The sequence below is a fragment of the Diabrotica virgifera genome, chromosome 9 (genome assembly GCF_917563875.1).
Source record: "Diabrotica virgifera virgifera chromosome 9, PGI_DIABVI_V3a".
NCBI lineage: Eukaryota > Metazoa > Arthropoda > Insecta > Coleoptera > Chrysomelidae > Diabrotica > Diabrotica virgifera.
The window spans coordinates 27,550,240-27,611,187 of record NC_065451.1 but is presented as its reverse complement, the minus strand read 5'-3'; the positions used below and the strand labels follow the sequence as shown (position 1 = coordinate 27,611,187).

The following is a 60,948-nucleotide window of genomic DNA, read 5'->3' as shown; positions in this document are numbered from 1 at the left end:
ATGTTATTGAAGCCTTTGTAAAGGTGTGGAAGTTTACTGGCATTAACTACTGACGTGGACGTTTCAAGACGTAGCCTCTGACATATGGTACCTATGTCATACTGTTGTCTATTCTCCTTTGTTTTCAATATGAATTTGTCTTATATTGTAATCAACTACGGAATGATTGTCCACACTGCTGAATCACAAAAAAACTTGAGTATTGGTAACTCAAAAATAGTAAAATGGTGCTTCCCACTTGAAGGTAAAACTTCTGGATGAACATGCTGCCATACTAATAGCGAAAGAATACACTGGATTGTTTTTAACTGTAGAAACGTAAACACTGACATCCCTCATGTCATTGGTTATTGTTGTGTTATGACAACGCGTTCGTAAAGCTGCAGATTAAACATGACATTGACAGAGAGGGCCGCCGAAAGGGATGAGCGGGCCCTGGTAAAAAGTGAAGAGCGGGCCCCGGTAAAAATGTAGAGCGGCCCCCGGTGAAAAGTGAAGAACAATCTTCGTTAAAAAGTGAAAAGTCGACCCGGATAAAAGTAGATGCAATTTATTAAAAAAGAAATTAGGATTTTAAATTTTTTTATTTCAATTATAAGTAAGTACACAAATAAAAGGATAAATAATAATTAATATTTGAAATATAAAATTATTAGATTATACATATTTGTGTGTAATTGGTCTAGTTATACAATGGTAATGGCTATAATTTTCGAAAAATCGGGTGATCTAAGTTTTCATCCTCCAGAGTTTTACAATCTCACTGTAAATATTATCTGGACAAGGTGCTTTTCCAGGTTTCATGTTTTTCAATGCGTATTTTATTTTTGATGTTTGATAAATATATATAAATTATCAATGTTTAAATGTCAGTTGATATCTTGACCATGTTGTATGAGAATAGGTTTTGTATATGTCTTCTATTGGACATTTGTTTCTTTTAATAGCATCCTATCAAACCTACATTCTTGTTAGTATACCAGACTATTTGGTATTTCTATTTCCAGTTACTTCCTTTATTTTATTATGGAGAAGTTTGTTGTCATGTTTTTTCTTTAATTCTTTTATCTCCTTACTTGTTTTTGTAAGCAACTTCTTATTTTCCTTCACTATCTTTTTCTTATCTGTTTATGAATTTCTTTATATTTACTGTTATGTTTATTCTTAGGTTCTCTTCTCAAATTCACCACTTCTAATATTTCATCAGTAGTCCATGTTTTCTTTGTCTGTTGGGTTTTTGTTTTTTTTTTTAAATCGACTTCAGTTTGTTTAACTACTAAGTGACTGTAACTTGATGAAAATTTATTTTGTCTAAGAAAATTTAGTTTTCTACACTTCCACAAAATGTATTACAATTTATTATCACTACAGCTCTTTCGGAAAAGGGTGATGTATTTTTACTATGCTTTTACGCTTTATCGTTTGTTGTTAACTGAATAAGTTGTGGAGGTGAGACCTGTTTGTCTCAAGTTGGTCAATCAGAATTATACGTGTATTTTTTAATTTATTAATTTTCAAAGGTTCTCACAAACATAGCTGAATATCTTTATTTTAAATTTGGAGAATTTGAAATTGGTCATTAAAATAATGATTATGACCAAGAAGGCGAATTGCTTACGTAGAATCTTTCAATAACAGAAAAACAGGCTTTTGAAATTACAATTTCACAATAATTTTTTTATTTGACTTAAACCATCTGCCAGTAAACCTTCTTCCTTATAAAGAAGCAATCTAGAGATATAATATGTATTATAGAAAAAATGTTACCTAAAATACTTTAGTACCAAATTATATACTTTACGAAAATATCAAGATTTTGTTGAATATTTTTATTTTCATGCACACAAGTAGTTGCTACCTCAAAACAGGCAATTTTCTGTCTTAATATTGCTAAGAATACGCGAAAAAAAAGGTAAAACATATAAAAAAAAAGAGTTTAAATCCTTTAAAAAAGTTCCAAAAAATGAACAACAGATGTTAAATTGATATTTAAAATGTAAAAAAAATCAGGATATATATTTTAGACTTACAACAACGTATTTTTTTCAACAAATAAAAATTAATGTTATTACTGAGAAATTCCGTAATCAGAGACAAAAACAAAATTTATTATAGTTTCTTACAAATTTCAGTGCTCATCATTAAAAACTACACACCTGTTCAAAAAAATTCGGACAATTGCATTTTGTATGTTTTTTTTTCTGTTAGTGTATACTCGTTTTAATGGGAATGATGTAAACATTAACAAAAAAAAAACATGTTTTTAAATAACTGCGTCACCATAGAAACAAAATTTTGACGTTTGTTAAAAAATTATATTATAGGTATGTATCTTGTTTACTAGCAACATATTTTTTGCATTTTCTTATTACATTTACGATAAGTGTCACGTTTATTCTGATAAATTCAGATCACTGTTCATTACTCTTTTCAAGTCGTGTTGGTATGTGCCCCAAAAATAATGTAAAAGTTGTGGCATTACATGAAGATTGTCGCCATGGGCGCCCATATAAAAATTTTTAGGGGGGCCAGACGTGAAGATGTTGCACATTACTTGTTGTATACATTGGATGGCAATATATAGTTTAAAGCACCCGAAGGGTCGGGGAAGGGCCTCTGGTCATAAGTATGGGCGCCTATGATTGTCGCAGTATACGTTAAATTGCAAATCATTTGAATATTGCCGAAAGTACCGTCCATGACGCTCTTACGAAGTATTGTCAGACTGGAAAATACACTGGAAGACCAGGATCAGGCAGAAAAAGGTGCAAAGATCAGCGCCATGAACGTTAAATGTTCTCGCTATTCGTTTGTTAGAAGCTCGAGGAACTCATATTTCTGCAGCAACTGTAAGAAGAGTCCCGCATGAAAGTGGTTTACGTTATTATAAGCCAGTAGCATGCACTAAATTAACAGCAGCTCATGGACCTAACAGGATGAGAGTTACGAATGATCACAGAGCCGGAGAACGATTTGAACCTTTGTTCAACACCACCGTTTGGTGGTGGAGGTGTTATGGTATGGGCAGATATTTGTCTCAACGGACGCTCCAAATTAATTTTCATCGAATATGGAACTTTAACAGTAGACATATACATATGACAGTGTCTGGATAAAAATATTGTCCCCTACGCTCCTTTCGTTGGGATAATTTCTTATTTATGCTGGATAGTGCGTGCCTTCATACTGCACAAATAGTCATGGACTACCTAAATACTGTCGGAATTCCCGTTTTGGATTGGCCCGCTTGTAATTTTGACATTTAGAACATTTATGGGACATTCTAGGAAAAAAGTTAAAAATAGGTAGCCATTGCCAGAAACGATTATTCAAGAGCTGAAAATAGCGTTGAATGAAGAATGGGAACATATACCACAAGAACAAGTTCTGCAACTTGTTTTAAGTATGCTTCGGCCTATTGAAATCCTCCGCAGATGTAGGGGGGCAATACCAGAGGCAGATTTGAAGATTTGTCGCCCCTGGGCTATCCACAATTTTCCGCTCTTCCCACCGCCATTTTTTACTATTTTTACCAAAATTTGCCGCCCTCTGAATTCTGACGCCCCGGGCTATAGCCCTATCAGCCCATATGTAAATCCAGCCCTGGGCAATACCCGATACTAAACCTAAAAAACAGTCAACTGTGGGCAATTAAAATTATTTTTTCTTTTTAATTTTTCGAACAATATTAATTTTTTGCTTTACTTATTAGTTACTTTTGGGTTACTTATTTTTCCTTTTATTACTTTCTTACTGTTTTAAATAAACGATTTATATTATGACTGTTCACTTTCTTCTCATAAACCACTTAACACTACAGAAATAACAAAAAACATACAAAATTCAAGTGTCTAATTTTTTTTCCAGAAGTATAGTTTCCTACAAATTATAGTGCTTATCCATTAAAAACTATATAACCATAAAAATACAATATTCGGAAATTCATACAAATATATCAAATCATTCTTATTTGGGAACTCATTTTTAAAGAATGAAAAGTTTTTGGAACAATTCGCTCATCCGGAACAAAAGTGTCACAGCTCAAAAACAATTTTTTTCAGAAGAAACAAAAATGGATTTTTTAGATCTTAATTTAACTGTAAGTTTAATTAAACGGCAACTGCTAACATTTAAAAATTAAAAGCTAAGGGATAAGTGAATGTTTCTAATTGTGTAAGAAGCAAAGCGAAAAAACTATGATATTGTTCGTCCGCTATAACTTTTCTCATGCTTCACGATTCATTTTCAAACAAATTAAGTCAAAACATAGAGTGAAACGAACGTCGATGTGTATATACATTTTGTATACTGTATAATATTTACTACACACATCGACGTACGTTTTACTTTATATTTTGACTTAATTTGTTTGAATATGAATCGTGACGCATGGGAAAAGTTATAGCGGGCGAACAATATCTGATATAACAAAGGAAAAATCATAAACATTTTGATTTATGACACTTTTCTTTTAAAATATTGGTCACTTTTTTCAACATTAATAACAAATACCAAGGATACTTCTTAAAATACAACGGTTTTAGTAATAAATAACGACACGTTTACGTTGAACGCCAGAGCATAACTCAAAAGTGTCAGTGTTCCATATGTGGAACTCTCACCAATGACACTACCGCCATTTTACGAAGTTGGAAGTAAACATCTATGTGACACTTTTCCTGGTAAAAGTATAGAATTTTTGTAGTCAATTTAACAAGAAAACTGGAATTATGCATTTTTTGAATTGCGTCACTTTTCTTCCGAACGACTGAATTATTGTACAGGTTTTTTCCGTCTAAAATGTTCTGTAGACTAAGCTACTAGTCTTAAATCTACTTAATGACACGCAATGACGTTTGTAACAAACCATTTGACATCTGACATTTGACATTTGACAAAAATTTAAATGATGAAAGTATTCTTAGCAATATTAAGCTTATTTTTTGGTGAGTGTGAACCCAATTTTGCACTTTTTCCTAAAAGTATGAAAAAGTTTGATTGTAATGACAGCTATAGGCATAATACGTAATAACTTTTTGACATTATATTAATATTTTTACAACCTACGAAACGAAGTCTACAACTTCATGCGAAAAAGAACGTTACACATTAAATTTTTTGAAAATGACTATGAAATAAGTGTTTGGGTACTTTTTGATTAAATATACTACTTGGTGTTAAGCCTTGTTTAAACTCTACGTTAAAACTTAAGCTGACTTAAGGCAATAACCAGCAAAATTCTGCCAAGATTCATCTACATGGTCTTTGATTCCCAGTGTGATCCTGGAAACAAAATACTAACAACATGAATGTAGCAAAAATTGGCCTTGTTGTCAGGATAAGAGGTAATTACGACTTATCAATGATAAGTCGGGATCCTATAGAACGTGGTGTGGCGCGCCAAGAAAAATAGAAAATATATAATAGAAAAAGATAAAACCAAAAACGAGGTTTAACGCATCGTGAAATATATAGCGATATTTCCATAAAACTAAATTTTGAGTTACTATCATTGGCCTAGAAGCGAACCCTCACGGTTCAAAGGAAGTCAGAAGCTGATACAGAATAGGTACGTACCACTCTAACCCTTCCGACTCGGCTAGGGGCTGGTGGTCAGTTGTTCTTCTTAGGGTGCCTGTCCGTTCCGAACGTTAGCGATCATTCTGGCTATGATGATTTTGTTGGTTGCTATACGGAATAGTTGTGCTGAGGTCTTTCTATACCATGCCCTCAGGTTAGCAAGCCAGGATATTCTTCTTCGTCCTGAGGTCTTTTTGCCTTTCAATTTTATCTGGCAAAACGAATTGAAGTAGGTCTTATCTACCTTGATTTCTCATTATTATATATCCCAAGTACTGCAGCCTACGGCCCTTCACGATGTTGACCAAACCTGCGGTTGTGTTCATCCTCCGTAGCACTTCTTCATTCGTGACTTTGTCTGTCCATGGTATCTTCAGGATCTCTCTGTACAACAATAGCTCAAAAACCTAAAGTTTTGATAAAGCTTCCGCCTTCAATGTCCACGTTTCTACTCTTTATTTTTGTTTCTATGGTAAGGTCATAGCTCTTGAACACAGAGTTCATAGTCAAGAATGCACTTTTGGCCTTTCTTATGCGACATTTAATCTCTTGGGTATTGTCCCACGACTCATTGATTATAGTTCCCAAGTAGTTGTATTGTGAGACACGTTCAATTCTCATTATGTTCTACTTGTTTCCGTTATTTTGTTCATTCAGTTTTGCAGCTTGTTACGTTTTTTTAAACCTTCACAATTCATTTATATATGTTAAACTGAAAGATATTTAAATATTTTAAAACTCCCTGGTTACGCCTATGGTAGTTCCTATGAAATAGTTGGTTTTTTTCTCTCATTCACAGGTTGTTCATAGGTTCTTGTCAGGTAACTGAATCAATCAGTGGTTCCGTGCTTGAATGGTTCATCTCAGTTGGAACTCAGATCGAATGACATTAAGCAAATACGGATGACATCCGGTCTATCTTCGATTGTTTTGGAACGAGGTCGGATTGCAAAGGGTGAAAGTTTGCTAATCCTTTTTCCATCGGTGAGAAAATACGGCCCAAGTTTATGAAAACTTATCGTCTGGAAGAGTTTTTGCCAGTGACGGATTTGGGGCTGTATATTTTGCAGTGCCGGTAGAAATTGTAGTTAGTTACGAGATATAACCTCAACAACCCCTCTCTGTTGGCCACATAATACCTCAGGTAAATATCTTTAAAGCTATTATTAGGCTTATAGCCTCTCGTATTTCTACTGTCTCGTATAGTCCTTACTGACAGTGTATTTTCTCTCCTTGGTAGGCCAACTTCTTGAGGACACACCTTGGGACTAGTGACTGTTCAACACTCAGACATAGTACCTAGTAGCTAGCAACCAGCATTTAGTTATAACCAGAGTCACCACCACAGTAACACCCACCACGAGACCGTAAGCAAGAACAGAGATAAATCGGTAACAGTAGCAACATAACCTGTTACATTTTATATCCTCTACTGTGTCTATACCTACCACTTTGTTCAGATCTAAGTCCTTCCTGTTACCCACATTGTACACCTGAACATAGCGCTATCCGAGGGTATTAATTTAACAGAGTAATTACAGGGTATTATATTAATTGTACTTAGTTAATTCCACAGGTAGACTTATATGAGTAGGTATTTGACACTTCATGGTATAAATTGTTCACATTATATTTGGTAATAATAATTATTAATATAGTATGGTTACTGATATCTGATTCTTGCTGAACGTAGGCACTTTTGACTCCCAGGGTGTACTTTATTGATCAATTATAGTCGAATATATTTATAATCTCCATATTTCTAGGTATTAGGGTGTATAAATGTCATAAGTTAGGGTCTGTTTAGGTCTTAACAATATTTTCTATTTCAATAGTCATTACATTCCATTCAATAGTCATTACATTGTTCTTATATTTTTAATTCAATTCCCCATTTTATGTTATATTTTATAGTTTATATTAAATAAATCTTTAAAGCTATGGGTTGATTTAATGCTCAGAAATAACCGGATCACCTTCTACTAACCCATAATAAATCCCTGAGATAAGGCAAAGAGAGATTAACTGAATTTTGTAATTTATATTATAATATATATTCATAATTTAATAGATAAAATAGTTTTCACTTTATTTATTCAGTATCATCCCTCTATCTATATTTTGCTGTAACAAGCTCTTCTATGATATTGGAAAACACTATTGTATCATCTGCATACCGCAGGTTATTGAGCTTGACTCCATTTATTGAGATGCCTTCATCAATATATTTTAGAGACTCTTCAAGAATGTGCTCTAAGTACAGATTGAATATTAGCGATGAAATGATGCATCCCTGTCTCACTCCCTTTAAGATTTTGACCTGATCTATGGAGTGGTCTAACGATGTTGTGTTGGACTTTTTATCATTATATGAATTAACCAACTTTCTAAAATTTCTACCGCCAACACTGGTTAGTGTACCTTCGATACTCAGGGGGACACGGTCCATCGGAAAGCTACGACCGAATTTATTTAAGTAAATATTTTTCTTTTCACTATTATCTATTTAGTCCATGTGGTGAGACAGCCCTGTCTGAAAAATATTTCTAATTCGGTTTCTCTGCGGATTCATATTCAAAAATGTCCCCATTAAACAAATCTGAAGGGTGCCGGACAGAATTTTTGAGCAGAAATTGTTTAAACAATTTTTTTAAACAAATACATAAGATCACCTTTTATTGCTCCAAAAAATAAATTTTTAGGTTTTTTGGGTCATTCTAAACAAGAAAGGTATCTTGTGATTTTTCTCAAAAATTGACATTTTTCGAGTTATAGGCGATTTAAAATCTAAAAAATGCGAAAATACGCATTTTCGACGCTTACAAGCTCATATTTAAATTAGTATTTTTAAGCGTGCCAATAACTTGGATTAAAGTTTAAACATTCCTTTTCAAGATTCCGATATTTTCAAAAATATCCTATTTTCCTCCGAAAAATATTTTTCTAGATTCTTAAGGACATTCTAAATAAAGTAAGTTTCTTGACATTTTTCTCAAAAGTTACTAGTTTTAAAGTTATAAGCGATATAAAATGCGAAAATGTGTTTTTTTTGTAATTTTTCGGATTTTAAATCGCTTATAACTTTAAAACTATTAACTTTTGAGAAAAATGTAAAGAAACTTATTTTATTTAGAATGTCCCAAAGAATCTAGAAAAAATATTTTTTGGAGGAAAATAGGAGATTTTTGAAAATGGTGCGCGCCGCAACGGCAAAAAACCGGATGGACACGCATAATTAACAATTAAAAAACTACGGTCTAAATTGAAGTTAGACCCGATCACTCTTCGGAATCTTGAAAAGGAATGTATAAACTTTAATCCAAATTATTGGCACCCTTAAAAATACTAATTTAAATATGAGTTTTTAAGCCTCGAAAATGGGGATTTTCGCATTTTTTAGATTTTAAATCGCCTATAACTCGAAAACTGTCAATTTTTGAGAAAAATCACAAGCTACCTTTCTTGTTTAGAATGACCCAAGAAATTTTAAAATATATTTTTTTGAGCAATAAAAGGCGATCTTATGTATTTGTTTAAAAAAAAATGTTTAAACAATTTCTGCCCAAAGTTCCGTGCGGCACCCTTCAGATTTGTTTAAAGGGGACATTTTTGAATATGAATCCGCAGAGAAACCGAATTAGAAATGTTTTCCAGACGGGAGCGGTCTCACCACATGGACTAATTTTCTATTTCACTTTGCCGGCGTAAACTGGCGAAGAGCGCCACATCACTCTCCGTGGGATCCCAGCTATAAATAATCTTTTGTTTTGTGTTTAACTTAAAAAAAGAAGGTAGTTTTCAAAACAATTTTCTTTTGAAAAGGTCTTCTAAACTGAATAGTAGCATCATTTAATAACAATAACTTATTTTGAAACTTGTGTATTTTTCAGAAAAACCGGGATACCATAAATCAACAGTTTTAAAAAAATGTTTAACGTTTAATAAATCAATATTTAAATACTTGACAGATTTGCTGTGTTATGTCTTAGAGTCCATCTAGAGGAATGTCATAACAAATAATGAATACGTTAAAATTTTTTCACTGTAACAATAACAGAGATCTTATAGAGCCCTAACGTAAACATTCGCAAGAATCCCATAATGTTGTCCATGCTACGATTGTGATGAAGCAAAGGCTCAATCGTGATAATAATGAGCATCAGCTCTATATAAGATTAGCTTAAATATGTTAAATGCTTACTACAGTAGTTATGTTACAAATATAATGCTCAAAATAATAAAACATTTTATTAGTTTTTAGATTTGTCTGAAAATAGGTATCTTTTAATCCTGTATGATCTCTCGCATGATGCAGTTTATTATCCTTTTTTTTTATCCATTTTGTAATGCGAATTACTTCTTTTTTTCTATTTTTTACAGTTTTAGGTGAGATTTCCAGTTTCTTCATTTTGTTTTGCCGATAATTGTATATGTTACTCTACGAAGGTAGACCTTGTAGCTTTACGGCTTCCAAATTCTGGATGATATTTCTCCTCCATTATTTTCGGTTCTCTGCACTCTTTCTCCAGTCCTTCGCCCCGATTTCTACTAAATCACTCACTGCAGCCTTTAACCATCTCCTCCTTGGACGTCCTCGTGTCCTTCTCCTTTTTTCCAATTCTCTGTCATTCAATATTCGTTTCACGATTCTACTTGTCCCAGCGATCTAGCTCTTTTGGCTCTTATTTTTGGTCTCCCACATACTCATTACTTCTTCATTTGTTCGTCTCCTCCAGGTTTTCTCCGCTATCTGTATACCTCCAAAAATATTTCTCAGACCTTTCTTTCCCATATTGTATATTTTCTCCTCTTGTTGATTCATTACCCACGTTTAAATCGCATACAACACTGTGGATCGTACTATCGTTTCATATAATTCTGATTTTCGCATTTCTTGATTCATTTTTTGCTTTTAATACCGTGTTTTAGGAATCAACAGCTCGACTTCCCTTCAATAATCCTTTATCTATTTCTTTTCCTTCCCTTCCAATATTAGTTACAGTCACTCACAGGTATTCGAATTCTGATACTTCCTTAAATTTAGAGTCATCCTCTTCTTTAATTTTTATATAGTTATCCTCTTTCGTTATACCTCCTTTCATTACCATGTATTGAGTTTTTCCTTGATATTCTTAAATGATCTTGTTTACCTCCTTTTTAAATCTATTTCGGATGATTTTGGCAAGTATTTTGAAGGACACTTCTAATATAGCGATATTCCTCTATAATTTTTGAAATTTATTTCATCACCTTTTTGTAGATTGGACAGATAAGTGCATTGTTCCATTGTTGCGGCATTTCCTCTTTTTGCCAGACTGTTAATATTAGTCGGAAAATTTTTTCTTGCAGCTTTTCTCCACCTGTTTTAAAAATCTCTGCCGAAATTCCGCTTTCTCTTGCCCTTTTTTTATTTTTTTTTCTCAAATATTGCTTCTTTTACTTCTTGTAGTGTTAGTTCTTCTTCCTGTTTTTGGTCTGTGCTATCTTTTTGCTTTTGTTTTATTTCCTGTGGTTCTGCTTGTTTATTTACATTCAATAGTTCTTCAAAATACTTTACCCATCTGTTTAATTTTCCTGTTGTTTCTCCTAAAAGCACACCGTCTTTACTTCTCCAGTAATAACTTGTTGTACTCTTTTCAGTTCCTCGGGATTTTTTTATTTCTTGGTAGAAATTTCTTATTTTCTTGTTTATGTACGATTCTCCTATTATTTTCAACTGTTTGTCAAGATGTTCTCTTTACTTTTTTCTGCAGATTTTTCGTTTTTCTCAAAGCTTACAAATAATATTAATATTAATGGCTTGTTGAATTCTGTAAGTGAGATGATTGAACACCCGCATTACCTTAATTAGACTTTTGTATTATTGTGTCGTTATTTTTGGTTCCTTTACTAATACACGTTTTATACATTTTTATTTATGATGTGAAACAAAATGTTCTGATTACTTTGAGCACTGAATATTCGTCTTGCTAAGATCTTTTAATAAAGCTACACGAAACAGCTAACTCTTTAAAATACCTAATAAGGCTTCTCATGATTTTTTGAAAGCGTTCTCAAAGTTCATCCTCAAGCATGAAGTGAGTGGGAAATTCTGACGAAGGCTTACGTTAAGGTTGTCGGTTTAAGAGGGGTTAAAAATCATTCGATTCGTCCCGCTAGAGCAACGGGGCATAGTGTTAAACCTACACCTATTATAATTGACTTGAACGATTCAATAAAAGACGCGCGTCCATCTATTCATACTAAAAAATAATCACATTTACATATTTCCGAAACAAGTCATCGCTCAAAATGTCCATGTCGCGAAAATTGGCACCAATATCTTCTTATTTTACCTGAAAATATAAGAAACAGTTAGTTTTTTTACCAATATACTAGGTGATTCAGTGAAACGGCACGATTTGGCAACGCTGCTGGCGAAAAATAGAGGAGCCGCGGGCTTGCGACGTAAACGTTGTGAATCTAAACTTTATTTCATTTTAAGAACAGAACGTTTGGCTTATGCAGATCAGTGTCAGTCTTGCCAAAACTCTCAGGCACGTGTTGTTACTGGTACACGACAATTAGACCGAAATCATTAGACCGAAAGCAGTAGACCGAACTCATTAGACCGAAAAGCACTTTACCGAAACCTCACTAGACCGAACAGCATTAGACCGAAATGGTAAATAAATTTAAAAAGTTTGCAGTAAATTATGCTAATATTTTGTATATCTGTCTTTTTGTTTATTGTATTTTTTTGTATTATTCTATATATAGACTGTGTAAATTGTTACTCTGTACAGTCTGATATGAAATAATTTTCATCCGTTAAACAAATTAGTGAAGGTAAAAATAAATTAAGGGTAGAGTGACGTTAACACCATTTTAACTGTTTATAATAAAATAACCATCCAAATAACATTTAGTTGTAATTACATTATTCTTATCTCTTTTACTGCGACAAGTAAAAAGAACTGCTTTTCGGTCTTCTGCTGTTCGGTCTAGTGAGGTTTCGGTAAAGTGCTTTTCGGTCTAATGAGTTCGGTCTACTGCTTTCGGTCTAATGATTTCGGTCTCTTTACAGTAAACCGTTGTTACTAGACTTCCGATATACGATTCATTCTCGATACGATAGAAGTGGCATCGGCCCGCTTCTATCGTCCATAAGAAATACATAACCCTATTTACGCAATATTCCGTTATTAACGTGAAACGCTCTATCTATAGAGAGTGGAAAGTTTGGTTATTATCAGGGTTCTTAGACATACTACGGTTGCCCAGATCGACGGTGGTGGGGAGATTTCAATTTTTGACTTTACGTCACAAGAATACATAATCCCATATTTTTAAATGATTTTCGATCATTGAATGCGTGTTATTGTGTATATATGTGTTGCATTTGTGTTATTGTTAAATAATACAATTAATACACATTTTATCTTATACCGGGTGGTGAATCGTGAAACGGGCCATAGAAAAAAGCCATAAAAAATGTAAAATTCTAAACTGTTGAATACCTGCTTCCCTAATTATTTTACATCAAAAGTCATGAGAGAATATTTGTAGATAATTGAAATCTGTATTAAAATCAAAAGTTAAAATTGTTCTACGATTTAAACGCATTCCAAAATTTTGAAAAATATAATACATTTGCCACAGTAGGTATGTGTGTAAAAGTTAGGCCACACGTTACTATTTAACTGACTGTTATACATTAGACGTTACACACAGGTAGCTCAAGGTTCTCCTAAAGTAAATGTCATTTGTAGTATCCATACAAATCACTGGATGCCGTATATTTATAATTGCCAGTTGTCAGTAATTAGAGATTAAGAGCTATTTATGAGCTTTCATCTCCCGAAAATTAAAAGAAAAATTGTCTGCTCGTTATACTGGCCACAACAATTTTTTTTATTTTTGTGGGGGGGGGGAGACTGACTAAAAATATACTTAATATTAGATATATTGAATCGATCTTTGCGACATAATTACGAGCTATTTATGAGCAGTTGAAGTGATATAGTTTCGATTTTGGATTTATCATCCCCTTAACCCCCAAACAACTCTTTAATTCATTCAACTGAAGAGAAAAATGTTAAGAAAAATTAAAATTGTGCTGTGCAAGCAAATTACAAATTGGTGAAAGTTTTGTGCGTTTAGTTTACATTATTAATTGCTGTCCCACGCTCCAGTTTCGTCTAACAAAGCTATTCAGACTTGGGTTAGGAACTTTGAATGTAGTGGTTCAACATCGTAGAAAAGAGGTGGCAGTGTCAGAACTGCTCGCACACCACAGAATATTGAAGCGGTGCGAAACACTCGTTACAAGCGAGTCCTCGAAGATCTATGCAAAGACGAAGCTTAAATCTGGGATTAAGCTATACCACTATGAGGTGAATTTTGTATAAAGTTCCTTTTTTCCATACAAAATCCAGATTGTTCAAGCCCTTAATGTTCGAGATTATCCCAACCGATTAGAGTTTTGTGAACAAATGTTGGAGCGTAAATGAAAACGACAACTTATGTACTACGTAATCTTTGGATGAGTGATAAAGCCCACTTACATATAAGTGGGTATGTAGACAAACAAAATTTCCGCTATTGGTCCGACAATAACCCGGGCAATTACACGAAAGACCCCTATATTAAGAAAAGGTAAACGTGTACAATTTCTTCGTTAGGTACAGTTGAGTCCACGAGTCTTTACCCGTGCGTCATTAATACCTGGCGAAATAAAACACATACTTTTTATCTAGCATCATTCTCTTCTACGCATGAAACTAAAGACAAACCAGCTGCCGCCTGTTATTAAGAAAAAACACATGTTATTTTTATGAACGATCTATACCTACTCAGTGCATTGAAAAGAGATAGGTACAAAGAAAGACGATTGGGGATGGTTTCACATATTTTAAGTACACTTTCTGACGTTTTGGTTTGTTTACTTTTGTGGCTGTCAGTTTGTTGAATTTTTTCTGTTATTTTATCGAATTTTTACATTTTGAAGTTTTTTATAGTATACAAACGGTTGTTTTCACAACAAATTTTATATTGGATTTAGAAATTTTATGATAAGTTTATGCTATTTTGCGATAAATTTTGACAACGTACAAAGCTAACCTCATTGTTGACACAGTTAAGGAATGCCTGCGTTTAATGTTCCGCCAAAGTGAATAAAATAACAAAAAGAAAATATATGATATTGGCTTATTTTGTAAATTGTTTATTTATTTATTAATCAATGATAATAAAATAATTTATTAAGCTACTTCAAATGTAGCTGTAATTATGTACCAAAAGTTTAAAGAAAAAGTTAAATTTGACATTCTATTTATTTGATAACGTCAAATTTTATACTATAACCCGTGATCGGAATAATACCCACTTTCTGTCGCTTATTGTTGCGTTTAGTAAATTTCCGACTTATTTCGTATGCTTTAAATGATGACGCACGGGTAACGACCCGTGGATCATCCGACTTTATTTTTTTGAGATCGAGGATGGGCACACAAACAATAAACTCTAATCGCTACGTTCATATGTTAAATACTATTTTTCGTCCGGCAATCAATCAATTAAAGAAATGAACAAACGATCTTTCAATAGGATGGCGCAAAATGTCACATCACGAGTGTCAATGGATTGATTTACTAAGAAGATTGTTCCCCGGTCGTTTTAGGAGCAAAAACGGCGATATTTCCTAGCCACCTCGTAGTCCGGACCTCAACCAACCGACAACTTTCTTTTGGGGTATCTTGATCATCTTATCAGTCAAAACTGTTTCAAAGTAATGTCACGGTCCCAGGCCGGCCCTGTCAATTCCGGAAGCTTCTGGCGGCGAACTGTCTCAGACCCTTTCTGTGGGCGAGAGAAACTTGTTTACAATCAGCGTATCTAGAAGGCCATCGATAAACCGTTTTTTATTGCTCTGTAAATAATACTTACCTTTCGATGTTTCTGGAAATCAGTAGACTAATTGTACATAACTATAGAAATAGACATTTTAGGAATTAGAGTGTAGTTGTGAATTTGAAACCGTCGGTGTACTTTGATATGTAACGGGTGCGGTATTTTTGAATTTGTAATTAGATAAATTAGTAGATTTGGTATAATAAATAAATTAAATATCGTAGTTTGTAAAATAAAAAATTTATATAATTTCAGTGTTTTTTATTTGTTTAGTTGTAAGTTAATAAAAATAAATAAAATCAACTAACATTAAACATTAGTGCCTAAAATATCATAGAAAAGTCAAGACAGTTTTGTAACACTAACCCCCCAAGAACTATTGAGGCTTTGAAAGAAGTGGAAGTAATACCTCAAGAAATGTTATTTAATGTCGTAAACAGCTTTGTATCACGGCTGCAAGAATGTCTCCGACAAAATAGAGTCCACCTTTCCAATATCATCTTCAAAAACTGAATAATTTTTCAGTTATAAGTACATTAATTTCCATCTATCTAGTATGTGTTTTTTTTTAATTTAATAAAAATACCTTTTTTCAGTTTTTTTTTGTTTGTTTGAAATCATATCGTTTCATTGAATCACCTGTTATAAACTAAGTTGCGACAAGCGCGAATTTAGAGCAAGAGCGTCTTTTGTACTGTGTAAAAACATTTTCTAAAATAATCACATAAAATGTGGTAAACTATGTTGCCCTTTGATACATTTCGTATATACAACGAACTTTGGCAACGTTGAAATATTTTATACTTCATTTATTGTCAAGCTTACAAATTTTTGTCTGTTTTTAACTTTCAAATCGAGTTGATGGTGAAATGGTCAGTACAGGTGGACGACGCTATTCCACCTCCAGTGTTTTTCAGGCCATTGTCCATTTTTTTGGTCCCTCCACCTACTGTTTTTGGACTGGAGCGTTATGTAGAAGCTTCTGTTTTGGAAAAGACATTTCACTAACCTCGGAAATCCTTTGCAGTTTCGTAGAGTTTTGCCAGGCGCAGTTGATGGTTAAATATTTCATATGTGGCAGTTAGGTCTATAAACCTATTATGCATACGGTATAGCTTAAATATTTAATATGTAAACTGAACAAATATAAAAAATGTATAAACATTTTCAATTTCTTTGCAACACGAAAACGCAGCAGCTGCATAATGCTCTGGTTAAATAGGAGAGTGCAGGAAGAGTTTATACCGGTTTCGGAGGTCTTTTCCCCCTCATTAGTAGTCCCATATCCTCTTCTCTTTGGTTTCTCCAGGTATCATACTTTGGGCCTTTCTAAATTGCAAAGAAAGAAATGTCACGGATGAACTAGGGCCATCTACCGAAAAACAAAGTAAGTTATCAATCAAAGTAACACAGAAAACGACAATAAATATCGTTCCAAAGGGAAAGTTTGGAAAGGCCCAAAGTATGATACCTGGAGAAATCGGAAAGAAGAGTATATGGGACTACCGATGAGGGGGAAAAGACCTCCGAAACCGGTATAGACTCTTCCTTCTTCTTTCTTTTTTTAGCCCATTTATATCCAACTTTAAACATAGGCCTTACCAAAATCTTTCCATTTCCGTCTGCCCTTGGCTGCGTTTTTCCAGTTAGTTCTTGCAGCTTTTACAATATCGTCTTTCCATCGCATCTGAGGTCTTCCTCTTCCTCTTCTTCCTGTCCACGGTCTCCAGTTTTGTATTTCAGCATTCCATCTTTTATCTTCCTGTCTCGCATTGTGGCCCGCAAATCTCCATTTTAACCCTGTTATATTATGTTCAGTTACATTTTTTACTTTTCTTTTCTCTTTTATCCATTTTTTGATTTTCTGTTTTGTAGTTTTATTTCCAACATGGATCTTTCCATTTTTCTCTGAGTTATTTCAATTTTGTTTATGTTGGCCTTTGTTAATGTCCATGTTTCTGAGCCATACGTCAGAACAGGAAGGATGCACTGGTCAAATATACGGGTTTTTAGGACAACATCATCGCAATATCTGAGGTGATTGAGATTCTTCCCGTTTATGTTGATACCCATGTCTTCCCATTCCAGTTCTTCCCATTCCAGTTCCAGTTCTTTTAAGACTCTTCCTGCACTCTCCGATTTAACCAGAGTATTATGCAGCTACTGCATTTTCGTGTCGCAAAAAAATTGAAAATGTTTATAGACTTTTAATTCATTTACTCTTTTGTAGGTGTATTGAGGAATCTTTTTTGTTGGAACTTTTACCACGCTGAGCAGATGAGTTGTGAATTATTTAAAATTCTCTCATCTTAATTTCCTCAGCATCCTGTTTGATTTATAATTTTTGAAAATCTCAGGAGGTGTAACCAAAGGAAGTATTCTACCTGTTGTCAATCTGAGGGTATGGGAACGATATTTATTGTCGTTTTCTGCGCTACTTTGACTGATAACTTACTTTGAACAAATATAGTTTTCGGTAAATCAACACGGTTCAAAGGAAGTCAGAAGCTGATACACAGAATTGGTAAGTACCCTCCAACCATTCTGACTCGGCTGGGGTCTGGTACGGACAAGGCCGTGGTAATTTTGCTATGGAGTGGTCTCACGACGTTGTGTTGGAATGTTTATCACCATATGAAATAATTAACTTACTAAAACTTCTACCACCAACACTGGTGGTGTACCCTTAATACCTGTTTCTTAAATGAAATATACAGAAATGACACGTACCTATAAAATATTCATAGTCTCTCACAGCAATGCCCGTAATAGGAAAGTTTGCGTGTAGGGCGGGAAAGCATCGGAGTAGTCAGTCGTCGTCCATTCCGATGAGCTCGGCTTGAAGGCGGCCCTTATATCTGCAGCAGATCGTCATGCAGAAGATTCTAAGGGCCAGCCTGAACTGCGGACTCATGGTGATCAGGATCACAGATTTCCAGAAGGAGTTGAGAAAACCCAACCATACGATACCGAAGTGGAGGACCTATAACATACAGTTTTGATAAAATAATACAAGAAGGTTTAAATTATTTTTTATAGAGTGTGTCATACTTTTTCTATTAATATAATTTTTTTTATTACTTCAATTTATTTAACAACCTGTTCCGTTAGGAACAATCAGTTAAAGTTATGACTTCCTTAGGCTATGACATGTAGGTAAGAATTCCAATTAAAACTTTCCTTTCTAAATTATCAACAAATATACAGGGTGTAACGAAAATACAGGTCATAAATTAAATCACATATTCTGAGACCAAAAATAGTTCGAATGAACCTAAATTACTTTAGTACAAATATGCATATAAAAAAAGTTACAGCCCTTTGAAGTTACGAAATAAAAATCGATTTTTTCGAATATATCGAAAACTGTTAGAGATTTTTTATTGAAAATGGACATGTGGCATTTTTATGGCAGGAACATCTTAAAAAAGAATTATAGTGAAATTTGTGCACCCCATAAAAATTTTTTGGGGGTTTTGTTCCCTTAAACCCCCCGAAACTTTTGTGTACGTTTTAATTAAATTATTATTGTGGTACCATTAGTTAAATTAAATATTTCTAAAACTTTTTTGCCTCTTAGTATTTTTTCGATAAGGCAGTTTTTATCGAGTTGCGGCTTCTTTTTTAATATGTTTACATAAAAATTTTATGGGGGTTTTGTTCCTTTAAACCCCTCAAATGTTTGTGTATGTTCCAATTAAACTTTTACTTCGGTACCATTAGTTAAACACAGTGTTTTTAAAACTTTTTTGCCTCTTTGTATTTTTACGAGAAGGCACTGTTTATCGAGATATTACTTCTTTTTTAATATGGTTCAAAATATACCTAAAAATGTAAATCATAAATAAATTTTCATATTATTACAAAGTCTCCATAATCGTACTTAGCCATATACAAATATGTGGTGGATTTGAAAAATATTCAAAATATCTCGATAAAAACTGACTTTTCGAAAAAGTACTAAGAGGTAAAAAAGTTTTTAAAATATTATGTTTAACTAATGGTACTACAATAATAATTAAATTGGAACGTACACAAAAGTTTGGGGGGGTTTAAAGGAACAAAACCCCCATAAAATTTTTATGGGGCGTCAAAATTTCACTATAATTTTTTCTTAAGATACTACTACCATAAGAGTGCCACTTGTCTATTTTCAATAAAAGAGCTCTAATAGTTTTTGATATATTGGAAAAAATCAATTTTCATTTTGTAACTTCAAAGGGCTGTAACTTTTTTTATGTGCACATTTGTACTAAGGTAAGTTAGGTTCAATCGAACCATTTTTGGTCCCAGAATATGTGATTAAATTTATGACCTGTATTTTCGTTACACCCTGTATAGGTAGTACTACTAGTAAAATAAAGTAACACTTAAAATAGTTCTAATTTATCTAGAATCTATTTGGTAAGTCAGTTGGTTTATAACGGTTCAGTCTGCGAACTTCATCCTCCGTGTTTAATAATTCACTCGCGAAATCATTTGGATGCGCACTAAGTCTTTCTTCATACTTTTCACTGTATATGCTGATTTCTTCTTTGATGCTAGGAACTTTCAGGTCTCTGCCTATTATTGCGTTGGGGACGTACCATGGAGTGTTTACTATGGTTCTTAATGCCTTATTTTAAAAACGTTGTATGATTTCCAAGCTAGAGTTGCTGGCTGAGCCCCATAGCTGTATGCAATAGGTCCATATGGGTTTAAGTATGGCTTTGTATACCACTATTTATTTTTAATTGACAGTGTTGAATGTCTGCCCAGAATCCAGTACATTTGTTGAAGTTTGAGTCCAAGTTGCTTTCTTTTGGTGAAGATGTGTTTTCTCCATGTTAGTCTTTTATGTAGATGTATGCCCAGGTATTTGGTTGTATCTACTTGTAATAATTGTTTGTTGTTTATGTATACTGGTGGACAGCTCTCCCTTCGCATGGTAAATGTCATGTGTGTCGATTTTGTTTCATTAGCTTTCAGTTTCCATTTTTTTTAACCATTTTTCTATGTTATTTAAGTGGTCTTGTAAGTAATGTGAAGCTCTTTGGGGGTCTGTGTGAGATGCGATAATACCTGTGTCATCTGCGAATGTTGCGACTGCTGTCAATCTAGTTGTAGGTAGGTCAGCAGTAAATAACAGGTATAGTACTTGTGGGACACCGGATTTTATTTTAAATAGTTCTGAGCGGGCATCTTGTTGTTTTACTAATGAAAAGCGATCTGTCAGATACGATTTTATAATTAAATAATATTGATACGGAAGATTTTTCTTCAGCTTATGGAGGAGTCCTGTATGCCACACTTTGTCGAATGCTTGGCTGAATTAATATAAATGCATATACAACTTTTAACTCAAAATCTATTAAGTAACTGATTTAAAATTTGGTATACAGGCATTCTATTTTATTAATTTGTTTTCTCTAAAGGGTAACCCCGTTAAGATCGGCAAAATGCCCGCATCCCAGAATTCAATTTTTTTAATTTTTTATTTTCTATGTGATTCAAAATTAAGACAGCTCAATTTTAACTCGCCACCCCTCCCCTATCCATTTACCTCCAAAAACGTCGTTTTTTCGTTTTTATTTTTTGTAGGTCGGATGCAATCAATTTAAAAATTTAAAAAATTGACACGCATGCTTGACGTTTTTACACAACATGTCTATTTTTTATAGACCCGTTGCGTTGGTTGAGTGTACGTTACCTAAAAATGCATTTTTTTCGAAAAAAGCATAAAACTTTTTTTTGAAAATAACTAGGTCTAATTTTTTATTCTGTGTATTAAAAAACTATATTTTTAATAAACTCATACAGAAGTAAAAAACTTCAACCTGTATTCTGGTATAAAATCGTTTATTAAAAAACTATTTAAAAGTCATCCAAATGGATTGCAAAACGTTTTCGTTCTAATTCAGAGCATATTCAGTGCCTAGAATGAAGTATTTCCACGTTAGATTAAAGCAAAAAGGTTAAAATTGTGACTGTTAGAAAGAAAAAATATGTGGGAATACTTACATTCTGCTGAGTAGTTTGAAACTAGTACACTATTTAAAGTGGTAACCCCATAATATATGGTTTAAATATCTTATATTACTAGAACATGGTGGTATCCATGTTCTAGTAAAAAGGGCTGCTCGAGGATAGTATCTATATTCGTTACGATTTGTGGGATTACGAACTGTCGCGTTACGAGACGTCTTGTCGTAAAGTAATAATTACCTGTTGATTTTCCAACGGAGCAGTAAAATACTCGTACAGTTTTAATCCAATATACGGAATCCACGACAGCCAGAACGTCACCACCAAAGTGAACGACATTAAGTGGCCGGGATTCGACAAGTTCTCCGAAAGTGCAGTGGCGTACTCCTTGTCGTGAAAGGGGTAACCGCTTCTAATTTTACGTAGCAACCTGAATATGTAGGTGTAGGTTATAAAATACTTGGATTTGATCTATTCTGAATTCTATTAAATGGAGAAAATTCCCCAAAATTCCCCCCAAAACATATTTTCGGATTTTTGAATGCATACATTTTTGATACGTAACATGACAGAAATTAGACCTGCAGTCATCTTCAACAAAAAATTGACGGCATTACGAATTGATGGCGTTACGAACTGTCGCATTACGAGATGTCTTATTGAAAAGTAATAATTACCTGTTGATTTTCCAACGGAGCAGTAAAGTACTCGTACAGTTTTAATCCAATATACGGAATCCACGACAGCCAGAACGTCACCACCAAAGTGAACGACATCAAGTGGCTGGGATTCGACAAGTTCTCCGAAAGTGCAGTGGCGTACTCCTTGTCGTGAAAGGGGTAACCGCTTCTAATTTTTCGTAGCATGCTGAATATGTAGGTGTAGGTGTAGACGATCGTGATCAGGCTGGGGCCTAAGATGAGGATGGAGAGGGTGATGCTGTAGGCAGCCATGCTGCCCCAGTTGAGCATGCAGATGTAAGCGTCGGGGTCGAACGAGGACTCCGTGAAACCGAGGAGGGGAGGACAGCACAGCATTGCAGCGGATATCCAGGTAAAGGCCATCCAACATTGGCACCTAGAAATGTTACACGCAATAGTCAGTTAAAACATTGCCTATAGGTAAATACATCTATAAGAATAAAACAAATGTAAACTACTCGTATAGCTAGTATAATATTAAATCAAACAAATGTAAAGTATAGTATCACTAAAAAATATTTCAACAAGAGTGATTTGTCTTACTCTCAAATTGAATACAAGGTATAATATGAAAATAATACAGGTTTATGCACCAACAACAGGCCATGCTGAAGAAGAAGTGGATCTATTCTATGATGATATCGAAGCTGCTCTTAAAGACAACCAAGGACATTTAACTTTTATATGTATTGATTTTAACGCCAAAATAAGAATGAAATCCAACCCTACAGAACCGCCACTGGGAAACTTTGGCTTAGATAGTAGAAATGAACGTGGCGAAACACTGTTAAGGTTCATGCTGCTACACGAACTATTCCAAATGAACAGTTTTTTCAAAAAGAAACCACAGAGAAGATGGACATAGCAAAGTCCTGATGGAAAAACTCAAAACGAAATAGATTTTATTATCACTGACAAAAAAGACACAGTTAAAGACATTACGGTTCTAAACAGATTTTTTACCAGTAGCGACCACAGAATGGTACGAGGTAAAATAGAAATAAGCTTAAAGAAGGAGAGGTATAAGATGATTAAAAAGAAGAACAAATCAGAACCATGGATGAAACCATCAGATGTAGATAATTTTCAGCAATGTATTTCAGACATACTTAGCAGTCCAGAACCAGAAAGTAATATATAGTAGAGTATAGTTGATCCAAAAGATGGCATAACCCAGACATCCAAAGTGAAAGTTATCCTTCAACACCAAATTGTTCTATATGGTCCACACAATGTCCAGAAAAAAGTCACACCATTTTGAGCTTCGGGTTTGGGGGGGAAAGGTGGGAGAAATCGGTAAATTCCTAGTTTTTTAAGTTTTTCGCCAATATTTCTAAAACTATGCGGTTTAGCATGAACAACCCTCTATACAAAATTGTTCCACATTAAATTTGAAATAAGAAATGCCCTATGCATAATCTTTCTAAAATGTATGGTTCCAAAGTTACGGAGGTAGTATAGTATACCTGGTCCAAAAAAAGGCCTAACCCAAACATCAAAAGTAAAAGTTTTCCTCCAACACCAAAATGTTCTATATGGTCCACATATTGTTCAGTAAAAAGTTACACCATTTTGAGCGTCAGGTTTGGGAGGGAGATGGGAGAGAAGCCGGTAAATTAGTAGTTTTTTTAGGTTTTTCGTCAATATTTCTAAAACTATGCTTTAGCGTAAACAATGTTATATACAAAAATATTCTACATGAAATTTAAAACAAAAAATGTTCTATACATAATTGTTATAAAATCAACGGTTCCAGAGTTACGGAGGGTGAAAAGTCGAGGTTTTCGATACTTTTAATATTTTTTGGGCAATATTTTGGGCAATATCATAAATTTTATGATATAACTATACCAAAAACCCAGACATCCAAAGTGAAAGTTATCCTCCAACACCAAATTGTTATATATGGTCCACATAATATTCAGAAAAAAGTCACACCATTTTGAGCGTCGTTTACCGCAGTACTAGAATATGCTTGTAAAAAATTTAACTGGGAAGAGCGAGGGCTGAATATTGACGGTAGAAGATTGACAAATTTGAAATTCGCAGACGACATAGTTTTATTCTCTGACAACCTCAAGGAGATATGTACAATGCTACATGAACTTCAGTTAGTGTGTGCCAGTGTAGTTCTTAAAATAAACTCCTCCAAAACAAAATTCATGACAAACCTAGTACCTAGCGGAAATATCAATATTGGAGACAACGAAGTAGAGCTAATAGAAAAATATATATACCTTGGACACGAAATAAAGATCACAAGAGACAACCAAACAGGCGAACTACGAAGAAGAATAAACCTAGCATGGGCAGCCTATGGAAAACTCAAATACATCTTTAAAAGCGATATACCAATTTCTTTAAAACGTACAATATTTGACCAATGTGTGTTGCCTGTGATGATTTATGGTGCCGAAACTTTGACATTCACAGCTACAACTTCTAAAATGCTGCAAATAGCCCAGAGGAAAATGGAAAGGTCAATGCTGAGTATATTGCTTCGTGACCGAGTTAGAAATGAAGACTTAAGTCGAAGAACAGGAGTTACCGATGTAATTTCCCGAATTGCCACCCTGAAAATGGAACTGGGCCGGACACGTCGCTCGAATCAGTGATGGGAGGTGGACGAAGAGATTACTTGAGTAGAGGCCGAGATTAGACAAAAGAAGTAGAGGAAGACCACCTACTCGTTGGACTGACGATCTCAAGAAAATGTCAAGAAACTGGATGCAAAGTGCTTAAAATAGAGCACAATGGACAAAAATGAGGGAGGCCTATGTCCAACAGTGGACGCAAAGGGCTGGATGATGAAACTATAGCTAGGTGGAGGTCTGATAAGTACTTAGCCTGTCCGCCCGATGGCACCACTAGTGCAAGAGGAATCTACTATCGTGTACATTCTTGTAGATGACCTATGTCAAAACCTCAGCCAAATCGGACTCGTAGTTTTGTTTTGATCGCGTGTGGAAGCGGGTGTATCTGGGAATTTTAGAAGAATGAAAAAAGAACAGTATCTATAGGTGACTCGATTCGTATTTTTGGAAGGAAAAATAAAAGATCGCTTGAGTGCCGTGTACGATTATTCTTCTCCTTCGATGGCTACCTCTTAATATTGGATTAACGAGTTTTAACTTGATGGCACGTCGGTTTTGAAGTCTCACGTCCAGTTCGCCCAGGTGCCCCGAAAACGGCTACCACGGAGAATAACGTGATAAAGAACCACGATATTGTGTTGGCAGACCTCCGATTGAAGGTGCGCGAGATAGATGAGACAGTACGTATCTCAAAAGATCGCATGGGTCATATTCTGCATGGAATCTTGGTCATGAGAAATCTTTCCGCGCTATGAGTCCCACTCAGGAGAACAAGTGCAACCATGAGACCACTTCAGAGCAGTGTCTGTGACTGTTTAAATGCAATCCGAAGGAGTTCCTACGTTGTTTCATATCAATCATCGAAACATGGATCTACTGATACATAGGAGAGACCAAGGAACATGAAATTTTATGAAAAATATTCATACACTTTTCCACTAATCCATGCTGGACTGCGCTGTTGATTTAATATTATATTGAATTAAACAAAAATATTGCTTCATGAATTTACGTTTTTATACTTTATATTTGTAAGAATTTTTTGTAATCAATAAATGGGTTGAATACTGACCTGGTTTTCGTTTGGAGCGTCTCGTACCGCAACGGTTTTCTGACCGCCAAATATCGATCTACACTAATCCACATAAAGGTGTACACAGTGACGGCCCAAAGGGTTACTTCCACGTAGCCTATCAGTCGGCAGATGACTTCCCCGTACACCCAGTCGTTCACTACTGCTGGATACACTGATAACGGTACAACTAGAAGGCCACATAGTAAATCGGCTACGGCTAAGGAAAGCAAGTAATAATTTATAACCTCCGAGGGTCCTGGAACAAAAAAAAAAAACAAAATAATAAATCTAGTAAGGTGGTTTACATCGGCCAAAGTGGCAGGAGTGCACATATATTTGCAACTTGTTCTTTTGGCTGGTAAAAATCTAGCTACTTTTCTACTCTTTTCTATTCCAAAAGAACAAGCTGGATTTAGCACAAACTTCGGAACAAACGACAATCTGCAGGCAGTACAGATACTAATTGAGAAGTCAATGGAATATAATAAGGCCCTTGTCCTAGCATTCGTGGATTTTCATAAAGACTTTGACACAATAGAGCTGGATAGCATTTTAGAAGCTCTAAATGAATGCCGCATTGATTACCGTTATAGTACACTCATCTATAATATTTATAAAGAGGTAACAATGAGTGTTAAGATACATGATAAAACCAAACAAATAAGCATAGAACGTGGCGTATGGCAAGGCGACACACTCCCGCCAAAACTATTCATAACTGTTCTGGAATATGGCTTTAAGATGCTCAACTGGGACAATAAAGGGATCACAATAGATGGAGAAAAGTTAAATCATCTTCGTTTTACAGATGGCATAATCCTTATAACTGAGGACCTAGGAGAAGTGAGGGAAATGCTAAATGAGTTAGACGTTATCTGCTGGAAAATAGGCCTGAAAATGAACTTTACTAAAACTAAATTTATGACTAATCTGATTCTTTGCGGACAGCTGATTATACGCGAATAAGAAGTAGAACTAGTGGAAAAGTACATTTACTTAGGTCATGAAATCAGAATTGGCAGAGATCAATGTGTGCTAATGCTAATGACATATGGAGCAGAGACACTGACTCTAACTAAGGCAACAGCATCAAAAATGAGGGTTGCTCAAAGGCGCATGGAAAGATCTATGCTGGAAGTAACCCTACTGGCATAAAATAAGAAATGAAGATCTCAGACAAAGAACAGGTATCACAGATGTTGTAAAACATGTCACCAAGCTTGTAACGTTACAAACGTCACATCTTTGCTATTTTATTTTTAAATACATAATTACTTTATTATATTTTCTCTAATATTTCATTAATAATTATGTTTTATTTGTTTTACCTGTTTTCTTCGTAAAAAACTCGTTGGCGCCCTCTTTTGTTATCCTATATTTACTATACCTCTTTTCATCTAACATTTAAATGATCATACTGAACGTACTTCATATATTATTACTCTCTAAATATATATATTTTAATACGGAACATGGTTGTCCGTCTCCTTATACTCTGAGCTGTCATATTTCAATGACAGTGACAATAATGGAGAGAGCCAACATTAATTTATTTAAAGACATGAAATTTAAATATTAGCTTCATTTATTTCCAGACTTTCACATCTCTTGGGGTAAGAATCTTATCATATTAATTACATTCATTATATGCCTACATGCATACCTAGCTTTTTATAATAGTTTTTATAGTATTTTTTATACCTAACCTCCCATCTTCCAAAAACATGTGTTTTTATATTTCATTTCATCTATTGTTATGCCTTTAGTAATCAAATTATTTAACTATTCCCCTCATCTTAATTCCATTTAATTTATTCTTGCCATCTGCTACTCTTTCTGACGATTATTTCTTAAAAGAATAACAGACTTGGCACACTTTGGTTTCCTTACTTCTTGATGTTTGATATTGTGTTTTATCTTCTAGTTTTTGGGAGTAAATCACTTTTCTTCCTTCGAGAGACACCAGCTTTCATCACCTGTGATGCAATTTTAAAGGCACGACAACAAGATGCATCGAACAGACAGCAGCACCCGACATCATTAGTTGCAGTGACCTAGGGCCACAACATCTGCCCAGGTCTACAAGTCTACAGCTGTACCATCCGACATCAAGAAGATCTAATATCAAATACCACAAGCCATACATAAGTATAATCTACAAATTGTTAGTTTCTGGCAAGAATTTGAATATATGTGTTAATGCATTTAATAAGTCACATTTTTATTATATCCTTATTGAACAATAAACATGATTAGCTAAAATATTATTTTGTTTGCTTCCATTCTGAATTTTCATCGTTCATATTTAAGATTAGGACAAGACGAATACACACCTTGAGAGACTGAGCTGAGCTAGGGTGAACGATAACTATCTTATGTTGATTATGATCAATAGTTGATTGAAATATTATTTTCGAATGGTATTTCAATTAGCTGGGGTAGTTTATCGCGTCTTTGTTTCAAGCTCAAATGTAACTGATCAGGGCACGTCGCCAGGCTGAAGGACTCAAGATAGAGACGGAAACTAATGGCATGGAGACCAAGGGAAGATAAACGCAGTAGAGGAAGGCCGCCTACACGATGGACAGATGATATCAGGCGGATTAGTAAAAACTAGCAACAATCAGCACAAAACCGTGAAGTGTGGAAACAATTGGAGGAGACCTATGTTCAGCAGTGGACGTAAATTGGTTGGATGATCGTGATGATATATTTGCAACATAAACTCTGCTTTCTCAAACCATATTCTACCTACAAACCACCTTTATTCAATTCTAGGTGTTAAACTCTAACAAACTTGTAGAATGAGAAATATACTAGATATTTTGGAATCATAGACATTAGTAGAACCAAATCAAGTGACATTGAAATAAGTTTGAATGAACAGCTTCTGCTATCGGAGAATAAGAGAATAAGATTAAGGCGAGAATAAAACGAGCTAGAGCAGCATTTAACAATATGAAAAAGCTCCTCATAACAAAGATTTATCACTTTCCCTAAGACTACGTCTAGTTAAATGCTAAGCTACATTTTTCCGATCTTACTATATGGTGTGGACCTGAACGCTGACAGAGGCGCTCACGAAAAAACTAGAAGCATTCGAAATTACAGTAAAAACTGGGGTATTAAATCAAGGATCAGATTTAATGCCCGATATAACAAAATCAGAAATCAAAGAGGCTCTGAAGAAAATGAAAAATAATCGAACCCCAGGCGAAGGTGGAATAGTATCAGAAGCACTAAAAATTGGAGGAAATATACTACTTGAAAAAATTAAACTACTTTTCAATACCTGCCTTCACAACGTCAATATTCCAACAGACTGGAACAACGCTACTATGATTCTATTACACAGAGCAGGAGACAAAGCCAATTTAGAGAATTACAGACCGATTAGCCTCCTCAGCCATTTATATAAGTTATTTACGCGAATAATAGTTAAGAGAATGAAAAAAAGTTAGAGACTTATTAACCAAGAGAACAGGCAGGATTCCGAAAAAGTTACGGAACAAATGACCATCTACAAAGTATAAAAACCCTAATAGAGAAAATAGTGGAATACAATAAACCTCTAGTTCTAGTTTTTATCGATTTTCATAAAGCCTTTGACACAATTGAGCTTAGCAAAATATTACAGGCGCTTAAATAATGCAGGCTAGATTATAGGTATACAAAATTATTACACAAAATATACTTAAAGGCAACAATCACTGTCAAATTACATACTAACAGTAATCGCATAAAAATAGAACAGGGTGTTAGAGAAGGAGACCCAATGTCACCTAAACTTTTTAATACGGTCTTAGAACATGTTTTCAAGCGTTTGGATTGGATGACAAATGGAATAAAAATAGATGGAGAATACCTAAACAACTTACGCTTCGCCGATGATATAGTCATAGTAGCTGAGGATCTAGGTATGGCAGGAGAGATGGTACAAGAACTCGTTGTGGCTACAGAAAATGTAGGTTTAAATATAAAAATCTCGAAAACAAAAATAATGACAAATTTGGTACCCAACCAGAACATCAGTATTGTTGGGAAGGAAATAGAACTCGTAGATAGATATAAATAACTGAGACATGAAATTACGATTGGTAGGGATAACCAGACTCATGAACTGAAGAGAAGAATAGGTCTTGGGTGGGCAGCATTTGGAAAACTGAGAGAAACTTTTAAAATTGAGTTGCCCACATGCCTAAAGAGAAAGGTATTTGATCAGTGCGTCCTTCCAGTCTTGACGTAGGGATCAGAAACAGCCTGAAGCCTCGGCTACCAAACTAAGAGTCACGCAGAGAAGAATGGAGCGGTCAATGTTGGGAATAACTCTGCGAGACAAAATCAGAAACGAAGAAATCAGGAGAAGAACAAAGGTGACTGACGTCATCGAGAGGATAGCCAGGTTGAAGTGGAGATGAGCAGGACACATAGCCAGAATGACAGATGGACGATGGACGAAAAGGTTATTGGGATGGAGGCCAAGAGAGGACAAGAGAAGCGTCGGTCGACCGCGTACAAGATGGACTAACGACTTAAGAAAGGTACATAAAAACTGGATGAGAGCGGCGCAGGATAGATGGGGTTGGAAACGAGGGGAGGAGGCCTATGTTCAGCAGTGGACTTTTGAGGCTGGATGATGATGATGATTCGGTACCGTCTACTGCAATTGATTATTCAGGGTAAAATAGACAGTAAGCGAGACCCAGGCAGGAGAAGACACTCGTGGCTCCAAAATCTGCGGAAGTGGTTCGGGCTCACATCCGTCGAACTATTCAGAAGTCTCGCAAGCAAGATCAGAATTGCCATGTTAATAGCCAACGTTCACAACGGACAGGGCACTGGAAGAAGAAGAACATGTTACAGAAATACGAGATAGTAAACAGCTTTGTCTCTCTCGGGTCTAGTATAAATAACGATGCTAACTTTGAAGCAGAAGTTCGGATTCGTATTGGTATGGCAAAATATACGATAAGTCGCCTAACTAAAGTTTGGAAAAACAGATCTATCTCTTAAAATATCAAGATAAGACTGGTGAATGCCCTAGTATTCTCAATATTTCTATACGGAGCAAAGACTTGGACTCCTCGCGCATGCGAGCACCAAAAAATTGATTCCTTTGAGATGTGGTGCTGGAGAAGAATGCTGCGCATACCTTTGACAGCTCATAGGACAAACGTTTCCATTCCAAACCAACTCAATATTAAAAAAAGGCTGTCCACAATATGTCTGCAACGAATTCTGCAATTCTTTGGTCACGTGGTTCGCAGAGGTGACGACAATTTGGAGAGAATAATTGTTTCTGGAAACGTTAAGGGAAAAAATGAAGAGAAAAATCACCAATTAGATGGTCAGATCAAATTAAGAATTCATCTAGAAACTCATTCTGCGAAGCTCTTAGAGCAGCTCAAGATAGAGGTATATTGGAAGAAATCACAATCCTCAGTAATGGGGAAACGACAAAAGAGAGAGAGAGCGAGAGAGAGAGAGAGATTACACCTCTTGTAAATTTATTCTTGGCTATAACTAACTGTTGGGTTTTACATCTTTGTCACGTCACAATTAATTTGATGGGTCCCTTGATGACACACTCTGGAAGAACAAACACCTAAGACAAGACACACAAGCAAGAATCTATAAAGCAGCAATTAGACCTATATTGACATACACGGCGGAGATAAGACCTGACACATCTAAAACGAGACGACTACTAGAAACAACAGAGATGAAAATACTCCGACGAATATCAGGGAAAAGTCTGTTGGATAGGGAGAGAAGGGAAAACATAAGAAGATCATGCAATGAAGAAGACATAAATAGATGGGTGACAAAACGGAAAAAGGAGTGGAACGAACACACTAGTAGAATGGCAGAGGATAGGATAGTACGAATAGCACGAGATAAGTCACCAAATAGACGAAGACGTATTGGCAAACCAAGAAAAAGATGGTGCGATAACTTAAACAATTTAGGAGGCTACATACAAAAAGGAAGAAGAAGAAGAAGACAATTAATTTATGGATACTAATGATTTAGAATATTAAATGTATGTAGAAAAGTTATACTGGCGTGAAACAGCGACTTTTCAGCGTTTTTTCAGCAAGTTTCATATTTTACCTTTTCTTGCCTAAAATCACCGGATTTGGGCCAGCTGACACATCATTTGTTAATAAGCTTTGGACCACCGAACAAAATAAAAAGAAAACAACCATGCTAAAATGCTCCGGTTAAATTGGACACTACCTCTCGGGCTAAAAGATATAATGGAAAAACTATAACCGGTCAGAAAAAATAATATTGTAGGCTACAAGTTTTTAATCATATAATCAGTGATAAGTGCGTTAAGAACTGGCAAAATAACGCAAAAGATGGAAATAATAATATATTGTGAAGTAAAATGAAATGAAACTAGTAGAAGTGTAAAATTATCGATATGAACCCCTAAATTTACATAACATTACATAATATGTAGTTTTTCGCCATGTTAATCGCCAACGTCAAGGGGACTTGATAGGACACGTTAAGAAGAAGAAACGTATGTATGTTATTATCTGTGTTGTTTTACTTGTTTGAAGTAGAGCTAAATACAGTCTTCTTGATATTCCTGATTTTAATCGTCTTGTGTCCTGATGTATTGACAAGTACTTTAAAAATACTTTATGATGCGGGAATTGATAATTACAAGGTAGAAACGACTTTGTGGGAATTTATAAGCAGCAGAGCGAGTGCTAGCCAAAGTTTTGGTATTAAAAATTTACAGCTAGAGACGGTCGATACCGAGCGAGAGAAAATAGGGAATGAGGCTGTTACATAAAGAACACATGTCACTTGTTTTAGTTAGACCGAGTAACTGCAGAGCAAAACTCAGGGAACGTTGCAGTTTTATTAATGAGTTTTGAAGGATCAAGAAAGAGTTCTTTGTGACGTTTTAAATTATAAATAAGGAATATTAACGGATTTGGATTGTTAGATAAGATTATCAGATAAATTCCAAGGATGGATCATATAATCATCCGCAGGGTTAAATTATAAATTTAATAGACTAAGTATTCCATCTAATAGCACATAAAATAACATTAAAAATATTACTCTACACCCTATCAGATTGAGAACAATGGGAACCTTCTCTGGTTACACCTCCGACGCTTCTAAAACTTACAAGCCATAACGGATGCGGATACTAAAGAAGATGAGGGGGAATTTTACAATTTTACAATTTAATAATATTTTTAATGTTATTTTATGTGTTATTAGATTGAAAGCTTAGTCTTTTGCTAGCAGTTGCCGCTAGGGCATCCCTGCCATTTCGTTCGTTGCAATCCGTAACTGCACGCCGGGGTTTGTCCTGGTTGGGTCAGAGAGAGCAGCATATGTACCCCAGGCTGTGGGTGAAAAATAGGTCGATTTCAGGATATAATTCAGGAATTTTTGAAACCTATCAGGTGTTGTAAAGGATGATGCCAGGAATAATTTCTACTAAAATGTAACCAAAAATATTGTGCGCTTTTTTTATTGCGATTTTCATTTTTTAAATTTGCAATTTTTAATGATTTTTAATTTTGCAGCTTAGGATATTGATTTTAGAAAAAAACTTTTTGATAGAAAGTTGTAGTAAATTAAAAAACCTACAGTTTGAGGTACAGTACGTTTAATTTGGTTAATTGGTTATTGCAAAACAGCCTGCGAAATATCCAAAATGGCCGCTTTTTACAATTGCATTATTTGTATTGTACAAATAATTTTTTTTATTTTTTAAAGTTTTAAAATGAAGATATTTCAATTACAAACATAAAAAATTTTTAAAGCCAGATTAACGAATTTGTTGCTTAGATATTATAAATTGTTTATCCCAAGAGATTAAATGTCGAACGCTATACCTTTTTTAAAAAAAGTTGTATAGAGTTGGTGAAACATCTAATCTCCTTCTAACGAGTTATATTTTCATATTCTGATGTAAATAAATGCGTAAAACATTTTTAAACCTCTAATTTTTGGATTTAAAAATAAGGAGGCAAATTTCGTTATAAACATTTAGAGCTGAAGCGGCCCTGTACATCCTATGAGTTTTTAACTTACTGAATGCTAGAATGCTGGAAAAGAGACCGGTTGGAAAGCCAAGAAAGCGCTGGGAAGACACAGTAAACAGCTATGCACAAGCCCTTTTAGGAATCCGTGTATGGAGAAGAGCAGCCACAGACAAGCAAGGGTGGAAGCAAAAAATAAAGGAGGCCAAGGCTCAATTTGGGCTGTAGTGCCGTAGAAGAAAAATAATAACAAAAGTAGTGAAAAAACGTAGACTAGAATTGCTCTGACATCTATAAAGGATACAAAGTAATAGACAAGTCAAAATATTGGTTGAAGAGTTCCTACTTGAGGGCAATGGACATCAGAAATGGGCCTAAAAAGCCTGTTAACGCTATACATACAAGCACTCCCAATTTTTCTTTTCTGTGAGACCTGTAATTTGCTACCAAATTTTAGCCTTCACCTTTATATCAATTTCGTTAATCTCAGAATTTGTTCTCTGTCGTGTTTGTCAAAACAAATCTCATAACTAATGGTATACTCACGTTCACATCGTTTTATAAGGTATTTAAGAACGCTGTGAGCTTTGGAAATAGGTAATAGCGTGTCCTGATACATTTTTGAATGTCATTAAACGTTATGTCGAATTTTATAACACGCGAGATCATGTTTCTGTATAAAAAAGTTCTACAAGAAAATTGCTATAATAAATAACGAAATGTCTGTCATATTACACAAAAAGACTAACAATCAAAAATAAAAAATACGCATAAATTCGAATATTTTTTTATGAAGTTAAATAATATACATATATCTTGATAAAAATAATATTAGTGAGCACTTTTCCTTGTTTCTTTTTCCAATGTAGTGTAGGAAACTGAGGTTGAACCTCGCCAAAATGGACACAAGTCCAGTTTTATTTTTTTTTCCAGTATATCAAGGGGTGCTTGATAGTGCTGGGTGCCCATAGTAGCTGTAACCCAATTAAAATTAAAAAAGGTGATCAAAAAGAAGTCTCGCAAAAATATTGATACAGCCCAATTACAAGACGAGAAAGTTAAGGAATCAGTTCAAAGACAACTGAACGAAAATTTAATTTGGGAAAATATCGGTGAGAATGTCGATGAGGGCTTAAATAAAATCGTAACAACAGTAAAATAAATCTGTGTGAGAAATTTACAAGGCAGGTCAAAGCTAAAAAAGCAGGCTTGGGTGACAGAAGACATATTGGATTTGATGGAACAACGGCGATTAGCGAAAAACAAAGAAACACTTTATAACAGCATATAAAAAGAAATTCGACGTAAAATACGAGAAGCAAAGAGTAAACATCTAGCCAAAGAGTGTCAAGACATTGAAGAACTTGAAAACAAATATGACACGTTTAACATGTATAAAAAAATGAAAGAAGCGGCTGTGGTATCTTCAATAAGAAACAAACTGCATTGCTACAAGATGAACATAGTAAAGTAATATTTGAAGTAGAGGACAAACTTAAATAATGGGAAAATTACGTTACGAACCTATTCGAAGACGATAGGAGTAGTTCCCCATCCGATATTACTAACTGCGACGGACCCCTAATAACACGCTCTGAGGTAATAAAAGCCATACAGTCATCAAAAGATGGCAGAGCGATTGGTCCTGATGAAATTCCAACTGAAATATACAAGCTTATAAATGATAGCAATGTTTTAGAGGCTATAACTTCGTTGTTCAATACCATTTATACCAGCGGACAACTTCCTAATGACTTTCCAAAGTAACAAGACACTTACTCAACACACACACACTACACATTACACCTGAGTTAGTCATACAATTACGTGGCTAAAGGTTCTAGTTCTAAACCAAGGCCAGAATCACAGAAAAAAAATCCACGAGGAAAAATTTTTCCTGTAGTTGGCTGTATACCATTACAAAAACATAAAATCCTTTATAAAAGGTATATTTGTTAAAATCCCTATACAGGGCTACATCAAAGACATAACTAGTTTTCGATCGGTTGACCGATCATCATCAGTGTAATCCTAAAATGTGTACAACCAGATAAAATGGTGCAAAGTATTTAAAATGTTGACTAAGGTTATAAAAAGTTATAGATTATACTCACTTAGAGTCTACATGCTAACCACCAAAGTAAAAATATTTGGGTAAGAACCCTTTACAATTGATCCGTCATAGGAACATATGAAGAAGATGTGATTTATAACATGGATGCATAACATATCCAATATTTTACGCCCGAGGTACCAATGAGCTCAATCTGACAAGTTCACATCATGGCTGTATGGAAGCAAGTAATTTTGATAACGGAAATTCTGATTGGTGACATGACAGGAATGACATTTCCACAGGAAGTTATAATTTCCCTGTTGTTTTGTGGTATTTACTGTAAAATTTGTTAAATTAATAACAATAAAAACAGTCGTTCCCACTGTGGTAAATAGTCTATTAAAACGGAAATTGACGTGATGTAAATGTTAAAATATTGTAATGAAAGAAGTAGGCAAACCACATTACACATAATATGGAAAACTTAATAAACGTTATCAAACCCTTTATATGTGATATCTAGGGCTTAGAAAAGCAGTTGTATGTTTATTTAAAGTTATCAGTTATATTAGAATAATTAAAAGGAAGATAAAAAACTTCCTAATGGCTGGTCTAATTCACTGTTTATAGCTCTACCTAAGAAGACAACATCAAAAACCTGTGCTGATTATAGAACCATCAGTTTGTTAAAATATTAATCGGATCAGTGGCTGAATGCCACCTAGCCAGGATTGTTTGGGCCTTTGGTCCTTCTTATTTTCCTTAGCATCCTTTACGTTACGAACCTATTCGAAGACGATAGGAGTAGTTCACCTCCCGATATTACTAATTGCGACGGACCCCTAATAACACGCTCTGAGGTAATAAAAGCCATACAATCATCAATAGGTGGCAGAGTGACTGGTCCTGATGAAATTCCAACTGAAATATACAAGCTCATAAATGATAGCAATGTTTAAGAGGCTATAACTTCGTTTTTCAATAGGTAACATTTATACCAGCGGACAACTGCCTAATGGTTGGTCTAATTCACTGTTTATAGCTCTACCTAAGAAGACAACAGCAAAAACCTGTGCTGATTATAGAACTATCAGTTTGTTAAACCATTTATTGAAAATTTTTCTGAAGGTAATACATGGTCGTATCTACAATAAATGCGAGGAATACCTGGATGACACACAGTTTGGTTTCCGTAACGGGTTTGGAATGAGAGAGGCATTGTTTGGAATAAACGTACTTGCTCAAAGATGTCGAGATATATCTGTAGACATATACTGTTGTTTTATTCACTTCCAAAAGGCATTTGATCGTGTTAAGCACTCTATATTGATCGAAGCTCTAAAAGACATAGGCTTGGACGGCAGAGATGTTCGAATAACTGCAAATTTATATTGAAATCAAACAACATCAGTTTTAGTAGATGGTGTGGAATCACAGGCTCTTAAAATTAAAAGAGGGTACGGCAGGGATGGCTCTTGTCACCACTGCTTTTCAACGTTTACTCCGAAAGAATTTTCAGAAAAGCTCTTTCTGAAAAACAAGAAGAAATACTTGTGAACGGTGAAGTCATCAATAATTCGCGATATTCGGACGATACAGTGCTCCTAGCTTCTAGTCAAGACGATCTGCACACACTACTTGATAGTGTCGTTGAGAGTTGTAGGGAGGCAGGTCTGGATCTGAACAAACGGAAAACCAAAATACTCGTAATAAGTAAACAGCAGCATATAAAACCGTCTATATATGTAAATAACACCAAACTTGAGCAAGTTGATACAATCGTTTACCTTGGACAGCAACTAAATTGTAACGCAGAAAGTCACGGCGAAATTAGATCTAGGATAGAGAAGGCTAGAGCCGCTTTTAGAAGGATGTTCAAGGTACTATGTAACAGAGACCCAAAATTGGCATTGAGGATCCGCCTACTTCGCTGCTACGTGTTCTCGGTCTTACTTTATGGTGTCGAGTCCTGGACTGTGAATAAAATCGATCTAAACCGCCTTGAGGCTTTCGAAGTGTGGTGCTATAGAACAATTTTAACAGTTTCCTGGGTGAAATCATAATAATTTACTGAGATCATAAAAAGCATCAAGCAGAGAAAGCTGGAGAACTTCGGACATGTAATGAGAGGTCTCAAATATAGGTTGCTATAAAATATTATGCAAGGAAAAATAGCAGACAAACGCAATCCAGGGCGAAGAAGAACCTCATGGTTGAAGAACTTGCGACATTGGTATGGTGTTGATACAAGCATGCTATTTAGGGTGTCAGTGAATAATTAATTAAGATAGCTATGATGGTAACCAACGTTCTGAAAGGACATGGTACATGAAAAAGGAGAAGTGCTCATTATGAGACTAACTGACTATTTTTTTTCTTAAAAAATTTACCCCTGGAACCCCCTTTTTCATCCCTTTAAAGGGGGTAATTTGTGGTTTTTGTGAAACAACCCTTCCTGTACGTTTTCACTATTAACTTCTTCACTAATAAATTCACTAATCCGTGCCATGCGCTAGGAAAGGAATAACTTACGAACTTACCTCTGAAATTGATTAAAGTTGCAATAATGAGGACATTGGTAATTATAATCGCCAGAGCCACAACAAAAATAATACTGGCTTGAGCTAGCGACCTCAGAGTAAACACTATCTCCGCATCTTCATTGGAAAGGCTGTAGATAAGCATAGTAGAGGTGTCCCTGCGTAACATCCCGTGGTGGGACATCCGGGACGGGAAATGCTAACGGTGTAGGGACAACTTCCACAAGTTACTATGCATCGGTTGGTGCGACCTCGTTGATGACGTTACGTTTTTCAATACCCGCAGGATCGTCGATGGTGTAGGACGGGGAATCACTCTGAAACAAGATTAGGTATTTGAATAAAAGAAACTAATGCTTCGATGTTTGGCGATTTCATGCCAGGCTTTCGATAAGACCTATAAATAAAAACTGCGGATATTAAATATATTGTGACGCTGAGTAAATATTGACCGTCGAAGATTCCGGCCTATTTTTGTAATTCCACGTTTTTTTATTACCTGTTTGATTTATGATGTAAACATTGTCTTCATTCTAGACCTTCGCCGATTGTACTAGTAATAGCTTCTTTTCACTTCATCCATCCAGCCCTAATTCTACTGCATGCATCTCCATCTACAAGGAAAAAGTTTTCCTGTAGTTGGCTGTATACCATGTAATACAAAAAATAGTAAGTCCTTTATAAAAGCTATATATTTAAAATCCCTAAGAAGGGCTACATTACAATCACATTACTAGTTTTCGACTGGTTTACCAGTCATCATCAGTGCTTACCTAAAATGAATATAACCTGATAAAATATTGAAAAGATTGAAATTTTGACTAAAAAGCTGTCGGTTATACTCACGTGAAGTTTACATGCTAACCACCAAGATATAGTTTAACAAAAATATGTGGGTCAAAGCCCTGTATAAGTGGTCCGTTAAGGAAACATCAATTAAAAATGCCAATTGGAGCATGGATGTTTAAACTATTTTAAAATAATGCCCCAGGTAACATCTGAGCTGTGGTTTGACTAGATTACATGGTGAAAGGCTGGTAGCAAATGACAATGAAATAGGTGGATATCTCAGAACGATGACAAGACAGACAGAAATGACAGTTCCACAGGAAGTTGCAAAATTAGCCTGTCATATTTAAAGACTATGGTTTACAATTTGTTAAAATTAGAAATGATGTAACAACACACTCCATTGTGAACATTATCATTTGAAATTCAGTAAGCAAAATGTTGTTAAAAATGTATATGCGTATACTGTTAGTGGAGATGGCTAGGCAATCCACATTACACAAATGTTAATACATATTCGATAACTGAAATCAGTAATAAAATATTTTTGTCAAAAACCTAAGATTTAGAAAAGCAATTTTGTGTTAATGTAAAGTTATCGAATTTATTTAACTTATTGACAGTTGTTGGGATTTGTGTAAATTTAAAATGAATCGCAATGGGGGTGGCTAAGGTGTAAAAATGTCTTAAATAATCTAGGGTGATGTATCATTGGAAAGCACAAGCTCAAACTAAGGCGACTAATTCCTGAAGACTTCGCAGGCTGCCCGGATCCCTAAGGGTCCAAAAACAAAACCGTCGTAAGATGATGACAATAGGGGCTGGGGATATGAAACGTCTGTGAGGAAGGTAATGAGAAAAGAACATGAACGGGACCTAGAAAGAAAATTGGGCTATTGATTTTTTTTTACTAATTAATTTGGTTTTACTAGTAAAACCAAATCAATAGCCCAATTTTCTTTCTAGGTCCTGTTCATGTTCTTTTCTCATTACCTTCCTCAAAGACGTTTCATATCCTTAGCCCCTGTTGTCATCATCTTACGACGATTTTGGTTTTTGGACCCTTAGGGATCCGGGTAGCCTGCGAAGTCTTCAGGAATTAGTCGCCTTAGTTTGAGCTTGAGCTTTCCAATGATACATTACCCTAGATTATTTAAGACATTTTTACACCTTAGCCACCCCCATTGTGATTCCTTTTAAATTTACACAAATCCCAACAACTGTCAATAAGTTAAATAAATTCGATAACTTTACATTAACACAAAATTGCTTTTCTAAATCTTAGGTTTTTGACAAAAAGATTTTATTACTGATTTCAGTTATCGAATATGTATTAACATTTGTGTAATGTGGATTGCCTAGCCATCTCCACTAACAGTATACGCATATACATTTTTGACAACATTTTGCTTACTGAATTTCAAATGATAATTTTCACAATGGAGTGTGTTGTTACATCATTTCTAATTTTAACAAATTGTAAACCATAGTCTTTAAATATGATAGGCTAATTTTTCAACTTCCTGTGGAACTGTCATTTCTGTCTGTCTTGTCATCGTTCTGAGGTATCCACCTATTTCATTGTCATTTGCTACCAGCCTTTCACCATGTAATCTAGTCAAACCACAGCTCAGATGTTACCTGGGGCATTATTTTAAAATAGTTTAAACATCCATGCTCTAATTGGCATTTTTAATTGATGTTTCCTTAACGGACCACTTATACAGGGCTTCGACCCACATATTTTTGTTAAACTATATCTTGGTGATTAGCATGTAAACTTTACGTTTACCCGACAGCTTTTTTTAACCTTATTCAAATGTCAATCTTTTCATTATTTTATCAAGTTATATTCATTTTAGGTAAGCACTGATGATGACTGGTAAACCAGTCAAAAACTAGTTATGTGATTGTGATGTAGCCCTTTTTAGGGATTTTAAATATATACCTTTTATAAAGGATTTACTATTTTTTTTCATCTCCATCTATTTCTCCATTATCCTGTAATACCGATCCCAGGTACTTAAAACTATTGATTTTTACAATCAGTTCACCATCCAAAGACACCATTTTATTTGTAGTAACTCCATCTTTAAATGAACATTGCAAATACTCTGTCTTTGTCCTACTAAGTTTTAAACCTTTTTCCTCCAGAGCTTGTCTCCACTGTTCCAGTTTTTGTTCTAAGTCTCTTTCACTATTTTCTACTAACACTACATCATCAGCATACATTAGGCACCATGGAATGCTACCCTGTAGTTTCGCTGTTATCTGGTCCAAAACTAATGAGAATAAAATAAGGACTAAGCACGATCAAGATCAATGAATACCATATGAGCGTTTGTTTCTTTATTCCTGTATTTTTCCATCAACTGTCTTAAAATGAAAATTGCATCTGTTGTTGATCTGCCCTGCATAATAGAAAATAGAATATTATATATGGCGTCAATAAGTTATTTCATCAATGACATACCATGACGTCACTTTTACTTTTACTCCCTAGTGAGTAAAAGTACTTTGTCTCCCTATGGAGGAAAAGTACGACTTTTCTCCCTACAATCACAGGTCAGGAAATGTATACTTTCGGTAGAGGTAGGTGGAAATAGCTATTTGTATAACAAGGGAGGAAAGTGCTACTTTTCCTCCCGAGAATGAAGTTTACTGCAGGACGCGTAGCGGAGGGCAGTAATCATTCAAGGGAGGAAAAGGCACTTTACTCCCACGTTATACATATGGTTTTTCCACCTTCCTCAAATTAATAACAAGTCATTTTTTCATTTTTACTTTATTTATGTAACTAACCAACAAAATTTATTAAAACTAAAACTAACAAGTAGGTACAATGTAACTGTCAACTGTCAAATATAAGTCAAATTATTAATATAAACATTGTTAAATCAAAATAACAATTTACTGTTTTTTACCATTCTGCAAAATACAGGGTGTTTTATAAATAAACGTTAAAATGTATAGATACTTACGTAATAGAAAATAGATATTGTACAGGGCGTCTATAAGTTATCTTTCATGAATGAAATACCATGACGTCACTTTTACTTTTCCTCCCTAGGGAGGAAAAGTACAACTTTGCTCCCTACAATCAGGTCCGGAAAGGTATACTTTCGGTAGAGGTAGGGGGAAATAGCTATTTGTATAACAAGGGAGGAAAGTGCTACTTTTCCTCCCGAGAATGAAGTCTACTGCCTGACGCGTAGCGGAGGGCAGTAATCATTCAAGGGAGGAAAAGGCACTTTACTCCCATGTTATACATATGCTTTTTCCACCTTCCTCAAATAACAAGCCATTTTTTCATTTTTACTTAATTTATTTATGTAACTAACCAACAAAATGTATTAGAACTAAAACTAACAAGTAGGTAAAATATAACTGTCAACTGTCAAATATAAGTCAAATTATTAATGTAAACATTGTTAAATCAGAATAACAATTTACTGTTTTTTACCATTTTGCAAAATTACTGGCATTACTTACGTAATAAAAAATAGATATAGTACAGGGCGTCAATAAGTTATATTTCATGAATGAAATACCATGACGCCACTTTTACTTTTCCTCCTTAGGGAGGAAAAGTACAACTTTGCTCCCTACAATCAGGTCCGGAAAAGTATACTTTCGGTAGAGGTAGGTGGAAAAAGATTTTTTTCTATGGACGCTATACAATATGCAACTTCTCTCACTACTTACATACATTCAAAACGAAAAATTCCTCACACAGTGAGAAAAGTAGGCCATTGCAGTGAGAAATATTTCTTCTCACGGGTTCTCCTACGGTCTTCCATACTATGATCGCCGTTTCCATGGTAACATGCACAATACAAACACAATTAATGTTGTCAAATAAATGTGTTAAAGCAATACTTATTACGAATTACCTTTTAAAACTGTTCAAAAATAACTGTTAATTAGAATTTTAAAAAGTAAGGTATATAAATTTTAAGAATATGAAATACCTACATGTATATGTATTTTATTTCAATTTATGCATATAATATACTTAAAAGCACCTAAATTATTTAATTTTGAAGTTCGAACTCTTGACAAAACCACATCCTTAGAAAAAGTACAGTGTACAACACATGAGAAAATGACACATTTCTCCCTCGCTTGATTTGCGGCCCTCGCCTCGTGCCTCGGCTCGTGCCAACAAACTTCTGCGCTCGTGAGAAATATGTCTTTTTTCTCACTTATTGTACAATATACTATATTATATACATTTTAAAGAGACACTAAAATACTACGTGGCAGTCCGATAAATACTTAGCCTACAAAAGAAAAAGGAAAATTTTGGAAAAGTGGCAATTTATTTCTCTACATAGTCTCCTTTTAGCTCGGTACACTTGCCCGAGCCATGTTTTAACTTCTTTAACCCGTCTGAAAAATACCTTTTCTCGAGGTCTGCAAAATAGGCTTCCTTGGTAGCGATGACCTCCTCATTCGACTTAAATTTCTGCTCAGCGAGTATCTTTTTCAAGTTTGGAAACAAATAGTAGTCGCATGGGGGCAAATCTGGAGAATACGGTAGATGGGGCAACAGTTCGTAGCCCAATTCGACAAATTTGGCCATGGCAACGGCGGAGTTGTGAGCCGGTGCGTTGTCATGGTGGAAGAGCACTTTTTTCTTTGCCAAATGGGGCCGTTTTTCTTCAATTCGGCGTCGAATCGGCCCAATAATTCGGCATAATAGGGCCCTGTGGTCATTTTGCCCTTCTCTAAGTAGTCGATGTAGATCACACCTTGTGAATCCCAGAAAATGCTGGACATCACCTTTCCGGCTGATTGGACAGTCTTCGCCTTCTTCGTAGCACGTTCGCCGGGTGCTGTCCACTCTTTCGACTTTTCCTTGGTTTCTGGTGTACACCAGTGAATCCATGTTCCGTCAACGGTTATGAAACGACGTAAAAACTCCTTTGGATCACACTTAAATAGCGTCAATCACTGCTCTGAAGTGGTCTCACGGTTGCGCTTATTGTCTGAAATGAGCAAAGGCGGCACCCATCGCGCCGACAGCTTTCTCATGCCCAAAATTTCATGCAGAATATGACCTACGCGATCTTTGAGATGCCTACTGTGTCAGCTATCTCGCGCACCTTCAGGCGGCGGTCTGCCAATACAAGATCGTGGATTTGTGTCACGTTATATTCCATGATAGCCATTTTCGGAGCACTTATGCGTGGCTCATGAAAAACCGACGTTCGTCCTCGTTAAAACTCATTAAACCAATTTTTGACAGTTGCCATCGAAGGAGAAGAGTCACAGAATCAAAGCGCTCTTTGATTTCGCTGCGTGATTTCCCTTCCAAAAACAAGAATCGAATTGACGGGTCTAGATGCCAACCGGACATTTCCACTTTTTAGTCAAAATTAGTTGAATACACTTCGAGTGATTAGAGATCTATATATTAACAATTTGATAAAGAGCAAAATTGGACAGTTCCTAGTAGTAATTCAGTGTGAAAGAATTGGTTCAAATGCAAAAGTGGACTTTTCCTCCAATTTGAGATAGGGAACAGTAAAGTTGTAATTTTTTTTTAAGTTTACTCAGAATGACATAAAGTGGAAATGTCCGGTTTTGAATCTAGACCCCTCAATTACCGACCGATATTGCTCTTTTTCCATTTTATTAAAATCCGCGGACACGGAAAGTGTCATTATAATATACATATTATAATACATGCTATAAACTAATATTTAGATATTATTTACTAATTTATTTATTACCCCAGGCTGTGGGTGAAAAAACGTGATATAATTCAGGAATTTTTGAAACCTATCAGGTGTTGTAAAGGACGATGCCAGGAATAACTTCTACTAAAATGTAACCAAAAATATTGTGCGCTTTTTTTTTAATTGCGATTTTCATTTGTTAAATTTGCAATTTTTATTGATTTTTAATTTTGTAGCTTAGGATATTGATTTTAGAGAAAAACTTTTGAATAGAAAGTTGTAGTAAATTAAAAAACCTACAATTTGAGCTGTGGTAAGTTTAATTTCGTTAATTGGTTATTGCAAAACAGCCTGCGAAAGGTCCAAAATGGCCGTTTTTTACAATTGCATTATTTATTGTACAAATAATTTTTTTTTTATTTTTTAAAGCTTTAAAATGAAAATCTTTCAATTCCAAACATAAAAAAAATTGTAAAGCCAGATTAACGAATTTGTTGCTTAGATATTATAAATTGTTTATCCCAAGAGATAAAATCTCGAAGGCTATAACTTTTTGAAAAAAAATTGTAGAAAGTTGGTGAAACATCCAATCTTCTTCGAAAGAGTTATGTTTTCATATTCTGATGTAAATAAATGCGTAAAACATTTTTAAACCTCTAATTTTTGGATTTGAAAATAAGGGGGCAAATTTCGTTATAAACATTTAGAGCTGAAGCGGCCCTGTACATCCTATGAGTTTTTAACTTACATATTATTGTTGCTGAAGATGAAACGAAGGTTTATAAAAAAATAAAAAATTTCTACGACCAACTGAAGCCGAGATAATTTTTGGGTTTGCAAATAAGTGGGCAAATTTCGTTATAAACATTTAGAGCTGAAGCGGCCCTGTATATCCTATGAGTTTCTAACTTACAGATTATTGTTGCTAAAGACGAAACGAAGATTTATAAAAAAATTAAAATTTTCTACAACCAACTGAAGCCGAGATAATTGTTTTTTATTCTTAAATCATAGTGCCTTTATTTATAACAATTAAGAAATTATTTTACAGTAATTGACTAAAGAAAGACTTATATTATCTTAAAATAAAAATTATTATAAAATATAATTATATTTAATTTTTAAAAATAATTTTTTAAATCGGTGCTTTTGCAAGCGGCCGAATTTTGCAAATCGCCCGGCTCGCTTCAAATCCGCGCGCTCGGAAAATTTTTACGTAACTTGTATTAAATGACAGAAAACAATTTAATAATATTACCATTATAATATACAGTCTCTTTACCACTGTATTTGTTTTTCTTTATAAACTTTTATATGTGAAATCCAAAAAGAATAGTCACTACAAGAAGAAAAAGTTTTACGTATATTATAGTAAGAAGTAACATTATTATTATCATATTTAGATAACAATGAAAAAATTAAAAATATAGTTATATATTTCATATATATGTATCATTTTTGTAATATTATTTCTTCAGAAATAAAATTTCACATATAAAAGTTTATCAAGAAAAACAAATACAGTGGTAAATAGATTGTATATTATTACGGTAATACTATTAAATTGTTTTCTGTCAAAATTTAATACAAGTTACGTGAAAATTTTCCGACCGCGCTGATTTGAAGCGAGCCGGGCGATTTGCAAAATTCGGCCGCTGTCAAAAGCACCGATTTTAAAAATAATTTTTAATAATTAAATGTATTTATATTTTATAATAATTTTTATTTTAAGATAATATAAGTCTTTCTTTAGTCAATGACTGTAAAATAATTTCTTAATTGTTATAAATAAAGGCACTACGACTTAAGAAAAAAAAAAACAATTATCTCGGCTTCAGTTGGTTGTAGAAAATTTTTATTTTTTTTTTAAATCTTCGTTTTTTCTTCAGCAACAATAATCTGTAAGTTAGAAACTCCTAGGATGTACAGGGCCGCTACAGCTCTAAATGTTTATAACGAAATTTGCCCCCTTATTGGCAAACCCAAAAATTATCTCGGCTTCAGTTGGTCGTAGAAATTTTTTATTTTTTATAAATCTTTGTTTCATCTTTAGCAACAATAATCTGTAAGTTAAAAACTCATAGGATGTACAGGGCCGCTTCAGCTCTAAATGTTTATAACGAAATTTGCCCCCTTATTTTCAAACCCAAAAATTAGAGGTTTAAAAATGTTTTACGCATTTATTTACATCAGAATATGAAAATATAAATCTTTCGAAGGAGATTGGATGTTTCACTAACTTTCTACGATTTTTTTTCAAAAAGTTATAGCCTTCGACATTTGACCTCTTGTGATAAACAATTTATAATATCTAAGCAACAAATTCGTTAATCTGGCTTTACAACTTTTTTTATGTTTGGAATTGAAAGATTTTATTTTTAAAGCTTTAAAAAATAAAAAAAATAATTTGTACAATAAATAATGCAATTGTAAAAAAACGGCCATTTTGGACCTTTCTCAGGCTGTTTTGCAATAACCGATTAACGAAATTAAACTTACCATAGCTCAAATTGTAGGTTTTTTAATTTACTACAACTTTCTATTAAAAAGTTATTCTCTAAAATCAATATCCTAAGCTACAAAATTAAAAATCAATAAAAATTGCAAATTTTACAAATGAAAATCGCAATTAAAAAAAAAGCGCACAATATTTTTGGTTACATTTTAGTAGAAGTTATTCCTGGCATCGTCCTTTACAACACCTGATAGGTTTCAAAAATTCCTGAATTATATCCTGAAATCGACCTATTTTTCACCCACAGCCTGGGGTATATTTCAAATTTATCTTATTGTGTTCATGTTTTAATGAAATTAACGCGATAATTCTATGAAATAAAATTATTTTGACATAATATTTAAAAGTCAGATCAGTAGACAATTACAATGGTTTTGAATCGTCGTCGTGGAAACCAATATCGTCGTGGAAACAGTCGTCGTGGCAACCCATTAAATTGAAAGTTTGGTTTTGACAACCTTGTCAAAGAATTAATTTGTGTATTTTCACTTCTAAATAAAAATTGATATAACTCTATTTTGTGTGGCTTTTTTACAAACGTACAGCCCTAGAAAAAATATTGTTCCTAACTCATGCGGAAAGTGTCTTCTCCGCACTCGACTGCTTGCCCGAACTCCTCTATCGCGTCGTTCAGGTCAACTGCAGTCTCGTGCGTGAAAGTATCACTTTCCGCACTAGTTAGGAAAATAACTATTGTAATCCACTATTTTAGTGACATATTTTCTCTAGCGGATTTAAACTCATATAAACCAAAGAACATATTTAAAGTGGTATATATAATATTTATATATAATAATTAATTTATAAAATATAAACTTTAAGTATATTAACTTTTAATTATTTATTTAAAAAAATAAAAAACGATACGCAACAGCCGGGTTTCGAACTCGGGACCTCTCGATCTGCAATCTAATGCTCTACATACCACTGAGCCACCATCAATTTGTAATTATCGATTTGTTGACGTACTTTAAAATGAAATCTAAATAGGTATAATTGCATTAGTCACATTTTTAAAATAGTTTGAAATTAAAAAAATCGATTTATCCGTAATGAAAAACTGGAACGAACATGTAAACCAAATGGAACTATATAGATTAGCGAACATCTGTAAAAATAACAAGCAGTATGGCAGAAGACCCGTTGGAAGGCCGCCAAAAAGGTGGAAAGGCAATGTACAGTCAACAACAACTGAAAGAGAATAAGAGGTAGACAAACAGGAGTAATCCTAGTCGCACGAAGAAGAAGAGGAAGAAAAAGAAGATTTATCCATATAATAGAAATTAAATATTGGATTATTAGCAAGTTCTGAGCTATTCTGAAAATTTCAGGTGCCTAGGTAGCCTAGAACTCTGTTTAAAATGGATTACAAAATTTTCGGAGACTGAAAACAGTGGGAACCTTCTCTGGTAACACCTCCGAGGCTTCTACAATTTGCAAGCCATAACGGATGCTGAGACTAAGGAAGATGAGGGAATTTTACAATTTATAATTCACGTCCCATCTGCTGAGCGCGGTAAAGTTCCAACGAGAATGGTTCCCTTCGTACTCCAATTTGAGTAAACATAAATCAAAAATGAATAACCATTTTCAATTTGGTTGCAACACGAAACTACAGCCGCATCATACTATTCTCGTTGGAACTTTACCGCGCTGAGCAGATGGGACGTGAATTATAAATTGTAAAATTCCCTCATCTTCCTTAGTCTCAGCATCCGTTATGGCTTGCAAATTGTAGAAGCCTCGGAGGTGTTACCAGAGAAGGTTCCCATTGTTTTCAGTCTGGTAGGATGTAGAATGACATTTTTGGATGTTGTTTTATGTGCTATTAGATTGAAAACTTAGTTTTTTTTATATAAAAATGTTTTAAAAACCAAGGCGAAGGACAGGAAGCAATGCAGCTGGTTCTAGAGCGGGTCAAGACGTACAATAGGTTGTACAGTCAATGATGATGATGAAATATGATTTATATAAGCAACATTTTATTAAAAATTAAACCATTTTCCGAAATAAATTGAATAATAAACAACAGATAAGCTAAGTTATTCTACAGCTATATGGACATATATTTGAACTTACTTTCCTATTTTCATGGATAGTTCTTCCCAACCTCGTGCCATATTTGTATCTACAGACACGACAATGATTTCCTATCAACTTCTACAATGGCAACGCTTGAAGATTGTCTTGTGGCACATCAGATACTGTAACAAAAAGAAAATATATTACTTACTGAATATTCTATTCTTGGGGACTGCATTTATTTCAATACTTATAAAATGAATATAACTGGAGAAAAAAATACTAAGTAAACAGCAGTTCATTAAAAATCGATATATAGAGAAAAACACACTCAACGAAAAAGGTACGTAATATTAATAAAAATGTTAATTCAGATAACAAAAGCAATACTTAAATTAGTCCAATTCTTGGTTTTATTGGAACAACAAAGCGATGTTCATCAATTCATTATTTTCGTTAGTTGATCCAATGTATTACGTTTATTGAATGGAAGAACATCCAGTTATTAATATTACGAACACTGTTCACTGAGTCAACGAACACTATTCATTGAAACAACAACGTCGTTAATTGACCGACGAAAACTATTCGTTGTATCAATAACAGTGTTATTTCTCCTAACTTATTTCGTTTATCTCTACAATTATTTCCGTTTATTCTTACAATTAATTCCGTTCATTCCCACAATAAATACGGTTATTCTTACAAGCAATTCTATTCATCCCTAAAATCAGTTTCGTTCATTCCTACTATGAACGTATTTTATATTGATAAAATAACTGAATGCATTAGCTCAATGTGTGATATCAATTGATTAAAAATAATTTTGCAAATCCCCCTTTTTTGTCCTAAACCTAATGGACTTTACACTTTTTCACTGTGTGATTTCTCATATGATTTCATTTATAAAGTGCGCTGGAAAAAGTGTTGCCCCCTTATTAACTTATTATTTATTTTTAGCACATAAGCAAAACGCTCGAACACGCCGTTTTTGAAAATAATCAAAGTATATTATAACATCAATGTTTCGAACTTTACGCGATCCTTCTTCAGATGACAGCCACAACTTTGGTTTTTTTTTAAATAGGAAAGTACATCATGTGCTAGCTCATTTAAAAGCGTTTAAAATAGTGATTTCAAAAATGGATACCACTTTAATCCTTTTGGAGAGAGCAGGTGCAAAATTTTGATCGAATTCTTTTTAAACACATTCATTATTTTGGAATCCTGAGAAAACTAATAAGTATTTTTGAAAAATTTAAACGCAGAATAAAAGATTACATTGTTACCGAGGGCTGAAAGTCCCTTAGAATAAACTGAAATTATAGAATTTATAATTATCATCTATATTTAAACATTTCTGAAATTAAAAATCATACTAAATTTTCTCTTTTACACCCCTGTGACTTATTAAAATAATCATTATAGAACTTCTCAGTAATTTCAGACCCTCTATAATACTGTAATATTTTATTCTGCGTTTAAGTTTTTCAAAAATACCAATCAGTTTTCTCAGGTTTCAAAAAAAAAAATGAATACTATAATAGACACACGAAAACTTCCTTCCAGTACGGACTACACTTGAAAACGAAATGAAATTATTCGGCACTTCGGCAGAGGTAAAAGCATTGTTTAACAAAGAACGATAAGGAAAAGCCGTTACATTTCAAATGGTCAAGCAAAATATTTATTGTTTCAACAACTTTTTTATGGTTACCATGAACGCATTGATTGTGGTTACTAAACGCAGTAGTAGATTGATTAATGCATTCGTTGTCACAACAATCAGTTTACATCTATGGAATAATCAAATATTACTCTATATTAACAACATTTGTATATTGTTTAATGAAATATGTACGTTGTCACGAGAAACCAAGGTAATTTGCTTATAATCTACGAAATCAAGAAAGGGCTTTGCTGCCAGAATTACCATTATTTATTAAATATACGAAACTAACTTATTATCTGAATAAATTGAGTGTTATTGATTAATGTACTCTAGTTATTTTCACAATTATTATTCAATCATTGTGACAATAACCAAATATATTGATCAATGTCTAAAAGTTCGTTGAAACAAAAAATTAAATTGTTGTTACAACGAAATACTATTCAGTAGTGACTGTTAATCAATATTACGAAATAATTTTTTTTGAGCGTAATAAAAACTATTTATTATTATAGTGATAAAAAGAATAGTATCTTCATTTTTTATTAAAATTACAGTTCAAAGTTATATAACCAACAAATAAATAAAAGAAAAAGAGACTTAAAATAAAACGTAATGTATTGGTTGATACTTATAATACTATAATAATATTATCATCATAAGTGGAACCAGATTCTTTACGAACCAAAGCCCTCTTCAGAACAATCCTTCATTTGCCATTTTCTCTGACAACTCCAACATATTTTAAATCATCCTCTAGATTGTCTTAATACCTACGTCTTGGTCTTCGTGTGCCTCATTGCCCCATCAGCCCTCTTTAGTCAAAAATTTTTTTGACTGTTGCTTCTTGCTCTCGCCAGATAAGTTGTCTATCCTGTTCATCTAAGACCGCTGCCTCAGTGGTGTCATGGCAAAATTAGCAGTGCCGGAACGTACTGTTAATTTTTGTTTACAAAACCTAAATTCTCTATTTATTTTTTTTTCTTTTCTTAACCAGTGCAAGAACGGCGTTCCCGCACCATGACACCACTGCGCTGTCTTAATTCATTCTGCATCAAGTTCGCCAAAACTTCTTTATAAGTCAAAGTTATATGATTCCTTATGATTTTCCGCTCGAAACGTTTAAGCAGTTTTTAGCCATTCTGTATAAGCGACAATATTTCTACTACATAATGTTAGTACTAGTCTTATTAGTGTTTTATGGACAATTGATTTAAGCATTTTGGGTAGTTTTTATTCCATATGTCTTTTCAAGCCATAGGGAATCTTACTGACAAGCACTATTCTTCTTTTGATTTCTTCGCTGAAGTTGTTATCTTTAGTCAATACCTTTCAGTTCTAAATCGACAATTATTATTCTTCTAGAGGCCTAGTTGCTTGTGCTAGTATAACACATACATTTGGTTTTTGTGTATTTATATTTAGTTCCATTCTCACTGCAGACATCCTTAACAACCAAAATACTTCGGTCAGAGATTTTGTGGACCTAGCTATGATGACGATGTTATCTGCATCTGGGATCAACAACTTTGGATCCGGCTTGATAATAGCAAGTGCGACCTTGCGCCGAAACGTCGTCAACACAATGGTTTTTATCTAAACGAAAATTGTAGGGGTATAACGCTAGTTCGCCTCCACGTGGTGCACCCTTCTTCTTCATCTTTAAGTGCCATCTCCGCGGCGGAGGTCGGCAATCATCATAGCTATTCGTATTTTAGAGACAGCTGCTCTGAAAAGTTCATTTGATGTACATCTGTACCACTCTCTCAGGTTGCGCAGCCACGATATTCTGCGTCTCCCTATGCTTCTCTTTCCTTGAATCTTTCCCTGCATAATCAATTGGAGCAAGCTGTATCTCTCTCCACGTGTAATATTTCCGAGATATTCCAATTTTCTTGTTTTGATGGTATTTAGGATTTCCATTTCTTTATTCATCTTTCTCAGAACCTTTTTGTTTGTGACGTGTTCTGTCCACGATATTTTAAGAATTCTTCTGTACACCAACAGCTCGAATGATTCTAGTTTTTTCATTGATGCAGCATTCAAGGTCCAAGTTTACATTCCATAAAACAAAGTCGAGAAAACGTAGCACCTAGCCAACCTAACTTTTAGCTCCAACTTCAAATCTCTTGTGCAGAGCACTTTTCTAATTTTGTTAAAATTTGCTCTAGCCTTTTCTATTCTGATTTTGATTTCTTGTAAGTAATCTCCTGTGGAGTTGATCATTGTTCCAAGGTATGCATATTGGCCGACTCGTTCGATATTGGATCCGTTTATGAAGACATTTTCGTTATTTTTTTGAGTTTTCGATATTCTCATAAACTTTGTCTTCTTGACATTCATTGTTAGCCCGTATTCTTGTCCAAACTCTGCTATTCTGGTGACCAGCCTCTGAAGATCTCCAATATTTTCAGCTAAGATGACACTGTCATCCGCATATCTAATGTTGTTAATGGGAACTCCATTTACCTTTATTTCAGCTGTTTCACCCTCAAGAGCTTTTTTAAGATCTCTTCTGAGTAGGCATTAAAAATAATTGGCGACAACAAGCATCCCTGTCTCACTCCACGTCTGATTTCAATTTCCTCTGACAGCTGGTCGTTAACACGTACTTTTGCTCGTTGCTTATAGTATAAATTCGATATAATTCTGAGGTCATTGTAGTCCAGCTTCTTTGATTCCAGGACATGTATTAATTGTTCATGTCGTACTTTGCTACTAATGCACCCTGGGTAACGCTAAATGAACTAGCAAAATTTGGCGGCAGACGAACGAAAAAAAAATCCTGCCAACATGAGAGATCACAAAGAGAAATCTTATCTATACGTAAACATAAGATGGGAACAAATAAAGCAAAGAATATATACTCTCCTAGAAGAAGAGTTTGCATGGAACAGATGGTCACGTTTATTTTTTCCTTGAAAATACCGTAGTCGTTGTCGGCCATATGCACCTACTCGGAAGGAACACAAAATGCTGAAACGTTAGAGGGCAGTACCCTTTTATTAACGTCTATATTCTTTGAATAAAGGTTCTTCTAAGAACCAACTGACTAGAGATCTCGGACCGTATATCCCAGTCTGTTACCTTAACATCGAGAGCATAAGCAAAGCAAAATGCCGAGTGTTGTAAAAAATCCTACACGATAACGACATTGAGCTGATATATGCCTAATAAATAAAGTATACTATTTTTACTACAAAAGCGATATTACGTAGGTCAAAATTTTTGACGTAAGAGAACTGTCAAAACATTAGAATGTGATTTTTCATTATTGCCATGTTTATGGCAAATAAACATGGCAATAATGAAAAGTCACATTCTAATGTTTTGACAGTTCTCTTACGTCAAAAATTTTGACCTAAGTAACTTCGCTTTTGTAGTAAAAATACTATATCTAAGATATGTATACTCATTTATAAGCTATTAAAAAATTCCATTAAATAAATGATTGTAAAAACAAACGATAAAAACTATATAATAACTCATTACGGATTTTATATCATACTTTGTCTGAATACTTTTTGTTTTAATCGGTTCTAAATACAATCCTGTTTACTGTTCGTGTTTAAGTCTGTTAATAATTGAATTTCTCAGTCGTATTTACGATTAGCTTCGAGAAGCCATCGAAAGATATATTTCCCAATAAAACCACTCCTAAATTCACGAAGCAACTCATAATATCGATTGTCTCCAGCGAATACCACTTGCAGATCTCATCTACAGCCATCGAACTCCATTTGAACATTCAGAGCTTACAACTAATTCCATGTGATACTTTAATGCATCATCCTCCATTCGGCCACAAATACGATAGTCCAGGGAAATAATCAAAACACAACTGACACCTTTTTTAGTAATTGTAAATCTATAAGAAGGAAACATACCTGTTTTCTGCTAAGAGTTCGGAGGTACTTTTTAAATCATTAACAAGTTAGTGCAAAAAACGCGAGTTTATTTCGATTTTTGCGCCCCATTAAAAACCTAAATCATCATCATCATCAGTGGCGTTACAGCTCTTTATGAGCCAAAGCCTTCTTCAGAACAATCCTCCATTCGCCCCTGTCTCTGGCAACTCTTCCCCATTCTCTAATTCCAATAGATTTCAAATCATTTTCTAGATTGTCTTGGTACCTAAGTCTCGGTCTTTCTCTTGCTCGTTGTCTTATCGGCCCTGTTCGGTCAAAAACTTTTCTGACTATGTCATCTTGCTCTCACCTGATTACACGCCTTATCCAGGGTCGATTTTTCAAACCTGCCTTAATCTATGGTTCAGTTGACCGCAGTTCACCGGTGAACTTCGGTTCTGTTTGGAATGCACTTCTCATTGCACGTTCATGTCAGTGCACGTTCTACAGCTTTCGAGAAATGTCAATAGATGGCAAAAGGTAAAAAACTATCGCCATTTGGACGACCATTTTTATGCTGTTTTTGAATAAAGTTAAATTAAAGTGTTGAAGTGTTAAAAAAATCGGTTATTTAAGTGGATTTTTACAAATGTAGTGCTACTCTTCCCATGAAAATTAAATCACTTGTTGTTTTGTCTGTGAAGATATAAAAATCCTATGTGATCTGTGTTAATTTGTTTATTTATTTTAATAATTTCCCAATGTAAGTGCCTACACCCTGTAATTATTTATTCAGCATTTCTTTCTGAACATACACTATCATACAATAGCTTAAACAAACCCCTTCCTTTCTCAGACCACCTTTAATATTCTACAGTTTTCAACCAATTTTTAATTTGACAACCTTTTTTATCTAATTAATTTTCTTATAATCCTCTACATTTCATAGATTTCCAAGTGTTAGGCACCTACAGTGATACATCTGTGTCACCTGTGAAAAGTGTGTGAAAAGTGCAAATTTGTGAATTTTGGGCTAAGGGCATCACCAGAAAGCTAATTTTTTTCTCTATATTTGTGTCTAATGTGCTAAGTGATATCGCTATTATTACGGTCAATATTCCACTGTGAATCATGGGTTGAAACTTTAAAATGCAACTTGTACCTGTGAAAAGCGAGTCAAGTTTTCTTAGCCCACTTTGCACAAATTTTCTGTCACTTAAATATTTGTGTAATGTGAGTTAAGTACATCTTTTTGTACTTAGCACATTTTTCACAGGCGATTAATCCATATTTCGGGTTATTCATTTACTTTTAACTCTTTTCACTAAAACCCATTGCGTATTTTTCCACTAAATTCGATACGGTGACATATGGCGAATGCCACAGAAATTAGTTCATCTAATGATTCAAATTATGATTCTTCTGGTAAGTTTATTTGAAATATTACCTAAGTAAATTGTAAAACTGGGTTTAAAATTTGGATAAATGTCTGTACTGTACTGTATTTTTTAGAATCGAGTCCTCCGCCCTCAATTCCTGAGGAATACACAAAAATTTTCGAATCCGATGATTCAGATCCAAGATCCAAGTTATATTTTACCTAATTAACTATTTAGATGGGAAATAAGCCACAATTAAATTGAAAAAAATAATTTTTTATTATTACCCGACAAATCGGGTGTCGTTGTCAAAATACAAACTACTACTAAATTAAACAAAAATGTTGTTGCTTAGTAAAACATTCTTCAGAGCAACATATTACCTATGTAGGTATCTAGTAATCCTTTATTCGTTTTTGTAGAAACATATTTTGTATTAATTTAGTATTCATTTTATGTTGTGGTCTTAATTTCATATTATTTTTTACCTACGTATTTTGTTCTAATAAAAAGATTTATGAAAAAAGTATAATTTATTGTTTACATATAATTTTTTTAAGCTCTAACGTATGCTCTAACTGGCAAATTAGCATAAAATTGCCAACAATTTGAGGTATTGTTAAAACACTTAACATATTGTACACTAATGGAATTAGTGTAAAATGCACTAAGTACAAACAATTTTAAAAAATTGTTAAAATAGAGGTTATAATTATTAATAAACAAAACAAAAACATTTCCATATTAAAGAAAAAGTACTGCCCAAATTTTGAGGCTTTAAAACTGACATTTCATCAATATCTAGATTCTGGAAAAATTGTGAAACATTCAATTACGTTTTCTCGAAAATGCGATTTTGGCACATAACACCCTTTTCACAAGTGACACAGACATAATAACTGACATCCCGTAGTCCTGTGACCGGGAACAATACAAACTTGAATATTTATTCCTATTTGTCATTTTCCTTACTTCGACCTTTTAGGTCTGGATCCCGCGTATGAAAAAAAAGTTGATTAATAGCAAGCTGAAAATTTGTTAATAGCTTAAGGGTGTCTAGTCGAATAAACTTTGATATGTGTGAACACTGGAACAGGGGCAGTTTTAATTGTGGAACAGGTTAAAAATTTGGAACAGTCACAGCACGAAAACGGCACATTTATTTTGTCCGACAGAACAGACTTAAACTCTTCGAACAGAGATTAAACTCTCATGCAAAAATCAGACTGCTGTTTATCACCAAATGGGCGTTTTAATGAGTGGAACATGTAGAATATGTCAAATGACAGGAATTATGACAGGTAATAAATAGCAGTCTGATTTTTTCATGAGAGTTTAATCTCTGTTCGGAGAGTTTAAGTCTGTTCTGTCGGACAAAATAAATGTGCCGTTTTCGTGCTGTGACCGTTCCAAATTTTTAACCTGTTCCACAATTAAAACTTCCCCTGTTTCAGTGTTCCCATATATCAAAGTTTATTCGACTAGACACCCTTAAGCTATTAACAAATTTTCAGCTTGCTATTAATCAACTTTTTTTTCATACGCGGGATCCAGACCTATTTGCCCATAGCTCAAAACATCTAAGAGCAAAAACCTTCACAATCGTACAAGTGTTTACAATAAATCTATTTACACCTCAGCTGCATTTATGAACATTCCAACCCGAACGTTGTCTTTCACATAACTAATACATCTGTCTCTGTTTCTCAACACACATCTACCTTCAGGATCCATTCCAATTCACTGTGTTTTGACCTACGAAGCATGTCCGCCTACCCAGTCCCTCACCTAGCTATCCTATTAGCATAATTTGGACGTTTAAACATGTTATCGATGAACTTACAAAGCATCCCTTGTAACGGCATGTAAGTGGATCAAAATTATAATATAGTTTTTTAGTTTTTTAGAAACAAAGTTTTAATAATTTTAAAATTTAACTCAACTCAACACATAGTCATAAACCGCATGCATCTATGTGCGTATGCGTGCTTATGAGTACCTGTTTCTCATATGTGTGCATACGTATGTATCAGTTTGTTGTTCTGAAGTGTCAACAGTTGCTTACTTTTCAAAAATCTTTGGGCTTTCTGTTTGCATTTTGATACAACCAGACAATGTTCTAACTCTGGCTTTCTTTAATTGTAGCATTTAACTACTTGTAAGGCCGACCTGAAGATGATCTGAATAGTGTAGAGATCGAAACCGGTCGTCGAAGTATTATTAAATGATTGTGAGTAAGTCTGTGTTTCTTTACTTCATTTAAATTAAAGTATTTATAGTCAAATAGTCATTTTAATAATTATAAATAAATGTTATAACAACAAAAATAATGTTCTCGTTTATCGTTAGGCTTAATATAATAAAATAGGAAAAATTTATATTATTACAGCGTTTCGTGTTAATAATACAACGCATGCGTAATCCATGAAATCATCTAAACTGGGTTCTGAAATCTTTGAACGGCCGAATTCCAGCGTTCAAGCATCGCTCAAGTTTAAACTGCCATCGCTTGAACGTGAATTGACAAAGAGAAGATTTTGACTTTAAACTGACGTTCACTAAAGGTTCAGGTTAAACTGGAGTTGAACTCGATATGAGAAATTGGCCCTAAGGCGTGCTACCTTAATGAATTTTACAACGTCAGGTTCTCCAAAACTTCTATACAACTCAGAGTTGTAACGCCTGCACCACAAACCTTATTCTTTTATCCCTCCATATATTCTTCTTAGTATTTTTCGCTCAAAACGTTTGAGCAGGTCTTGGTTATTTTGTGTAAGTGAATAAGTTTCTGAACCATATGTTAGCACTGGTCTTATTAGTGTTTTGTAGTAGTCACATTAATTTTTCTAGGTATTTTTGAGACCATCTGTCTTCTTAAGCCATAGTAACACTTATTGGCGAGTACTATTCTTCTTTTAATTTATTCACTGACAATGCAGCCAGAAAGCAGTTTCTTAACGAAAAGTCTTGGATTTAAAATATTGTTTATTATTTTTATTTCAATTATTCTAATTGTATAAAAGTAGCAAACTTTGTATCTAGAGCTTTTCGTCTTACTCGTATTACGAGAGATGTCGCTCTTTTGCGTCTCAAAAGGTAGAAACATTGCATCGCGATGTTTTCCCTTAAATAGGCAGGATTGTTGATATTTGTCTGTGACTGCATATGAGTTGTGACTGCATAGCTTCACTCAGGATGCATTGATGCTGAAATAGCTATATGGAGATGGTGGTCCAACTCTGAATCAAATGAAAACAAAAACTGCATTTATCTTTATCCTATTCACTGACATTGTTATCTTTAGTTAGCAGCAAGCCTAAGTATATGAAATTGTCGGCACTTTCCAGTTCTAGGTCATCAATTACTATTCTTGTAGTTATCGAGTTTCTTGACCTAGTGCAACACATTTGGTCTTTTGAACATTTATTTTTAGTCCCATTCTCTGTGAAAATGTTCTTAACGACCGAAATACTTCAGTCAAAGATTCTATGGACCTACCTATGATGCCTATGTCATCTGCGTATCCGACGATTTGTACTGATTTGTTAAAGATAGTATCATTCGTACAAATTGGGACTCTCGAATTATTTTTTCTAATGTCAGGTTAAATAAGAGACACGATAGTCCATCACCCTGTCTTAGTCCATTTTTGCAAGGGAAGGGTCTTGAGAAATCGTTTTGGATTTTTACCATGCTCTCTGCTTCTGTGAGTGTAAGTTCAGTTAATGGGACAATATTAAGCGGTATTTGACATTCTACTATAGCAAGTAGAAATTTATCTCTATTTTACTGAGTCATATGCGGCTTTGAAGTCCACGAATATGTGGTGGGTATCGACGCCAAATTCTAGGGATTTTTCAAGGATCTGCCTCACTGTAAATACCTGGTCCGTTGTTGATTTATTAGGACGGATCTCGCACTGATATCCTCTAACTATATGTTCGGCGTAGGGGAGGAGTCTTTTATACAATACGTTGGACAATACTTTATATGCCATGTTGAGTAGAGTAATGCCTTTGTAATTATCACACACCACCATGTCTCCCTTTTTGTGCAGAGGACACAGTACACCCAACTTCCAGTCTGTGCCAGATTGTAGTTATCAAATTATGAATGTGCTTCAAGAGGGTATCGCTGTTGTTTTTGAAAATTTCGGCAGGGAAATTATCCGAATCGGGACAGATGGGTGCTTTACAGCTTGCAAGAAAACTTGCTGCAATTTCTTGCATGCAAGACTTTCATGCAAGTCTATTGCATGGTCTTTTACAGCTTGCAACCCGGCTTGCATGAAATTAATGTTGAAAGTTTTACCCTTAACCTAACTTATAAACTTTTGTTTTTTTTTTTTAATTACTTTATTGCTGTTTATTCAACTTGGTAAATTTAGAAATGCTAAGACTATCAGAAATAGCCAAATATAAAAGAAAAAAGGCGATAGCAACAACTTTAAGTATTATCGTTGATTGAGATATTGCGATATACCTCCAATACCTCAATCAACGGTAATATTATTGCTGCAGCCAGCCCTTTAGTCACTAATTTAGAACGCCGAGATCGGAGATGGTGGGTAAGACCTTAGTTGAACAAAGAGGGGTAATAATGTATCTCTAACAGAAG

At 34.4% G+C, this 60,948-nt stretch overlaps 1 protein-coding gene across 2 annotated transcripts; it reads right to left on the bottom strand.

The window, feature by feature from the left end:
* Positions 1–3,837: 3,837 nt before the first annotated feature.
* Positions 3,838–49,680, bottom strand: LOC114328035 (G-protein coupled receptor 52). 2 transcript variants are annotated; one of them, XR_003652098.2, is made up of 6 exons: positions 49,490–49,680; positions 38,423–38,739; positions 25,803–26,061; positions 22,113–22,512; positions 18,202–18,454; positions 3,838–11,915 (listed from the first exon to the last, which is right to left on the bottom strand). XR_003652098.2 is itself a non-coding variant. In XM_028276775.2 (5 exons), the coding sequence occupies exons 2-5, from the start codon at positions 38,604–38,606 to the stop codon at positions 18,281–18,283; spliced, it is 1,017 nt and encodes a 338-aa protein (XP_028132576.1). In that variant the 5' UTR covers positions 38,607–38,739; positions 49,490–49,680; the 3' UTR covers positions 18,199–18,280. The 2 variants fall into 2 exon arrangements, 1 of the variants encoding a protein (XP_028132576.1); XM_028276775.2 differs by lacking the exon at positions 3,838–11,915 and having other exon boundaries at positions 18,199–18,454.
* Between the last annotated feature and the right edge of the window lie 11,268 nt (positions 49,681–60,948).

Excerpts from the sequence above, each read along its gene's own strand:
- LOC114328035 (XM_028276775.2), bottom strand. The coding sequence starts at position 38,606 with ATGTCCCACCACGGGATGTTACGCAGGGACACCTCTACTATGCTTATC. Across the intron at positions 26,062-38,422 it reads AACTTTAATCAATTTCAGAG|GACCCTCGGAGGTTATAAAT; the intron begins GTAAGTTCGTAA and ends TTTTTGTTCCAG. Across the intron at positions 18,455-22,112 it reads CTCCGTTGGAAAATCAACAG|GTCCTCCACTTCGGTATCGT; the intron begins GTAATTATTACT and ends TGTATGTTATAG.